The sequence below is a fragment of the Haliotis asinina genome, chromosome 4 (assembly GCF_037392515.1).
Source record: "Haliotis asinina isolate JCU_RB_2024 chromosome 4, JCU_Hal_asi_v2, whole genome shotgun sequence".
Lineage (NCBI taxonomy): Eukaryota > Metazoa > Mollusca > Gastropoda > Lepetellida > Haliotidae > Haliotis > Haliotis asinina.
Window position 1 is genome coordinate 16,988,489 of NC_090283.1, and position 72,089 is coordinate 17,060,577.

The 72,089-nt window shown below is 39.9% G+C and overlaps 1 long non-coding RNA gene across 1 annotated transcript; it reads right to left on the reverse strand.

Annotated features, from left to right (window-relative positions):
• Positions 1-6,614: 6,614 nt before the first annotated feature.
• LOC137282770 (uncharacterized) lies at positions 6,615-37,808 on the reverse strand. The gene is made up of 4 exons (XR_010956844.1): positions 37,712-37,808; positions 36,480-36,539; positions 7,053-7,167; positions 6,615-6,696 (listed from the first exon to the last, which is right to left on the reverse strand). It is a non-coding gene; the product is annotated as an uncharacterized lncRNA (long non-coding RNA).
• Between the last annotated feature and the right edge of the window lie 34,281 nt (positions 37,809-72,089).

A 72,089-nucleotide genomic window follows, 5' to 3' on the forward strand; every position in this document is an offset into this window, starting at 1 on the left:
ATTCTGATAAAGATGCATCTAGTCTCTCTGACCATTTGACTGTTTCCAGAAAAAAGCTTTTAACTACCAGATCTACCCTGAAGACACCCTGTAATCCAAATCATACTAGCATGTATCTGGCCTCTAGTTCATCTGACCACTTGACCAAAGCCAAGGAATATCATTAACCCAAAGCTACCAGATCTACCCCGATGACATCCTGTAATGACAGCAGGGATTGTACCAGGAAAGTGATTTCAGATGAAAATAGGCTGGAGGTCTGGGCATGCTGGCAAGCTGGCATGTATCTGGACTCTATACACAGTTTGTCTGACCATTTGACTTTTTCCATGAAATACCTTAAAACTCATAGCTACCAGATCTACCCTGAAGACACCTTGTAACCTATATCAACCAAGCGATCATTTATCTGTCCTCTATACACAGTTTGTCTGACCATCTGATCATTTTCATGGAATATCTGTAACAAAAAGCTCCCAGATCTATCCTGAAGACAGGATTTTCGTGTTGAGTTTCAGATTCCTACAAAGATTGGTGGATTATTGCCTCTTTCTTGATAAAGAAGTTGTCACCACTCATAATTATAGGGCAAACCCTCTGCTACAAGAGGAATACAGTATCGCTGACATAAACTACTGCTTTTGACCGCTGAAATGCATTTCCCAGAGCCAGTCAATGCTTTTAGTGTACAGAGTCCTATTTCACAACTTTTCTCATAGCATTCCCACTTCCTGTGTTACAGTACAGCAGGTACGAATGCTACAAGAAAAGTTACGAGATCTGAGGCTTATGAGAGTTTTGTGAAACTGGGCCCAGGTTGGTTTGGCATACACTGCAGTGTTGGTCACTTTTTCTAAACTGTTGGCATATAGGTTGGCCATAATATTTTTTTAAGGACATTTGCCCTTTTTCACTGTGAAATATGAATTCAAAGACATTTGTGATACTGCATAAACCAAACGTTATCTCAGTCACTTCAAGGACACTTTCCACAACTTTTCGCACCCTCAGTGAGTGAGTGAGTGAGTGAGTGAGTGAGTGAGTGAGTGAGTGAGTGAGTGAGAGAGTTTAATTTTATTCTGCACTTGGGAATATTCCAGCTACATGACAGTGGTCTGTAAATAATCCAGTTTGGACCAGACAATCCAGGGATCAACAGCATGAGCATCAGCATTAGTCATCTCTTACAACAAGCTGAGACACCAGACACCTCTTTAGGCAAGCATGGGTTGCTCACGTCCTATTCTACCACGCATCTTCATGGGTCTCTCACATGCTCAGAGGCACATATATCTGTTTGCAGCCTTATCCATACCTAAAGTTTACAGCCTAACTGACCAAGAGTGTGAAATGTTGACATCGAAAATACTTTTGCATATGTTATAGGCATAATATCTTGACACACCATTGGAAACTAACTGTAAAAGCATGTCGCATAACTCCTTCATGATATCTAGAGAAAGATACCTACACTCATTTGGCATAACGCACTGACAGAAATTACTCAATTCAAACTTTATTCTCTGGAACTGCCCGATATTATTTTCAGTTTGGTTTAAACGGGGACAATGCGCGATGCCTGAGTGCCTGTGTGCCTGATCATCACAAGTAAGTTTATCATTAATTGCATGTACTACAAAGCTTGGACATATTTTGTTTCCCAAGCTCATGGAAAGATTCACCCAAGGTCTCCACAACCGTTGCACTGCCAAAACAGAAAAAAGGGGACACTCACCATTGTTAGAACAATTTTCAATGATCTATCGTTTATACTTTCTCAAGATATTTTAAATGTGACAAGACTAGATTCATGGTCATAATTCAACAGAAACAACTCTTCAAATGACTTTAAAAAAATTAAAAAGTCCTCAAGAATAACATCTATGTCTTTATTTCAATTCCATTTCTCAATCTAAAGAAGTTTTTGAGATAAATACTTGTACAGTGCATCAACAAATCTATATTTACATCAATTATTCTTCCTACTAAATTTCAAAACCGGTTCTAATGCTCAGTCCCACTTTTGGGGATTTGGACTTTTGGAAATTTTAATCTACTTTTATTGAATAACACATTTTAAGTGCTACGACCAAACTACATACTGTCAAATAACCAACCCATGCACTACTAAAAAATGAGACAAACACACAACGGCAAGGAGTGCCTCAAAAGACAGACAATTTCAACAATTTAGACCAAATCTGGTAACTCTGAATATGGCCCTATGTTTGTTAAGATATCAAAGACTATTTCTCAAACTATAATAAACATTCCAAATAACAATATTCTTATTTTTTCAGATGAAATTTGTGAGAATCTTAGCGTGCCTTGATGACTCTCTGAAAACCATGTGAACTTTGGGAATCTGCGGACTTACAAGAGCAATAAGACAGAAACTAATCCAACATTGTATCTCTGAATTTAATCTTCACCTTACATCACGTGATACACAAACATGGGAACTATAAGCTGTAATGAAATAATGACTATTTAAATTAATTTTAGTTTGTTGTTTATCAGCCTGGAAATAATCACGAAGGACCAGACAGTCCAGTGATTGATATCATGAGTGATGCAGAGAGCAGCAGATGACATGTCCTACCACAACACTTACAAATGAGCAGCCGATACCTGACAACAGCAGGCAACCAATAACAAATTCTGAAGAGATTCCAAAGCAGAATAAATTATTCCCCAAGCAACCGATTATTGTCATACAAGGCATGACATCATGCTTGGTTTTCATAATGCTGTTCACTGAATCACCTGGTTGGGAGGTGCTCCTTCAAGTCAACTGCTGCCACCAGGCTGTAGAAAGTTAATCTAGAATCGCCTTTGGAACACATTACAATACAGACAACAGTGATGCGGATCTGTGCCATGGCCGGAATTAAAGGAAAGAAAACCAAGCATTTCTTCAAGTCAACTTCTGCGACCTGATTTAAAGAAGGTGTATGGCTGTAGGAAGTTAAAATCTGTTAGCAGCAGACATGTGAGCAAACTGGTATGTACCGCATGTCAGGTGAAACCATTATCCACAGCTTCTGCTGTATAAAGTAAGCTGCAATCCATGTTTCGTGTCTGATAGTAAGGAAGCAATGTGGACTCTGGAGCGGAATTTAGATTCTGTAAAGTATGATATATTCAGATTACAGACTTTGTTTTTATGGCTCAGATACTGAATATAATAATATACAAAAAGCATATGACAAACCAAAATGCTTTAAATTTATCTCTCTCCCTCTCTCATCGTCAGTCTTTCACCACACCCACCACAGGCCCACTAACAAGTCCTTATTTCCTACACTATCTCCATGAAATGTTCCATGCATCTCGGCATATGGTCTGTTATCAGGAGGAGGGTGTGTCACCCAGGTAACTTTCCATGAAGACAAATGGGGGAGGGTGTGGCACCTAGTTCACTCTCCAAGTAGACAACTGTGAATGAGGCATGTGTTTCATCTGGAGGAGAGATCTGGTTCACCCTGGGGTAGGATGCATTACCTGGGTAAATCTACATGTTACTCTGAAAGGGCATTGAATATCTGGGGGTGAGGGTGTCATTCATCTGGGTGAGGGTGTGTCCCTTGAGTCTCTCTCTATATAGACAAATGGGGGTACGGGGTGTCAGTCATCTGGGGTATGGTGTGTCACCTGAGTCACTCTTGACATAGACAGCCCCGAGGGGAAGAGGAGGAGAAAAGGAAGGGTGTGTCAGATGGGTCACTCTTGATATAGATAGCCAGGGCTCAGGGGTGTCAGTCATCTGGGGGAGGGTGTGTCACCTGAGTCAAAATACACAACTGGATGTGATAGGTATCAGTCATAAAGAGGTGTCTCACCTGCATAACTTTCCATATAGACAACAGTGGGTGAGGGGTGTCAGTCATTTGGGAAAGGTTGTCTCACCAGTGTCATTTGCCATATATACAAGTAGGGGGGAGGGGTATCAGAAGCACTTTGGGGAGAGGGATGTCAGTAATCATTGGAAGGGTGTGCCACCAGGGTCACTCTCCACAAACGACAGCTGGGGGCGAGGGGTGTCAGTCATCTGGGATAGGGTGTGTCACCTGGGTCTCTCTCCATAGACTACTTGGCTGTCAGTCATCTGGGGGCGAGTGTTTCACCTGGGTCATTTTCCATATATATAACTGGGGTGTCACCTGGGTCACTTTCCATTTAGACAACTGGGGGGTGGGGGTGGGGGGAGGATTGGTGGGTGTCAGGAGCACTTTGGGGTTAGGGGTGTCAGTAATCATTGGAAGGGTGTCCCACCAGGGTCACTCTCCACAAACGACAGCTGGGGGCGAGGGGTGTCGGTCATCTGGGATAGGGTGTGTCACCTGGGTCTCTCTCCATAAACAACTTGACTGTCAGTCATCTGGGGGCGAGTGTTTCACCTGGGTCATTTTCCATATATACAGCTGGGGAGTCAGTCATCTGGGGGAGGGTGTGTCACACGGGTCACTTTCCATATAGACAACTGGGGTGGTGTCAGCCACCTGGGGGAGGGTGTGCCACCTGGGTCACTCTCCATATTGACAACTAGGGGTGAGGAGTTTTAGTCATCTGGGGGAGGGTGTGTCACTTGGGTCTCTTTTTAATAGACAACAGGGGATGTCAGTAATCTGGTGATGGGTGCGTCACCTAGATCACTTTCGAAATAGATACCTGTGGATGAGGGGTGTCACTTATATGATGGAGACTATGTCTCCTGGGTCACTCACTACAAAGCCAGCTGGGTGTCAGTCATCTGGGAAAAGGTATCTCATCTGGGTCATGTTCCACTTAGATAACTGGGGGTGAGGGATATCAGTCATATAGAGGATGGTGTTTCACCTGAGTAACTTTCCACATAGACAACAGGGGTTAAGGGAAACAGTCATCTGGGAAAGGGGGTGTCACCTGGGTCACTCTCCATATTGACAACTAGGGGTGAGGAGTTTTAGTCGTCTGGGAAAGGGTGTGTCACCTGGGTCTCTATCCAAACAGACAACAGGTGAGGGGTGTCCATCATCTGGGGGAGGGTGTGCCACCCAGGTCACCTTCCATATAGACATCTGGGGTTGAGGGGTGTCTGTTATCTAGGGGAGGCTGTGGCACCTGGATCACTTTTCATATATACAAATGGGGGTGAGGGAGTCAGTTATGTGAGTCAAACTTTTGATTTGTGCCACCCCAGATGCCCAGGACTGACTAGTATGAGTGTTGAAGATCTCTCCATTGTGCCACCCAAGATGCGCCCTGACACCAAGGACTAGGACAAGTACTGAAGACTACTCACTTGTTGGTCAAGGTTGGAGGACATGGGGCTGTCAACTCCTGGCTGTGATAGCATCTCTACCTCAACAAGCAAGACCTGAAACAAGAGAATGAATGAGTTGTAGGGTATACAACATGGTCACCAGAAAGGGCAGTGGGAGGGATTGGGGGGATTGCCAAGATCTATCTGTCCTGTGTACAGTCAACCCACCCTCATAACACCAGATTATTTTAACCTGAAGCTGTTCAACCCATCCCCGTAAATCTTGATTATCAAAATCAACACAAGCTTCTATCTATCTGGCCTGTATACAGTCTGTTTGACAAATACTTGAAGAAAACATCCTTTAACATGAAGCTGTGCTACCTACCTTCACAAAACTGGGGAGTCAAACCCTAGCTATGTTTGAATGGCAAAAGCTTTAACCACTGGGTTACCTCGCCATCCCATTTAACCTGAAGCTAAACAAACCACCCTGAAGACACCCTGTAATCTAAATCTACCCATGCTAGCATAACCTAACCATCCTGAAGACACCCTCTAATCTAAATCTACACATGCCAGCGTGTATCTAGTTTCCTCGACCAACATTGACATTTTCCACAATAAACTTTATGCTGAAGCTACACAAATTACCTTTTACTGGCTACCTTTTTTAAGTTGAAGTCCTACACACCAGCAATATCACGGCAAGAAACACAAGAAATGGGCTTCACACTTTGTACCCATGTGGGGAATCGAACCCTTGCATTTGGTGTAACAAGCCAGCACTATAACCACTAGGCTACTCCATCGCCCCTCCACCATTTTGAAGTGAGTGTTATCAACCAGAACCTAAACCATTCGCCTTTCAGACACCATGCAACCTACCCATACACAACACATCCTGTAACAACTGATCACTTTAGGTGAACTTTCATTCTCTTACCACTGAGGTTACTTGTCATATCTTCCTGCCCTTGTATCAAAAGTAAACTTCCCAATTTTAATGGGCCAATTTTTATTCCAGTGTGCAAAATGGCCTATGGCCCCTGCCTTTCCAAATCCCTGGGTTACCTGTCACTTCTTCCAGCGAACCTCTGTTCTAACACAGCCATATTTCCAAGCTTTCATAAAACCCCTCTAGCTCCCTTCTTTTTATCCACCCAGAACATATGTTATATTGACTTAAATCCATCTTGACCAATACAAGCCCTAAATATCCCTCATGCAATCCTCATGGCTGCATGGCTCAGAAGAAACAACATTCCAGTCAGGAAAAAAGGCTCAGTCTCCTATATCACAATAAGCAGTCAAAAACATCCACACACTGAAAGGTTTTGTTCCTTAATACAAACCATTGCTCATTCAAATCAGGACTTGTACCCTGGAACCATCTTGATCTTGCTGTATGGAGTTGGAATGTATCTTGAATGGCTGGTGTAATCATGGACCTGTCAAACATAATACAGAAAATATGTAATCACTCATATGAAATGAACAGTTTGTCAAGTTACAAATTCCACAATCACATCTCTTATAATTACACAGAAACTAACTCGACATTGCATCTCTAAATTTAACCTTGACCTTGCATCACAGGACACCCAAAGTTGGTGTCTGTAAACTCTAATGCAATAATGACATCTTAAATTCATATTTCAGTTTATTCATTAGCAGTCTGACTGATATCAAGAGCACTGATCTTGGCCTTCATTTAGTCAGAAAGCTGAAGCATCTCGTATAACTAGTACAGCTACCCAGAGACAATTCTTACTCAGAATCAATCATAGAGATTAGTCTAACTTACAGGACATTGTGACGATGAGGGTGGATCTGGTCGAAAGAATGGATCTGGTCACTCAAGTGGATCTGGTCATCCGGGTGGTTCTGGTAATGTGGTGAATCTGGTCAGGTGGGTGTATCTGGTAATACAGGTGGATCAGGTCAGGTTGATGGATCAGGTCAGGTGGATGGATTGGGTCAGGTGGATGGATCAGGTCAGGTGGATGGATCTGACCATGTGGGTGTATCTGGTAATACGGGTGGATCAGGTCCGGTGGATGGATCAGGTCAGGTGGATGGATCTGGTCAGGTGGATGGATCAGGTCAGGTGGATGGATCTGGTCAGGTGGGTGTATCTGGTAATATGGATGGATCAGGCCAGGTGGATGGATCTGGCCATGTGGGTGTATCTGGTAATACGGGTGGATCAGGTCAGGTGGATGGATCAGGTCAGGTGGATGGATCTGGTCAGGTGGATGGATCTGGCCATGTGGGTGGATCTGGTCATCTGGGTGGTGGGGGATACCCTCAATCAAAATGAAAACAAGCCAAAGTCTTTATGCAATCTACCCATGTAATACGTATCTGATCACCTTCAGTTAATTTGGTCAATTGACTGACCCTACGCTACACAAAGAAGTGACACCATGCTAACTACCTGAGCAATTAGAACTATTCAGGAGAAATACCTTCAACCAGAATCTAATCAAACTGCCCTCACAGCATACTATATTCCACACCTACTCAAACTTTACAATCAACTTTGTTTATGATCAAAATCTACCCAACCTAGCATGTATCTTGCCTATGAAAACAGTCGATGATGACTTCCAGGTAATACCTTTAACCTAAAACTAAACAAACCACCCTGAACCACCCTGAAGACACTATATCATCAAAATCTACCCAACCTAGCATGTATCTTGCCTATGAACACAGTCGATGATGACTTCCAGGTAATACCTTTAACCTAAAACTAAACAAACCACCCTTAACACAACCTATCATCAAAATCTACCCAACCTAGCATGTATCTTGCCTATGAACACAGTCGATGATGACTTCCAGGTAATACCTTTAACCTAAAACTAAACAAACCACCCTTAACACAACCTATCATCAAAATCTACCCAACCTAGCATGTATCTTGCCTATGAACACAGTCGATGATGACTTCCAGGTAATACCTTTAACCTAAAACTAAACAAACCACCCTTAACACAACCTATCATCAAAATCTACCCAACCTAGCATGTATTTTGCCCATGAACACAGTCGATGATGACTTCCAGGTAATACCTTTAACCTAAAACTAAACAAACCACCCTTAACACAACCTATCATCAAAATCTACCCAACCTAGCATGTATCTTGCCTATGAAAACAGTCGATGATGACTTCCAGGTAATACCTTTAACCTAAAACTAAACAAACCACCCTGAACCACCCTGAAGACACTATATCATCTAAATCTACCCAACCTAGCATGTATCTTGCCTATGAAAACAGTCGATGATGACTTCCAGGTAATACCTTTAACCTGAAACTAAACAAACCACCCTTAACACAACCTATTATCAAAATCTACCCAACCTAGCATGTATCTTGCCTATGAAAACAGTCGATGATGACTTCCAGGTAATACCTTTAACCTAAAACTAAACAAACCACCCTGAACCACCCTGAAGACACTATATCATCTAAATCTACCCAACCTAGCATGTATCTTGCCTATGAAAACAGTCGATGATGACTTCCAGGTAATACCTCTAACCTAAAACTAAACAAACCACCCTTAACACAACCTATCATCAAAATCTACCCAACCTAGCATGTATCTTGCCTATGAACACAGTCGATGATGACTTCCAGGTAATACCTTTAACCTAAAACTAAACAAACCACCCTTAACACAACCTATCATCAAAATCTACCCAACCTAGCATGTATCTTGCCTATGAACACAGTCGATGATGACTTCCAGGTAATACCTTTAACCTAAAACTAAACAAACCACCCTTAACACAACCTATCATCAAAATCTACCCAACCTAGCATGTATCTTGCCTATGAACACAGTCGATGATGACTTCCAGGTAATACCTTTAACCTAAAACTAAACAAACCACCCTTAACACAACCTATCATCAAAATCTACCCAACCTAGCATGTATTTTGCCCATGAACACAGTCGATGATGACTTCCAGGTAATACCTTTAACCTAAAACTAAACAAACCACCCTTAACACAACCTATCATCAAAATCTACCCAACCTAGCATGTATCTTGCCTATGAAAACAGTCGATGATGACTTCCAGGTAATACCTTTAACCTAAAACTAAACAAACCACCCTGAACCACCCTGAAGACACTATATCATCTAAATCTACCCAACCTAGCATGTATCTTGCCTATGAAAACAGTCGATGATGACTTCCAGGTAATACCTTTAACCTGAAACTAAACAAACCACCCTTAACACAACCTATTATCAAAATCTACCCAACCTAGCATGTATCTTGCCTATGAAAACAGTCGATGATGACTTCCAGGTAATACCTTTAACCTAAAACTAAACAAACCACCCTGAACCACCCTGAAGACACTATATCATCTAAATCTACCCAACCTAGCATGTATCTTGCCTATGAAAACAGTCGATGATGACTTCCAGGTAATACCTCTAACCTAAAACTAAACAAACCACCCTTAACACAACCTATCATCAAAATCTACCCAACCTAGCATGTATCTTACTTATGTACATAGTCTACTTGATGACTTCCAGGTAATACCTTTAACCTAAAACTAAACAAACCACCCTTAACACAACCTATCATCAAAATCTACCCAACCTAGCATGTATCTTGCCTATGAAAACAGTCGATGATGACTTCCAGGTAATACCTTTAACCTGAAACTAAACAAACCACCCTTAACACAACCTATCATCAAAATCTACCCAACCTAGCATGTATCTTGCCTATGAACACAGTCGATGATGACTTCCAGGTAATACCTTTAACCTAAAACTAAACAAACCACCCTGAACCACCCTGAAGACACTATATCATCAAAATCTACCCAACCTAGCATGTATCTTACTTATGTACATAGTCTACTTGATGACTTCCAGGTAATACCTTTAACCTAAAACTAAACAAACCACCCTGAACCACCCTGAAGACACTATATCATCAAAATCTACCCAACCTAGCATGTATCTTGCCTATGAAAACAGTCGATGATGACTTCCAGGTAATACCTCTAACCTAAAACTAAACAAACCACCCTGAACCACCCTGAAGACACTATATCATCTAAATCTACCCAACCTAGCATGTATCTTACTTATGTACATAGTCTACTTGATGACTTCCAGGTAATACCTTTAACCTAAAACTAAACAAACCACCCTTAACACAACCTATCATCAAAATCTACCCAACCTAGCATGTATCTTGCCTATGAAAACAGTTGATGATGACTTCCAGGTAATACCTCTAACCTAAAACTAAACAAACCACCCTGAACCACCCTGAAGACACTATATCATCTAAATCTACCCAACCTAGCATGTATCTTACTTATGTACATAGTCTACTTGATGACTTCCAGGTAATACCTTTAACCTAAAACTAAACAAACCACCCTTAACACAACCTATCATCAAAATCTACCCAACCTAGCATGTATCTTGCCTATGAAAACAGTCGATGATGACTTCCAGGTAATACCTTTAACCTAAAACTAAACAAACCACCCTTAACACAACCTATCATCAAAATCTACCCAACCTAGCATGTATCTTGCCTATGAACACAGTTGATGATGACTTCCAGGTAATACCTTTAACCTAAAACTAAACAAACCACCCTGAACCACCCTGAAGACACTATATCATCTAACTCTACCCAACCTAGCATGTATCTTACTTATGTACATAGTCTACTTGATGACTTCCAGGTAATACCTTTAACCTAAAACTAAACAAACCACCCTTAACACAACCTATCATCAAAATCTACCCAACCTAGCATGTATCTTGCCTATGAACACAGTCGATGATGACTTCCAGGTAATACCTTTAACCTAAAACTAAACAAACCACCCTGAACCACCCTGAAGACACTATATCATCAAAATCTACCCAACCTAGCATGTATCTTGCCTATGAAAACAGTCGATGATGACTTCCAGGTAATACCTTTAACCTAAAACTAAACAAACCACCCTTAACACAACCTATCATCAAAATCTACCCAACCTAGCATGTATCTTGCCTATGAAAACAGTCGATGATGACTTCCAGGTAATACCTTTAACCTGAAGCTAAACAAACCACCCTGGGGACACCCTGTCATGTAAATCTATGCATGCTAGCATGTATCCTGCCTCTCTACACAGTCTACTTGATGACTTCCACAGAATACCTTTAACCTGAAGCTAAACAAACCACCCTGGGGACACCCTGTCATGTAAATCTATGCATGCTAGCATGTATCCTGCCTCTCTACACAGTCTACTTGATGACTTCCACAGAACACCTTCAAACTAGACAAACCACCCTGAACACACCCTGTAATCTAATCTGCCAAGTTAGCATATATCTGGCCTACCTACCTCATGTACCTACCACAAGAATCCATCTGGTGATTGCAACACTCAGCAATATTCCAGCTATACAGCAGTGAATTGTAAATTATCGAGTCTGGACCACAGTTCATTTGACCACCCTCAAGACATTGAATCCAACACTACCAAATCTATGAGGTAGCTCATGGTTCACCACTTGACCATTTATAGGAACTCTACAAAGGTACCCTGAAGACAACCTGTTGACAACATCTACCCATGCTCAGAGGGTTCACCACATACAGGTGATATCTGACCTTATGTTTGACCACCACTGGCACAGTTTCATGTACCCTACATTCAAACTTGGCTGTGATGCTACTGGTCACTATACTCTGCTTAGTTTTACTCACTTGGCCATTTACAGATAGTAACCTGAACATGAGTGGGTGAGTGCCGTTTTATGCTTCCAATATTCCAGCAATATCACAATAGCGGACACCACAAAAGGCCTGAAAAACAAGGATGGAAATAGTATCTACATCTTCAGTCATGGATACATTGCCATACAGATAGCAGTGAAGCGAATCTGTGACATGTCCGGAACTACAAGAAAAAAAACTATCATCCCTTCTGGTCAACTGCTGCGACACGGCTGTGGGAAGTTAATATAGAACTACCCCTGGGACACACATTACCATACAGACAGCAGTGAAGTGCTGATGAGGGGTGTCAGTCACCTGGGGGAGGGTGTGTCACCTGGGTCACTCTCCATATAGACAACTGGGGGTGAGGAATATCAGACATCTGGGGCAAGGCGTGTCACCTAGGTCACATTCAAGATAGACAAGTGGGGATGAGGGGTGTCAGTCATCTGGGTGAGGGTGTGTCACCTGGGTCACTCTCTATATAGACAACTGGGGGTGAGGAATATCAGACATCTGGGGCAAGGCGTGTCACCTAGGTCACATTCAAGATAGACAAGTGGGGATGAGGGGTGTCAGTCACCTGGGTGAGGGTGTGTCACCTGGGTCACTCTCTATATAGACAACTGGGGGTGAGGAATATCAGACATCTGGGGCAAGGCGTGTCACCTAGGTCACATTCAAGATAGACAAATGGGGATGAGGGGTGTCAGTCACCTGGGTGAGGGTGTGTCACCTGGATCACTCTCTATATAGACAACTGGGGGTGAGGAATATCAGACATCTGGGGCAAGGCGTGTCAATTAGGTCACTTTCAAGATAGACAAATGGGGATGAGGGGTGTCAGTCACCTGGGTGAGGGTGTGTCACCTGGGTCACTCTCTATATAGACAACTGGGGGTGAGGAATATCAGACATCTGGGGCAAGGCGTGTCAATTAGGTCACTTTCAAGATAGACAAATGGGGATGAGGGGTGTCAGTCACCTGGGTGAGGGTGTGTCATCTGGGTCACTCAGGGGATGAAGGGTATTCAGGGTTTGAATTTAATTCTTTCAGGTAGAAAAATCTTATTTTGAGTCATCAGAACAAGAGTCATCAGAAGATGACAGATCCCCCCGGCCCTTACATATCTGAAAGGACAAATCATCTGACAATTATTCGATTTTTTCTTCGCTTAAGTTTGAATCGTTTCCATGGAAGTCATGAAAAATATAAATGCCATATATCTGTAAACAACAAAAGGCCACTTCAACATCCATCTCATATATCTGCCAAGATCTGTTGAAAGATAAGAAATGGTTTTTGAGTCGTGCTCCCGAAATGAAGCCCACCCCATCATAAGACTAACACCAAAATGTTCCATGGAAAAAACAAAAAAATATAAATGTCAAAAATCTGTAAGCAGCAAAAGGCACAACCATAGGCTGAGATTACTATATCTATCAAGTTTGGTCTAAAAATATTGAACAGTTTCTGGGTTATGATTACTGATGGACAGACGGACGGACAGATGAGGCGTCGACTATATCCATCTGCATTACGTGTGGGGAATAAAAAATCTCAATGTTTTGATCTGTTCTGGCACTTGATTACTTCAAGAGAAAACATTTACCCTGAAACGTTACATGATACACACTCTTAACCAACTCATGCTATGATTTATGACTACTTGACCTTTCCCAGACAAAGCCTTTAACCTGAAGCTATGCAACCAACCTTCACAACACCCAGTTATCTAAATCTACCCATGTTACAACCTGTCTGTGACCAACGCTTCCAGGGAATACATTTAACCTGTAGCTGTGCAACTCACCCTCACAACACCCTGTTATCCACATCTACCCATGCTATGACCTATCTGGCCTGTGTCTATCTGACCAATACATGCAGGGAATACTTTTGACATGAAGCTGGGCAAACCATTCTAATAAAATTTGGGAATCAAACCCTAGCTAACTGTAAATAGCAAATGCTTTAACCAGTGGGTTACCTCACAATCCCCTGAAACTATACAACGCACCCTGAAGACAGTCTATGTGACTACTTGATGACTACCAGAGAATCCCTTAAATCTGAAACTATACAAACCACCTTTAAGACACTGTCTATGCGACTACGTGATGAGCGAGTGAGTTTTAAGCCACACTCCGCAATATTACAGCCATGTGGTGGCGGTCTGTAAATAACTGAGTCTGGACGAGACAATCCAGTGACCAACAACATGAGCATCAATCTTTCCAATTTCTGAACCGATGACATGTGTCAATCAAGTCAGCGATCCTGATCAGCCGATCCCATTAGTCGCCTCTTATGACAAGCATAGTCGCCTTTTATGGCAAGCATGGGTTGCTGAAGGCCTATTCTACCCCGGAACCTTCATTGGTCGACTACTTGATGACTTTCAGTGAATACCTTTAACCTGAAGCTACACAAACCACCCTGAATACACCCTGTATTCTAAATCTACCCAAGCATACATGAATCTGGCCTCTATACTCAGTCTACTTAATGACTTCCAGAGAATACCTTTAACCTGAAGCTAAACAAACCACCCTGGGGACACCCTGTCATGTAAATCTATGCATGCTAGCATGTATCCTGCCTCTCTACACAGTCTACTTGATGACTTCCACAGAACACCTTCAAACTAGACAAACCACCCTGAACACACCCTGTAATCTAATCTGCCAAGTTAGCATATATCTGGCCTACCTACCTCATGTACCTACCACAAGAATCCATCTGGTGATTGCAACACTCAGCAATATTCCAGCTATACAGCAGTGAATTGTAAATTATCGAGTCTGGACCACAGTTCATTTGACCACCCTCAAGACATTGAATCCAACACTACCAAATCTATGAGGTAGCTCATGGTTCACCACTTGACCATTTATAGGAACTCTACAAAGGTACCCTGAAGACAACCTGTTGACAACATCTACCCATGCTCAGAGGGTTCACCACATACAGGTGATATCTGACCTTATGTTTGACCACCACTGGCACAGTTTCATGTACCCTACATTCAAACTTGGCTGTGATGCTACTGGTCACTATACTCTGCTTAGTTTTACTCACTTGGCCATTTACAGATAGTAACCTGAACATGAGTGGGTGAGTGCCGTTTTATGCTTCCAATATTCCAGCAATATCACAATAGCGGACACCACAAAAGGCCTGAAAAACAAGGATGGAAATAGTATCTACATCTTCAGTCATGGATACATTGCCATACAGATAGCAGTGAAGCGAATCTGTGACATGTCCGGAACTACAAGAAAAAAAACTATCATCCCTTCTGGTCAACTGCTGCGACACGGCTGTGGGAAGTTAATATAGAACTACCCCTGGGACACACATTACCATACAGACAGCAGTGAAGTGCTGATGAGGGGTGTCAGTCACCTGGGGGAGGGTGTGTCACCTGGGTCACTCTCCATATAGACAACTGGGGGTGAGGAATATCAGACATCTGGGGCAAGGCGTGTCACCTAGGTCACATTCAAGATAGACAAGTGGGGATGAGGGGTGTCAGTCATCTGGGTGAGGGTGTGTCACCTGGGTCACTCTCTATATAGACAACTGGGGGTGAGGAATATCAGACATCTGGGGCAAGGCGTGTCACCTAGGTCACATTCAAGATAGACAAGTGGGGATGAGGGGTGTCAGTCACCTGGGTGAGGGTGTGTCACCTGGGTCACTCTCTATATAGACAACTGGGGGTGAGGAATATCAGACATCTGGGGCAAGGCGTGTCACCTAGGTCACATTCAAGATAGACAAATGGGGATGAGGGGTGTCAGTCACCTGGGTGAGGGTGTGTCACCTGGATCACTCTCTATATAGACAACTGGGGGTGAGGAATATCAGACATCTGGGGCAAGGCGTGTCAATTAGGTCACTTTCAAGATAGACAAATGGGGATGAGGGGTGTCAGTCACCTGGGTGAGGGTGTGTCACCTGGGTCACTCTCTATATAGACAACTGGGGGTGAGGAATATCAGACATCTGGGGCAAGGCGTGTCAATTAGGTCACTTTCAAGATAGACAAATGGGGATGAGGGGTGTCAGTCACCTGGGTGAGGGTGTGTCATCTGGGTCACTCAGGGGATGAAGGGTATTCAGGGTTTGAATTTAATTCTTTCAGGTAGAAAAATCTTATTTTGAGTCATCAGAACAAGAGTCATCAGAAGATGACAGATCCCCCCGGCCCTTACATATCTGAAAGGACAAATCATCTGACAATTATTCGATTTTTTCTTCGCTTAAGTTTGAATCGTTTCCATGGAAGTCATGAAAAATATAAATGCCATATATCTGTAAACAACAAAAGGCCACTTCAACATCCATCTCATATATCTGCCAAGATCTGTTGAAAGATAAGAAATGGTTTTTGAGTCGTGCTCCCGAAATGAAGCCCACCCCATCATAAGACTAACACCAAAATGTTCCATGGAAAAAACAAAAAAATATAAATGTCAAAAATCTGTAAGCAGCAAAAGGCACAACCATAGGCTGAGATTACTATATCTATCAAGTTTGGTCTAAAAATATTGAACAGTTTCTGGGTTATGATTACTGATGGACAGACGGACGGACAGATGAGGCGTCGACTATATCCATCTGCATTACGTGTGGGGAATAAAAAATCTCAATGTTTTGATCTGTTCTGGCACTTGATTACTTCAAGAGAAAACATTTACCCTGAAACGTTACATGATACACACTCTTAACCAACTCATGCTATGATTTATGACTACTTGACCTTTCCCAGACAAAGCCTTTAACCTGAAGCTATGCAACCAACCTTCACAACACCCAGTTATCTAAATCTACCCATGTTACAACCTGTCTGTGACCAACGCTTCCAGGGAATACATTTAACCTGTAGCTGTGCAACTCACCCTCACAACACCCTGTTATCCACATCTACCCATGTTACAACCTGTCTGTGACCAACGCTTCCAGGGAATACATTTAACCTGTAGCTGTGCAACTCACCCTCACAACACCCTGTTATCCACATCTACCCATGCTATGACCTATCTGGCCTGTGTCTATCTGACCAATACATGCAGGGAATACTTTTGACATGAAGCTGGGCAAACCATTCTAATAAAATTTGGGAATCAAACCCTAGCTAACTGTAAATAGCAAATGCTTTAACCAGTGGGTTACCTCACAATCCCCTGAAACTATACAACGCACCCTGAAGACAGTCTATGTGACTACTTGATGACTACCAGAGAATCCCTTAAATCTGAAACTATACAAACCACCTTTAAGACACTGTCTATGCGACTACGTGATGAGCGAGTGAGTTTTAAGCCACACTCCGCAATATTACAGCCATGTGGTGGCGGTCTGTAAATAACTGAGTCTGGACGAGACAATCCAGTGACCAACAACATGAGCATCAATCTTTCCAATTTCTGAACCGATGACATGTGTCAATCAAGTCAGCGATCCTGATCAGCCGATCCCATTAGTCGCCTCTTATGACAAGCATAGTCGCCTTTTATGGCAAGCATGGGTTGCTGAAGGCCTATTCTACCCCGGAACCTTCATTGGTCGACTACTTGATGACTTTCAGTGAATACCTTTAACCTGAAGCTACACAAACCACCCTGAATACACCCTGTATTCTAAATCTACCCAAGCATACATGAATCTGGCCTCTATACTCAGTCTACTTAATGACTTCCAGAGAATACCTTTAACCTGAAGCTACTCAAACCACCCTTAATACACTCTGTAATTTAAATCTACCCAAGCGTGCACATATCTGGCCTCTACACTCAGCCTACTTGATGACTTCCAGAAACAACCCTACAGAACCCAGCAATAACACTCTACCCAAGCTAGCATCTACCTTGCCTCTGCTATCCAAAACTACCCAAACTACAATCAATCTTGGCTAGAACAGCCTCTATACTGAATATACACTAACTACCCTGAAGACAACCGGTAATCTACCCATGTTAGTATCCATCTGGTGTCTGTACTCGGTCGATTTAACCACCACTTGACCATTTCTAGGAGACCCTTTATACTGAATGGGGGGTCTGTCATCTGGGTGAGGGTGTTTCACAGGTCACCTTATGCAGATCTGTCATCTGGGGGACGGTGTGTCACATGAGAGGTCTGCAGTCTGGGGGAGGGTGTGTCACCTGGGAGGTCTGCTGTCTGGGGGACGGTGTGTCACATGGGAGGTTTGGTGTATGGGGGAGGTTGGGTCACCTGGGAGGTCTGCCATCTGGGGGAGGGTGTGTCACCTGGGATGTCTGCCTTTTGGGGAAGGGTGGGTCACCTGGGAGGTCTGTCGTCTGGGGGACGGTGTGTCACCTGGGAGATCTGTTGTCTGGGGGAATGGTGTGTCGCATGGGAGGTTTGGTGTATGGGGGAGGGTGAGTCACCTGGGAGGTCTGCCATCTGGGGGAGGGTGTGTCACATGGGAGGTCTGCCTTTTGGGGGAGGGTGGGTCACCTGGGACGTCTGTCGTCTGGGGGACGGTGTGTCATCTGGCTATATCTGCCTGGGTTACCTTATGGGGGTCTGTCGTCTGGGTGAGGGTGTGTCACCTGGGATGTCTGGGGAAGGGTGTGTCATCGGGGGGTGGGGTGGGGGATGGTGTCATCTGGGAGAGGGTGTGTCACCTGGGTATGTACATGGGTCACTTTATGGTCTGTGATCTGTGGGAGGGTATGTCACCTAGGGGTATCTACATGGGTCATCTTATGGGGTTTGTCATCTGGGGGACCTGCCATCTGGGGGAGGGTGTGTCACCTAGGTATATACATAGGTCACCTTATGCTGGTCTGTCATCTGTGGGAGGGTATGTTACCTAGGTATATCTAATGAGTTACCTAGTTAATGGTCTGAATAATTCATGATAACTTTCAGGAAATAAAACGGAGCATATGAGAATAGAGTATTCATTTCACAAATTAGTCGTTTCAGACTATTAATTCTATGCCTCTGCCATTGGTGGGACATACTCATGAATATCCATACATTTTCAAAGAAGAGGATAAAGTGAGTGAGTTTAGTTTAATTTTACGCCGCACTCAGCAATATTCCTGCTATAAGGCGGCGGTCTGTAAATAATCGAGTCTGGACCAGACAATCCAGTGATCAGCAACATGAGCATCGATCTGTGCAATTGGGAACCGATGACATGTGCCAACCAAGTCAGCGAGTCTGACCACCCAGTCCCGTTAGTCGCCTCTTACGACAAGCTGAGTCGCCTTTTATGGCAAGCATGGGTTGCTGAAGGCCTATTCTACCCCGGGACCTTCACGGGGAGAGGATAGAGTCATCAATATCCCAACTCAATGGCAAAATACTCTTCATGACTATGTCTACAAGCTATGACTAAGTCAACTGTTTTGGCATGAATATAGGAAAGTGGACGGAGAGCAGTGACGGTTTTTTAGTTCTGCTCCATAAAGAAGCAATACCACCAACTTCAGTTGAAGCCAAAATTGTTGCCGTAGAAACACAAACTTTATTTTAATCAGAATTCCAAAAGTACCAAAAGGTAACAGTTCACCATTAGATATATGTATGTATGAAATTCGGTGAAGAAACAGTGAATGGTTTACAGGTTATGCTCCAGAAAATAGTAATTCCACCAATTTGAATCAAAGGCAAATTTGTTGACATGGAAATGCCCAAAATATTCAATTCAGAATGCCCAAACAACCGTAATGCACCAGTACACCGCCTGACCTATCTATTTGCCAAGTTTGGTAAGGAAATATTGAACGGTTCTAAAGATCAGGTTAGCTATTCTCAAAACATTCATAGCCCAACAAACTTCTCATGCCCACCCATATTACACTGGCTACGATCAAAGTTAAGAATTCTTGAGGCTATGAACATTTCAAGAATAAGGGCCCTGCTCCACAAAAAGACAAACGTGCATGGACCAAGTGCATTTAAATGTCGCAAAACACAATGCTGTGAATAAATAATTAATTATTTTAAAGGTCACATGCAACCAAAAAATCAAACATAATTAAAACACAGTTATCATATGTTCATGAGATATAAAATGCATTGGTGATTGTAAAAAAAGTCAAATAAACAAAATTGTAAGCGTATAACTGCAAATCAAACGTGCAATATTTTGTACTTGGGTTTACCTCCTCGAAACGAAGCAGTTGCGATACCAAACCCAGTCAGAGCTGGTGGATGTGCACTCATGTGGAACGAGGCCTTGTCATTGGCCATTGGTTCATTTGCCGATACGCTTAGCCAGCTCTTTGTTTATAGCTCATAAGCCTGACAGGTGCTAATTTCAGTAATTGAAGTTGTGTAGAGCATATTGTAATTGGCAGACAGGTAGACATGTAGTTGTCAATAAACCAGACACTGAGTTTTCTCTTGGACAGAGTCTGCTTATCACATTCAAAATGTTTTTTTTTTTCATGTAACGAGTAGATTATTTACTTGTTTATGTACACAACCAAGATTAGACTACTGCTAACAACCTGATACTCTGGGCAGGCATACTGTTTTAAGCCATGAACCTATTTAGTCATGAGCGCAGCGCAGCATAGCTGTTGAAACCACTTCTTCCCCCAGAGTGAATTGTTTCAACTCTGACTTTGTAGGGTTTTTTTCATTGCATTTTTTTCAACTTTAAAGGTAGAATTGGCATGTTTGAGTTGTTTCAGTTAGTGCAAACCGAAAGGTATCAGAATCAAAGAAGTGTAACACAAATCACATCTTAGCAGATTCTGACACCTTTTGGTTTGGACTTACAGTGACAAATTATCAAAAATTAAAATTCAGCTTAAAATTTGGGAGATGGTTTTGAAGTTTCAGAACACGTCTTTAGGTTTCGGCATAACCGAGGATATGATTTTCTAGAAACCAAAAGCAGTCTAGCATAATTGATTGTCCCCAAATTTCACCGCAGCGCTGGCCTGAATAGTGGTTTGGGTGCACACATAGTGCATGTGCAGGGTTTAGGTTCACACAGCTGGAACTGGAAAGGTGACTCGTAAAACGACAGCAAGTGAGGCGTGCAGGGATATTTCTTGTGATTACAAGCATCTTGGTTCTGCAGTAATAAAAATACACTGGTCCCATACTTAGCTGCAAACATAGTTTTCAAGAAAGGAATGTTCATAATTTATGGCTAAGGGGGTGGTGGTAAGGGGGTCACACCTATATCATTCTAGGAAGGTGTGTGTGTGTGTGTGTGGTGGGGGGGGGGTCATCAATTTTGTACACATGTTCTGGAGGGAGTTCATTGAACATGACAAGCAGGGAGATCACTTACATTGCACATTATTTTTTGGGTGGGGGGTTTGGGGGCTAGTCATTCACGTAGTGTGTTTGTACATGAAACTCCATAATCACCGTCATCATGGCTAGACATAAATTATGAACGGTCCCTAAAGATTGCTCAGCTTGAAAAATGAAATGTTTTAATACATGTCTATGGAAGCACAGAAAATATGTTAAGTGTAACAAGCAGTCTCTGTCACAGACAACACCTATGAGGGTATACACCATAAACAAATACACTGATTTATGGCTTGTGCACCTGAGTTCTGTCTCTGTCACATTATGTAATTACAGAGACAGGCAGGTGTAATACTTGTACACATGACATGTTATAACGTCTATGGGTTGTACATCCATTTTTCTCAGATGACTTGATCCGACGGAGCAAACCCATATTGTCAGTTTCAAGAGTTTCAAGTTCTGCTTTGTACTTTGATCGACGACAATCTCTTGCATGACAACGGTATATGAATCCATACCAAAACATGTATTGTATACAATAAAAAAACTTGTTATCCATGAAGAATGTTACCTTCTTAGTACTCAACATATTTCTAAAATGCCAATCAAAGAGATCATCTCTATATACACACAATCAAATCTCAGTGTATCTGCAAATGAACCAGCCACTGCAAAGTATTCATTATACCCTTGAGTGCACACCCAACTCGGGTTCAGTCTTCTGGGTGCTTGGTTTCGAGGGAAGTACATCCAAGTACAAAATATTGCCCATTTGATTCACAATTGTACGCTTATAACGTTATTTGTTTTTTTTTCACTACCAGCAATGTATATTATATATCATAAAAACATGATAACTGTGTTCTAATTATTTAAGTTTTGGGGGGATTGCATGTGACCTTTAAGGACTTCATTCATCATCACTGGCGGAACAATCCCCCACATCGAAATTGTCTGCATCTGAGATGCTGCCATCACTATCATGGCAGCTGTCACAGTCAGAATCTTGAGCTGTTTGGGCTTCACTATTCTCTGCTCACATGCATGTAAATTTCTGACTTCCTCAGATTCCTGGGTTGGAGAATCCTCTTTAGCTGTCTGGGTTTTGCTTTCAACCAATGATGAATCACAGGCGTCATGCTCTGGCTCTTCAGAACTGACCAATGACGTTCTTCTTCACAATTTAGATAGTATTTTGTAACAATACGCATGCTGTCAGGATTCAGGAAACATGATCTGGGGGAAGGTGTGTTGCCTGGCGGTATATACATGGGTCTCCTTTTCGGGGTCTGCTGTCTGGGGGAGGGTGTGTCACCTGGGGGTATATACATGGGTCTCCTTTTCGGGGTCTGCTGTCTGGGGGAGGGTGTGTCATCTGGGGGTATGTATATGGGTCTCCTTTTTTGGGGTCTGCTGTCTGGGGGAAGGGTGTGTCATCTGGGTTACCTACATGGATCACTTTATGGGGTCTGTCACCAGACTGAGGGTGTGTCATCAGGGGTTATCTACATGGGTCACCTTATGGGGGGCTGTCACCTGGGGGTATCTACATGAATCACCTTATGGGGGGCTGTCGTGTGGGGGAGGGTGTATCATCTGGGATTATCTACATGGGTCTGTTCCCTCGTTGAAGGGATGTCACCTGGGAGTACCTACATGGGTCATGCAATCGACCCAAGCTAGAATGTATCTGGTGGCTATACACAGTTTCCTTCATGACTTCCAAAGAACAAGTTTAAACTGAGCTACCCAAATTGTCCTGAACATACCCTGTAATCTGAATCTACCCAAGCTAGTATGTATCTGGATTCTATACATAGTCTACTCATGACTTCCACAGAATACCTTAACCCGAGTTACACAACTCACCTTGCACACACAATGAACACACAATGCACACACCCTGGAATGTGAATCTACCCCAACAAATCAAAACTGAGTTTCAGAAACCACTCTGAAGACACCCTGTTATCTGAATCTACTCGAGCTGGCATGTGTCTGGCCTCCATACATAGTTTACTTTATGACTTCCACAGAATACCTTTACCCTGAGCTTCACAAACCAAACTAAATACAGCCAGCAATCCAAAACTAAACACCCTAACATATCTCCTGCCTCTATACATAGTCTACGTTATGATCTCCAGCGAACACTTTCAACCTCAACTTACACAAACCACCCTGAACACCAGAGAGTACCTTTAACCTGAGCTAGACAAGCCACCCTGAAGACACACTCTAATCTCAATCTACCCCAGCTATCCTATATCTGGTCTCCATTCACACTCTATGCCCATGAATTCCAGAGAATAACTTTAAGCTGAGCTAGTAAACAGTCTACATCATGACTTCCAGAGAGTACCTTTAACCTGAAGCTACACAAACCACCCTGAAGACACCCTGTAATTTCAATCTACCCCAGCCAGCATGGATCTGGCCTCTATACATACTTTACTTCATGACTTCCAAAAAATAAGTTTCAACTGCGCCACAAAGACCACCCTGAACAAACACTGTAATCTACTTTCAACCCAGCTACACAAAACACCTTGAACACGCCCAATAATGCAAAACTAAAAACCCTAGCACATCTCTTGACTACATACCTGGTCTACTTGGTGACTTCCAAAGAATACCTTTTGAATCTGAACTACACACGCCATCCTGAAGACACCCTCTAATCTGAATCTACCCCACCTAGCATGTATCTGGACCCTATACACACTCTACTTGATGATACACAGAGAATGCCATTCACCTGGAGGTGCACAAACCAACCTGAAGACAGCCTACCCAGCTAGCATGTATCTGCCCACTGTACACAGTCTACCTCATGAGAATAAAATTAACCTGGAGCTACACCTACCACCCTGAACAGAAGATGTCATCTCAATTTAAACACGCTAACCTGTATCTGGAATCTATACATGGTCTACTTGATGACTTCCAGAGAATACCTTTAACCTTAAGCTACACAAACCACCCTGAAGACATGGTGACACCTGAATCTACCCCTGTTAACATGTATCTGGCCTCTATACATCGTTTACTTCATGACGTTCAGAGAATATGTTTTACTTGAGCTACACAAACCACCCTGGAGACAAGGTGTCATCTGAATCTACCCCTTCTAGGATGTATCTACCTTCCATACAGTCTACGTGATGACTTCCAACCAATAAAATTAGCCTGAAGCTATACTGTTTACCTTGAAGATACCTTTTAATCTAAATCTATCACAGCCAGCATGCATCTGGTCTGACCCCACCCTGATGACACCCTGAAAATCTGAATCTACCCCAGTTAGCATGTATCTGGCTTCTATACATACTTTCGTTCATGACTTCCAGATAACAAGTTTAAACTGAGCTACACAAACAACTCTGAAGACACACACTACTGTTTTCTGAATCTACTCTAGCTGGCTGTATCTCGCCTCTATACATAGTTTTCTTCATGACATCCAGCAAATACCTCTAACCTGAGGTACACAAACCAACCTATACACACCCAGCTATCTAAAATTAACACCCTAACCTTTCTCCTGCCTCTATAGTCTACATAATGATCTCCACGGAACACCTTTGACCTTAAGCTACACAAACCACATTGAAGCCACCCTGTAATCTAAATCTACCAAACATAGCCTGTATCTGGTGGTATCCCTCCACATTCTACTTCGTGACTTCCAAAGAATGTCTTTACCGTGGAGCTACAAACACCACTTTGAACACATGGTGCCACCTGAATCTACTCAAGGTAGCATGTATCTGGCTTCTATGCACAGTCTACTTCAGGACTTCCAAAAATTAAAATTAACCTGGAGCTACACAAACCAGCCTGAACAGAAGATGTAATAAAAATTTAAACACACTAGCCTGTATCTGGCCTCAACACGCACTCTACTTCATGACCTCCAGAGAATACCTTTAACCTGAGCTAGACAAACCACCCTGACGACACCCTGTAATCTGAATCTATCCCAGCTAGCATGCATCTGGCCTCTATACACAGTCACCTTAACGATTTCCAGACAATACCTTTAAACTGAGCTAGACAAACCTTCCTGAAGACATCCTGTAATCTGAATCTACCCAAGCTAGCATGTATGTGGCCTCTGTACACAGTCCACTTTGTAACTTCCAGATGATACACAAACCACCCTGAAAACACCCTCTGATCATGATCTACCCAAGCTAGCATGTATCTTGCCTTTACACACAGTCTGTCATCACTTCCAGAGAGTACCTTCTAAAGGCACCACTCTGGGATCTACCTCACATATCTGCCACGCTTTTCTGAAAGTTTTCAAGTTGTGCTCGAGAAACGAAGCCCATCCCTCCATTTTGAGACGAAGTCAGAATCGTTTCTGTGGACTCGGGGAAAATCATAATCACAAAAACCTGTAAATAACAAAAGTCACCACTTTGGGGTCTTCCACACATATCTACCAAGTTTTACATACAGATCTTAGGAAGTTTCTGAGTCTGGAAACAAAACACACCTCTCACTTTTGAGACTTAGGTCAAAAATCTTTTCATGGAAACATGAAAACAATAAATCACAAAAAACATGCACATAGCAAAAGGCACCACTTTGTGGTCTGCCTCAAATGTCTGCCAAGTTTTGTTGTAAAATATTAAATAGTTTTCTAGCTGTGCTCCGGACACAAAGACAATCCCTCCATTTTGAGACTAAGTTAGAATCGTTTCCATGGAAACTCGGAAAATGATAGATCACAAAAATCTGTAAATAGCAAAAGGCACCACAATAGGGTCTCCCCTACGTATCTGCCAAGTTTTGCTCACAGATATTAGTAACTTTTGGAGATGTGCTCCAGAAACGAAACACACCTCTCACGTTTGCGAAAAAGTCTGAATCTGAATATGCTTGTCATAAGAGGTGATTAACAGGATCACACAGTCAGACTTGCTGACTTGGCTGACACCTCATCGGTTCCCAAATGCGCAGATCGATGCTCATGATGTTGATCACTGTATTCTCTAGTCCACACTTGATTATTTACGGACTGCCACCAGCTGGAATATTCCTGAGTGAGGCTTAAAGCTAGACACATTTGCTCTTTCTACAGCATTAAATGGAAGCTATACAAAATCTAACCTTAACAGCATCTATCTGGACAGTGTTGTCTATTTGACCACTTGACCATTTCTACAGCATTAACAGGAAGCTACACAAAATCTACTTCAGCTCTCACATATCTGGACAATGTACAGTCTATTTGACCACTTGAACATTTCTACAGCATTAACTGGAAGCTACACTGAATCTCCGCCTGCCAGCATGTATCTGGACACTGTACAGTCTATTTGACCACTTGATTATTTCTACAGCATTAACTTGAACCTTTACAAAACATGTCCCTGCTAGCGTGTGTTTGGACACACAGTACAGTCTATTTGAAAACTGGAGCGTTTCTACAGCATTAACTAGATTCTACAAAAAAATCTCCCCTTGCTAGCATGTATCTGGACAGTGTACAGTCTGTCCACTTGACCATATCTACAGCATTAACTGGAACCTGTATAAAATCCATCCCTTGCTAGCATGTATCTGGAGAGTGTACATGCAGTCTGTCCACTTGACCATATCTACAGCATTAACTGGAACCTGTATAAAATCCATCCCTTGCTAGCATGTATCTGGACAGTGTACAGTCTGTCCACTTGACCATTAACCTGTATAAAATCCATCCCTTGCTAGACATGGTTGGACATTGTTGACTACTTGATCACTTGACCATTTCTACAGCACTGACGGGATGCTACACAAAATTTACCCCTTTTAAGCATGTATCTGGACACTATACAGTCTATTTGACCACTTGACCATTTCTAAAACCTGGAACGTATGCCAAATCTACCCATGCTAGCCTGTATCTGGACGCTGTACAGTCTGTTTGACCACTTGACCATTTCTGAAACCTGGAACGTATGCCAAATCTACCCATGCTAGCATGTATCTGGACACAGTACAGTCTCCTTGACCACTTGACCATTCCTACAGCATTAACTTTACACAATGTAAAATCTACCCATGCTAGCCTGTATCTGGACGCTGTACAGTCTGTTTGACCACTTGACCATTTTCACAGCATTAACTGGACGTTATGTGAAATCTATCCATACCAGTATGGCTCCCAACACTGTGCACTCTATCTTACCACTTGACCATTTGTACCACAGCAACTGGAAACTGTACAAAACACAACATGTATCTAAGCATTGTAGAGTCTGTTGACCACTAGACATTCCTACAGCATTAACTGGACACAATGTAAAATCTACCCATGCCTGCCTGTATCTGGACGCTGTACAGTCTGTTTGACCACTTGACCATTTCTACAGCATTAACTTGACACAATGTAAAAACTACCCATGCTAGCAGGTAACTGGAAACTTCACAGTCTCTTTGACCACTTAACTGTTCCAATAGCATTAACTGGACGCTATGCAAAATCTACCCATGCTAGCATGCATCAGGACACTGTACAGTCTCTTTGACCACTTGACCATTCTACAGCATTTACAAAATATAACCATTCCAGTAATGTACAGTCTGTTTGACCACTTGACAATTTGTACTGCATTAACTGGAAACTATAAACAAGAGCCATCAGAAGATGACAGATACAACCAGCCACCACACATCTGAAAGGACAAATCATCTAACAGTTCCTTGATTTTTTTTCAGGCTAATTTTGAGTGAGTTTAGAAATAAACTAAGAAATATTCCAGCTATATGGCCGCAGTCTGTAAATAATCGAGTCTGGACCAGACAATCCAGTGATCAACAACATGAGCATCGATCTGCAGAATTGGGAACCAATGACTTGTGTCAACCAAGTCAGCAAGCCTGACCACCCGATCCCATTAGTCACCTCTTACAACAAGTACAGTTTCCTTTTATAGCAAGCATGGGTTGCTGAAGGCCTATTCTACCCCGGGACCTTCACAGGTTGCTAATTTTGAAATTTGAAATTTTGGAAATCATGAAAAATATAAATGCCATACATCTGTAAACACAAAAAGACACCACTTCAAGATCTTCTCATTTATCTGGCAAGATCTGTTGAAAGATATCAAATGGTTTTGAGTTGTGCTAAGGAAACGAAGCCTATCCCTAAATTTTGAGAATGAGACCGAACTGTTTCCATGGAAACCAGGGGAAAAAAAGCCAAAACTTTGTAAATTGGCATCACTTTGTAGTCTGCCTCAAGTATCTCCCATGTTTTCCTGAATGATATTAAATAGTTTTTTTATTTGTGCTCTTGAATACAAAGCCCATCCCTCCATCTTAAGACAAATGAAACCTCTCATTTTTAGACTAAGTTCAGTGTGTTTCCATGGAAACCAAGAAGATCATAAATCACAAAAACAGGTAAATAGAAAAAGACACCACTTTGGTGTCTGCCACAAATGTCTGCCAAGTTTTACTGAAAGATGTTGAAAAGACACTGAACAGTCTATCTGACCACTTCACAATTTCTACAGCATTAACTAGACACCATGTAAAATCTAACCACGCTAGTCATTTGGGGGAGGGTGTGTCACCTCGGTCAATCTCCATATAGACAACTAGGGATGAGGGGTGTCAGTCATCTGGGGGAGGGTGTGTCACCTCGGTCAATCTCCATATAGACAACTGGGGGTGAGGGGTGTCAGTCATCTGGGGATGAGGGTGTGTCACCTCGGTCAATCTCCATATAGACAACTATGGATGAGGGGCGTCAGTCATCTGGGGGAGGGTGTGTCACCTGGGTCAATCTCCATATAGACAACTGGGGGTCAGGGGTTTCATTCATCTGGAGCAGGTTGTGTCACCTCGGTCACTCTCCATATAGGCAACTGGGGATGAGGGGCGTCAGTCATCTGGGGATGAGGGTGTGTCACCTGGGTCACTCTCCATATAGACAACTGGGGGTGAGGGGTTTCATTCATCTGGAGCAGGATGTGTCACCTGGGTCACCCTCTATATAGGCAACTGGGGATGAGGGGCGTCAGTCATCTGGGGATGAGGGTGTGTCACCTGGGTCACTCTCCATATAGACAGTTGGGGGTCAGGGGTTTCATTCATCTGGAGCAGGGTGTGTCACCTGGGTCACTCTCCATATAGACAGTTGGGGGTGAGGAGTTTCATTCATCTGGAGCAGGGTGTGTCACCTGGGTTCCTCTAGATATAGACAACTGGGGGTGAGGGGTGTCAGTCATCTGGAGCAGGATGTGTCACCTGGGTCACTCTCCATAGACAACTAGGGGTGAGGGGTGTCAGTCATCTTGGTGGTGGTGTGTCACCCCTGGGTCAATCGCTATATAGACAGTTGGGGGTGAGAGGTGTCTGTCATATGAGGGAGGGTGTGCCACCTGAGTCACTTTCCATATAAAGAACTAGGGGTGAGGGGTGTCAGTCAAATGAGTCACTTTCCATATGAACAGTTGTGGATGAGGGGTGTCAGTTATCTGGGGGAGAATGTGGCACCTGCATCACTTTCCATATAGACATCTGGGAGTGAGGGGTGTCAGTCATTTTGGGGAGTGTGTCACCTGGGTCACTCTCCATAGACACAACTAAGGTGAGAGGTGACAGTAATCGTGGATATGGTGTGTCACTTTGGTCACTCTCCATAAAAACAAGTGGTGGCAAGGGGTGTCAGTCATCTGGGGGAGGGTGTGCCACCTGGATCACGCTCCATATAGACAACATCCAGAAAATACTTTCAACCTGAAGATGTGCAAACCATTCCCACAAAATCAAAACATACACAAGCTACGCTCTATCTGGCCTGTATAGAGTCTGTTTGACCAACACTTACAGAAAACACATTTAACATGAAGCTGTGCTGTCCACCTTCACAAAATTGGGGAGTCAAACCCTAACTATGTGTGAATAGCAAACGCTTTAACCACTGGGTTACCTCACCATCCCCTTTAACCTGAAGCTAAAGAAACCACCCTGAAGACACTCTGTAATCTAAATCTACCCATGCTAGCATGTATCTGGCCTCTTTGTATAGTTTCCTCAACCAACACTGACATTTTCCACAGTTAACTTCAACCTGAAGCTACTCAAACCAACCTGAACACACCCTATGATTTAAATCTACCCAAGTGAGTACATATCTGACCTCTATAAACCATGTAACTGCTTCATAACTTCCAGAGAAACTTTTAACCTGAGGCTACACAAACAACCCTCTGAAAGACACCCTGTAATCTATAGTTACTGACGCTAACGTATATCTCACCTCCATACACTGTCTTCTTGATGACTGCCAGAGAATACCTTTCATATGAAGCTACGCAAAAACCACCCTGAATACACCCTGTAATCTAAATCTACCCAGGTTTATATGTATCTCACCTCTATACGGTCTACTTGATGACTTTCAGAGAATACCTTTAACCTGGTGCTACACAAACCACACAGAAGACACCCTTTAATCTAAATCTACCCAAGCCAACGTGTATCTGACTTCTGGTCACATCTATACACTCTCAGTATCATTATGTCATTACTTCTAAAGAATATCTTTAACCTTAAAATACACAAACCACCCAAAAGATACCATGTAATTGTAATCCACCCAAGCATGCACCTGAAGATACGAAAACCGACCTGACCACATCCTGTAATCTAAATCTGGCCTCTATACACTCTCTGTGTCATTACTTCATAACTTCTAAAGAACATCTTTAACCTTAAACTTCACAAACCACCCTGAAGATACCCTGTAACAGTAATCTACCCAAGCATGCATGTATCAGGCCTCTATAAACTGATCACTTCGACCCATGTACACTGTCTGTGTCACCACTTAATGACTTCAAAAGAATGCCTTTATACTGAAAGTACACAAACCACCTTGAAGACATCCTGTAATCTAAAACTACCCAAGCCAGCATGTATCTGGCCTCTATACACTCTCTGTGTCATTACTTCATAACTTCTAAAGAATACCTTTAACCTGAATCTACATAAACCACCCTGAAGATACTAGTACCCTGTAAATGTAATCTAACCATGAGGGTAAAAGGGTAGAGGAGGCCATCAGCAACCAATGCTTGCTATAAACAGCTAATTTGCTTGTCATAAGAGGCAACTAACAGGATCGGCTGGTCAGGTTCACTGACTTGGTTGACATGTCATCCATTCCAAACTGCGCAGATCGATGCTCTTGTCATTGATCACTGGATTGTCTGGTCCAGACTCGATTATTTACAGACTGCCGCAATATAGCTGAATTATTGTTGAAAGTGGAGTAAAACTTAACACACTCACTCACTTGGTGACTTCCCGGGAATACCTTTAACCTGAAGATACGAAAACCGACCTGACCACACCCTGTAATCTAAATCCACCCAAGTGAGTACATATCTGGCCTCCATACAGTATCTATACAGTGGCTTAAAGCTATACTCATTCACTCATCCTACAGCAACTGGAAGTAAGGCAAATCTACCAATCCTAGCATGCATGTGGACACCATTTGACCACTTGACCATTTCTACAGCATTAACTGGAAACTGTACAAAACCTACACAGGTTAGCATGCATATGGACATTGTACAGTTCCCTTTACCACTTGACCATTTCTACAGCATTAACTGGAACTTATGCAAATTTACCCATGCCAGTATGTATTTGGACACTGTACAGTCTGACCACTTGACCACTTGCAGAATCTTCACATGCCAGAAGAATGCACATGGATCCTGTACTGTCTATTTGACCACTTGACCATTTTTACAGCATGGACAGGAAACTATACACAATATACCCATGCCAGTATGTATGGACACTGTACAGTATATATCACCACTTGACAAGTTGTACCTCATTAACTGGAAGCTGAACAAAAGCGACCCATCCTAGCCCTGTATCTGGACACCATACAGTCAATTTGACCACTTGACCATTTCTACAGCATTAACTGCAAGTTCTGCAAAATTTGCCCATACCCGCATGTATCTGGACATTACAGTCTGATTTACCACTTGACCATTTTTACAGCATTAACTGGTAGTTATGCAAAAATCTACACATGCTAGCATCTATCTCGACACTGTACAGTCTGTTTTACCACTTGGCAATTTCTACAGCATTACTTTGGCACTATGTAAAATCTAACCTTTCTAGTCTCCATCTGCACACTGTACAGTCTGTTTTACCACTTGACCATTTCTACAGCTTTAACAAGAAACAATACAAAATGTACCTATGCTAGCATGTATTTGGACACTGTTGTCTATATGGCCATTTTTGACACATTAATTGGAAACTATACAAAATCTGCCTATTCTATCATGTCTACAAAATTCTGCCGCGAGATCGATTATACGTAAACGACACACTGACCACATCACTCCAGTTCTGGAATGCCTCCATTGGCTGCCTGTCCAACAGTGTATCTCCTATAAAATCCTGTTACTGACTTACCAAGCCTTCTACAGGGATAAACAGCCCTAAATACCTCAAAGAGCTCATCAATATTTACAACTAATTATGGAACACTTTACCATCAGAACTCAAAGCCATCAACTTACAATATTTAATCATTTTCTCAATCACTCCATTACTCACTTTACGGGGGTCTACTACCTGGAGGAGGGTTTGTCACATGGGGGGATACATAGGTCACCTTATGGGGGTCTAGTACCTGGAGGAGGGTTTGTCAGGTGGGGGTATACATAGGTCACCTTATGGGGGTCTACTACCTGGAGGAAGGTTTGTCAGGTGGGGGTATACATAGGTCACCTTATGGGGGTCTACTACCTGGAGGAGGGTTTGTCACATGGAGGTATACATAGGTCACCTTATGGGGGTCTACTACCTGGAGTCGGGTTTGTCACGTGGAGGTATACATAGGTCACCTTATGGGGGTCCACTATCTGGAGGACCTGGTGTCACCTGGTTTATCTACATGGATCACCTCATGGGGGTCTGTCATCTGGGGAAGTGTGTGTCACCTGGTTTATCTACATGGATCACCTCATGGGGGTCTGTCATCTGGGGGAGTGTGTGTCACCTGGTTTATCTACATGGATCACCTCATGGGGGTCTGTCATCTGGGGGAGGGTGTGTCACCTGGTTTATCTACATGGATCACCTCATGGGGGTCTGTCATCTGGGGGAGGGTGTGTCATCTGGGTATATACATGGGCCATCTCATGGAGGTCTGTCATCTGGGGGAGGGTGTGTCATCTGGGTATATACATGGTCAGTGTTAGAAATAGATTCAAACTGCCAGTCAGGCTAGTGACCCAAGAATGTCACTGTCCCATCAGACATGTTACTGGCCCAAATAATTCATGATAATTTTTAGACAATACAGAGCATACAAGAATAGTTAGAGTATTGATTCACAAATTAATCGTTTCAGACTATTAACTCTGTGCCTCTGTCATTGGTGGGATATACTCTATGAATATCCATACATTTTCAAAGGAGAGGACAAAGTCATCAATTTCCCCTCGATGGCAAAATACTCTTCATGAATATGTCTACATAGCTATAATTAAGTCAACTATTTTGGCATGTATATAGGAAAGTGGACGGAGAGTAGTGAAGGTTTTTAAGTTCTGCTCCATAAAAGAGCAATACCACCAACTTCAGTTGATGTTTGCCATAGAAACATAAACATTATTTTAATCAGAATTCTGCAACTACCAAAAGGCACTAGTTCACCATTAGATATATGTAAATTTGAAAATTGGTAAAGAAACAATGAAAGGTCTACAGGTTCTGCTCCAGAAAAGAGGAATACCACCAATTTGAGTCAAAGGCAAATTTGTTGCCATGGAAACAGCCAAAATATTCAATTCAGAATGCCCAATCTACCAAAATGCACCAGTACACCACCTGACCTATCCATTTACCAAGTTTGGTTAGGAAATATTGGAACATTTCTAGAGATCAGGCTAGCTATTCTCCAAATGTTCATAGCCCAACAAACTTCTTATGCCCATTTATAACACACTGGCTATGATCAAAGTTAACAATTCTTGGGGTTACGAACGCTTCAAAAATAAGAGCCTTGCTCCGCAAAAGGCAATACTCATGGACTGAGTCCATTTTTATACCGCAAAACACAATACGGAGAATAAATATCTTCATAATAAATTATCTTAAAGATCACATGTAACTCAAAACACAACTTAGCTGATTCTGACACCTTTCGGTTTGGATTTACAGTAACAAATTCTCAAAAATTTAAATTCAGCTTAAAACGAAATATCCCCTGACTTCACCACAGCCCTGGCGTGAAAAGTGGTTTCAATAGCTGTGCTGTGGTGCACACGTAGTGCATGTGCAGGGATTAGGTTCACGCGGCTTGAACTAGAAAGGTAACTCATAAAAACACAGCAAGTGATGCTTGCAGGGATATTTCTTGTGATTACAAGCATCTTGGGTCTACAGTAATGAAAATACACTGGTCCAATACTTAGTTGCAAACCAAGTTTTTAAGAAACGTAGCATTGGAAATACTATTTTCATTGCAAAAGGACTTTAAAATTTATGGCTATGGAGGGTGGTGGGGGTGGGGTCACTTATATTATTCTAGGGAGGCACGGGGGTGCTGGGGGTAGTCATTCACATTGAACATGTAACTCCATAATAATCATCATCAACCTCCCCCATAAACCCCCCCTACCCCCCAACATAAATTACCAACAGTCATTAAAGATTGCTCTGCTTGAAAACTGAAATGTTTCTCCGTCACAGACAATACTCAATGTGTCTGCCTGTCTGCTAATGACAAAATGCAAATACACAACTTCCACTCTTGCAACTTCAACTTAACACCTGTGAGGTTATACACCATAAACAAATACATCGATTTATGACTTATGTACCTATTCTCTGTCTCATTATGTAATTACAGAGACAGGCAGGTGCGATACTTGAACACATGACATGTTGTTACGTCTGTGGGTTGTGAACAAACTGCATCCATTTTTCTCAGATGACTTAATGAGACGGAAACCGGTGCAAACTAAGATTCCCAGTTTCTCTATTTATACATCGTTAATGGATGACACTTTCTTCTACTGTATATGATGCGACGTTTTAATATGGATTCTTATACCGTTATCACTCTTGCTTGACAACGGTATATGAATCCATATCAAAATGTAGCATCATACACAATAAAAATAAGAATCTTTCTTTCTTATTATTCAACATATTTCTAAAATGCCAATCAAACAGATCGTCTCCATATACGCACAATGAACCCTCATGGGTCACCTTCTCAGGGTCTGCTGTCTGGGGGAGGGTGTGTCACCTGGGGGTATCTACATGGGTCACCTCAGGGTCTGCTGTCTGGGGGAGGGTGTGTCACCTGGGAGTATCTAAATGGGTCACCTTCTCAGGGTCTGCTGTCTGGGGGAGGGTGTGTCGCCTTGGGTTATCTACATGGGTCACCTTATTGGGGTCTGCTGTCTGTGAGAGGCTGTACTATTTGGGAGGGTCTATAATCAGGGGACCCATGAAAGTCCCGGGGTGGAATAGGCCTTCAGCAACCCATGCTTGCCCTAAAAGGCGACTGTGCTTGTCGTAAGAGACGACTAACGGGATCAGGTGGTGAGGCTCGCTGACTTTGTTGACACATGTCATCGGTTCCCAATTGCGCTGATTGATGCTCATGTTGTTAGTCACTGGATTGTTAGGTCCAGACTTGATTATTTACAGACTGCCGTCACATAGCTGGAATATTAATATTGCTGAGTGCGACGTAAAACTAAACTCACTCACTCACTCTGTCACCTGGGGAAGGGTGTTTTACCTGGAGGATCTACATGGGTCACCTCCTGATGGTCTGTCACCTAGGGGAAGGTGTGTCCCCTGGGGGTGTCTGTCATCAGGGGGAGGGTTAGTCACCTGGGTTATTTACATGGATCACCTTATGGGGTCTGTCACCTGGGGGTATCTACATGGGTCACCTTATGGGGGTCTGTCACTTGGAGCAGAGTGTATCACCTTATGGGGGTCAGTCACCTCGGGAAGAGTATGTCACCTGGGGGAGGGGGTGTCACCTGGAGCAGAGTGTATTACCTAATGCGGGTCTGTCTCCTGGAGAAGAATATGTCACCTGGGGACAAAATGTTTACCTGAGGGGACAATGGTTACCTGTGGGGTCTGTCATCTGAGGGAACTGTGTTTACCTGGAGCGTCTGTCATCTGGGTGAATGGTGGATGGTGAATGGGGGTCTGTCCTCTCTTGTCTGTTAGTTTTAGAAAAATAATCAACATGTAAAAATATCTGTACTCAACAATACAAAATAAACATTTAACTAAAACTTTTACCAACAGCGTATTTACAATATATTGCATTGTATGTAGGAAACAGTTATTCTTTATTATTGCATGTTTAATAAATACAGAACCATTCAGCTTTTTTTTTTTTAAAAAAATTAGTACATCTGCACATTGTCCTTAATAATGATGACTGTCAATTAACACAGGTATTTTTGTTTTGACCCAGTGGTATATGCAAAATAATCACCTAAGCTTGTGACTTGCTGCAGGTGGTTATCACAGCAAACCACTTGCTTGGTAGTCATCATTTCACCCACAACCTGAGGACTCCAGTGTCCCCTTATTTTCAAACACAGCTTAACATTTTTACAGTGTCACCAAACATAACAATACTGAATGCTGATGTTCAGACCTGTTCTGAACCCCAAGTCTGCAACAAATTGCAGATGAAATTCCCAATTTTCACTGCATTTACCAAAGCAAATTAAAAATAATAAAATGTTGGACAATTAGAAATATGAGGTTCCTTAGAAGACATAAAACAAGGTTAACTATCAGGCCTGGAAAGTTTAATATTTAATCATTTCAACCCAAATGATCATTTAATCAAAACATGTAATTTTTTGGACAATTTTACTGCGACAATGATAGCTGTCAAAATATGATACCTACCAACTAAGTCAAATTATCTTAAACGGCAGGGGGTGCATCGCTTTTGCATGCTCGCCATGTTAAACGAAAGATACCCCGGAAACAGACCTTTTGAAAAAACGCACACATTCTGGTCTGCGAGACCATCTGAGTTTCAGCTTTTTGGAATTTCTTCCTGTTCTTCTTCTTATTGTTCAAGTTCAAATGTATAAACAAATAACAAAATTCACATCGGATACACTTACGATGTGTGGATGGATGAAAGACTTTTGATAATTCAGATTTTGCTGTCATAATGATTAACAAACACTGCCTTTTTCGCGAGAGGAGTTGGGATCAATCGCCTCTTGACGCTTGTCCCTGCTGCGCTCAACACTGGCAACAGTGGATGATGGCGCAGTCGCATGCCTGTTGTGCTATATCTCTCTACAACGTAATCAAAACATAAATAAATATATCTGTAAGGTACAAACAGTTAAAGCACTACCTTATGTATCCACAGGTTGCTAGGATATCTCATGACATATCGCATTTTGTTCATAAACTGCAAAAATCGACGCGATCATTTCCAGTGCTCTCTTCCTTGCCGCCATTTTCTATTTCAAGAAAGTTCAAGGTCGTGATAGACATGCAGCAAGAGTACCACGGATAAAAAAATGTTTCTGTCTCTGTGTTTCCATTAAAATTCTAACTGGGCGAATCGAGGTAAGGGTCACTTATCGTTTATTTTAGTTAGAATATATATGGGGTTTTTTGGGTTTTTTTGTTTGTTTTTTTTGGTGGGGTTATTTTTTAAAAATGTTTATCAGCGTGACAAGATGCATTAATTAATTAATTCCAAGCTTAGATCTATTTACTTTCAGTGCCTGTCAGGGTTACACAGCACAATTAACATGATTTTGTGAAACATATAAGGTGTTCATCATTTAAAAATATAATTTATGGAATGAGATTCATGAAGTAGATTCAATACTATGCTATTTTTCGGCAATGTTTATGAAAATCGCTTCCCCGGTATAGTCTGGCATGCGTTCGGACCCCGAACCAATGCAGTCCATGCAGGGTTGGAATACGTGCTGTAGCAAGTCTAGATAAGGAATGTCATTGGGCTCTTGTTATACTGAATGAATGAAATGTTTGAACACTTTATACACATATGAAGGTTCGGTGTTGAATATCCCACGTACGTACCCACAGGAAAAACAAAACACTCACACAGATGACAGACCCTCAGGTGACACACCCTCCCCTAGACGACATACCTCCATAAGGTGACTCATGTAGATATACTCAGGTGACATACCCTCCCCCAGATGACACAACCTCCCCCAGACGTCAGATCCCCATAAGGTGACCCATCCTCCCCGACCTGTCAAGGTCCAGGTTAGAATGGGCCTTTAGCAACCCATGCTTGCCATAAAAAGAAACTCTACTCTAAAAGGACCGGGTGGCCAGGCCCGCTAACTTGGTTGACGCGTGTCATCGGTTGCCATTTGCGCAGATCGATGCTCATTATGTTGATCACTGGATTGTTTGGTGCAGACTCGATTATTTCCAGACCACCGACATATTTACAGCTGGAATATTGCTGAGTGCACTCATTTTAGAGACTTGATGTTAGTCTAACCATGGCGTAATATCAGACCTTTGCACAGGTCGTTAGTAGTAAGAGCCATCATTTGGTCAGTCGGACAACACATAAAAAGCTGTCTCTGGCATGTCTTACCTTCTACAGGCGGCCCGAAGCCGGTGACGTCAAATATGTAAACATGACGTCATTACCGTTGTCCTCACATCTTGGCAGTGACTCAGCTGTCTGTGGCAGACGTCAAATCTCAGTGTGGCCTGGAAATCGGGGCATTATTGAAATCTTGTTTTCTGAAGGGTGACTGTTTCAGTGACGGGTTTTGGATCTAGATTCCGTAGATTCCTTTCAGTGAAACCTACGAAATTTTAAATTAGCGATTTTGACCTTTAACACTCCAACTGGATTCTCCACAATGTAGAAAAAGAAATACATGCGATGTCACGAAACTTTATAATGGCGGCAGACGAAGAGCAGGATGAACAGGCATCAGAAAGTCAACTGAAAATTTATTGACCCAAAACGTTAAATGAAACTTTATGTTTGCGACAATTAAGCGATTAAAAATTGATGTATATGTAGAGGCGCTAACACATTTAAACATATCGTGTACACGAAATCATACAGCTTTTGTTAAGTGTATCGCAACTTTATAAATTTAACGTTCATGGGTAGATATTTGTAGAAACATACATAGAGCCAGCTGTTAATGACATTGTCACTGGATTGTCTGGTTCGTAGTAAACATTCCTCAGATATATACATACACATACACCAATATTGTTTGACATGTTAAAAATAGAGTTAGGATATTGAATATTAAAAATGAATGAACAATCAAATGAAAAACAGAATTAAAATATAATTCCCGATATATATATTGATGATCCCTGATCTGAATTTTTGAGTATATTTGTAAATTTGTTGGCGTCTCTGCAGTATGGTGTTTTATCAATGAAGATAAAATATCTCATGGGGCCTGATACGATATGGGTCAAGTGACCTGATGAAAACAATCTTAGCCTGAGGATCTACGTAGTTGCAGAACACAGTAATCAATGTATTGGACTGGAGGTCTTTCCTTTGATTGGACAGGGTGTTAGAGGAGGGGGTGGTGGTGGGGTGGCAATGTTTCAGTCAGATGTCAGGAGATTTTATTTTTCTCTTACAATGTCTAAATTTTGAGAACGTTCGTCATGTCAAGTGTATAAACATAACTTATAAGATTGAGCAGAAACTTACAAATTGTGCAAGTTCTAAAATTTATTCTATAGTCCTCATTCGTCATCATCAATTTGAGTTTACACAGTTCAAAGACACTCACTAAGGGGTTCGGGTGGTCAGGCTCGCTGACTTGGTTGACAGGTGTTACTGTATCCCAGTTGCGAAGATCGATGCTTAGGCTGTTGATCACTGGGTTGTCTGGTCCAGACTCGATACTTTTCAGGCAGCCCCCATGTAGCTGGAATATTGATGAGTGCGGCGTAATACTAAACTCACTCACTCACTCACTCACTCACTCACCCTGAAACTCTGGTGTTCAGCTTGCACAAGAACATTCGTAATAACAGTAATACTTGAATGACCAGGCATCATTACCTCATCCTGGGGAAGTGGCTTACCAACCTTATCAATTACAGCCATCTGTGCTGTGACCACCAGTGTTAGCGGCTAAGTGTCTGACTTTCAAACATGTACAATCTGCAGTGCCACATCTTAAACACAAATCTCGCATGGCTCTACTGCAGTACCACAAAAAGTGGGGCCACACAGAAGCAGCTTAGGGCGGTAGCAGTTAAAAAAGTCCGGCCGTCTAATAATTTTGGAAGTAACCCTCGGAGGCCACAAGCAACAGCTAAAAAAATAAAAGAAGAGTGATTGTTTGCTGCTTGCTGTCCCATCGCATTGGGAAATCCCCTCTATGTAACATCTCCTCTATGCCATTAAAGTTTGTTGTTTGCGCGGCACTCAGCAATTATCCAGCTTTATGGTGGTGCTCTATAATCGAGTCTGGACCAGACAATCCAATGACCAAAGCTATGAGCATCGACCTAGACTGCTTCTATGTGATTTGAAAACTGTGTGTTTGCTGCAGTGTGATGCAGCCTTAAGCTCGTTGTTCAGTGCCGTACCCAAGTCAGCGACCGAGAACACACGACCTGTTTGTCGCCTCATTGGCTGCTGAAGATCAATTCTTTCCGTTGTCTTCACGGACCGATAGTGATACTACTAAAATTATTATTGCTTGGATTAAATGTGCAGTTTTAGCAAGTCTGTGAATTTATCGTAAATTAAACTAACTAAATAATACAGAATAAAAACTAGTTAATAAAGAGATTTAGTTCATTTTCAGAATCTGTAGCTATCTCGAATTGTCATATATTAGAGATTTGCATGGGCTTTCGTGGATGTATTTGTTTGAGGACGTGTCACTTGCATTCACCAGTTGCTACGAACTGCCCAAGTCCTATAACCTGGCTGACGTCGCCTCAACATACGTATCGGAACCAAACAGCTCTAGGCGCTTGTCTACAGTCTGTCCAAGTTCTATAACCTGGCTAAGGCCGCCTCAACATAGGAGTTCTCGTCCACCCTGAGTAGGTGCGACTGTGTTGCACGAAATTCACGTGACTGAAATTGACACGACACACCGGGACAGACAGCATTGGAGAGATAAAGCCTTAAATTGTATGTTAGTGTGGTCCGAGTACAATGCATCCAGCCGCAGAAACGAAAGGGGTGCAGTTGCACACATTGTTCTCTCCCCCATTGTATACTCAGACAATCACTTGAAAGATTTTCAAACTTTCGAATCCTCGCTGTTTTATAGCCATGCAAAGCGCCCATATATATTGTTGTTGAGCTTTACATAAGTAAGGCAGAATGAAAATTTTATATTTAACCATGGCCTCAACAAAATCTGATCAAATCCTGCCAAGCTTTGGTGCTAAGTGATCTAATAAAACTATACAAGCCGCGGTAAGTTATAGTCTAATTGTCTGTAAATAATCGACCAGACAATCCAGTGCTAAACAGCATAAGAATCAATCTGGATACGATAACGTGTCAATCAAGAATGCGAGCCTGACCACCCGACGATTGTCTATAAAATCTAAACACATTATTGTCTTTGGCATCTGTATATTCAGAAACTATGTTTTGAACAAGTGATTGAACATTTAAAATCACATAGGCCATATTTCAGAATATGAAACCTATGGACTACTAAGAAACTCGATAAAGATATGAAAATCTGTCAGTTAAAGGCAGTGAAATAACTAGAATATCACAACTTCAGACACATTAAGACTTGCATGCAACCAATGGTACTGAAATAATTACGTCATATTCTACATACAGGTTCACTGGGTTTGGCTAATGTATGTTCAACATTTACCATCCCGCACTTTATCCACTTTGACCCAAAGATGGAATAAGCAAGACATGACCATGACCCACTGTGTGAGCAAGCTGTTTCTGTTTGGAAACAATGTGACGGGAGCAACAGAACAAAACTTTAACTCACTCACTCACTCACTCACTCTCTAACTCAGCACTACAAAGTTTCACCGCGTCCTTTATTGATCTTTCGTTATTTGTATAGCGCAGCTCTCGGCAATAATCTAGTGTATTGGCACTGGTATGTGTAAATTACCGAGTCTGGACCAGACAAGCCAGTGATTGACATTTGAACATGGGTTAGGGTTACTGCAAGTATGAGGTGTTCAACATCAATTCTAATCAAAGTCTCGACGGGTCAGTAAATCTGTACATGGCAATATATGTCTCCAGTGAAAGGAAACTGGTTGTCTCAACACAACATGAAGCTGTGACCTTCTAATTTGCTACCAGGTTATTGGCTAAGGCCGCACCCAGCTGTCATTATAATAAATAATCGACTCTAGACCAGACACACCACTGATTATTAGCATAGGACCTGACCACACCATCCCTTAATCTAATCACCTTTCATCTCAACACAGATCTCCAGGGGTGAGGCCCTGGAGGTTACAGACACATGCGGTCTTAAAATAGAGTTTAGGAGTCCATTTGACTTGGCTATACTATAGCGCTACTCATCTGTACCTATAGATCGAAAACATGCCCAGCTAAACAAAATTCAACGTCCACTTAATTATATAGTTTTAACTTTCAAATCAAACTAATATGCTGAATGTTTTAGACCCCATCCTGCGGCCTTGAGTATGAACCAGACATTCCAGTGATCGACACCACGATCAAGTCATTCAGCCTCTCGATTCATTTAGCGACCTCTCATGTCGAGCTTCCAGCCCCAAAGAAGAAAACAACTTGAGACGCCGGAGTCCCAGGGCCACCCTCCCCGATCGAGTCTTGAAGCCCCCTGAAAGCAATGCATGTCTTCAAATTCACGTCTCAGAATAGTCACCAAATTGTGTGATTTTAACGGAGATCGCGAGAGTGTGACATTAGTAACAAAAGCCAGAGTCTCAAAGTTAATGCGTGAGAGAAGGCAAGTATGTGTCTGACAAGCCCTTGTGGGTACGGATCTTTACTTCTGCCAAGACCCCTACAGATCATGGGTGCATGGCCCAGTCACACCCACTCAGCCAACATCTCATGGTGATTTCACAACTTATCTATGCAACATTCTTGTCGTCCTCAAGTGTTCTAGAACGTATCAGGCAATCAGGTGATGGGCATCTTGACCATCGATTTAACCAGGTATTCATCAAGGATACAATGATCTACATCCATCGCCCCACCCAACCTACCGCCACATAAAACAGCCATATATCCCCAGGCACCTAAATTCGAAACTGGAACCCTTACAGAGTACCCATTGTAAAAACACTTTGGTGAAATATTTTCACTGTTTTCCACCATTTAGCCAAATATTTAGTCTGTCTTGCAGACCCTATAGTATATATATCCAAGAAAGCCCATGCAAGTCTAGAAAATGTGGCAAGTCTAGGTTTCCTTAGCTTAAAAAAATACAGGAAGAAAATCTTAGGGCACCATTTCATGTTATTATTTTTTTTTCACTATGGACGTATTTTCAATAAAATATGTTCATTTCAGAGACTAGCTGTTAGTCTTCCAAAGATTCATTCATGTCATATACAATGATTATCATATCCAGTCATTTGAATAAACCTTAGTCAAACAGCCTTTGATTACAATCGCTTCCAAATGTGCCCATTTACACTGTTTACACACTCGCTCTCCGGACATCTGCACACTCTCTCCCTCCCTGAAAAAAATAGGAGCATGGCGTTCCCTTTGGCACAGACAAACATGCAGTATCTAAAATTTCAATAATGCACTTAATAAAATAAGAGCCAAGAGACTCTCTCTGTTTTCAGAAAAGGCAGTAATCTAGAATTGCCAGAATTGCCACATATGATATAATTGGATGGGATTTCTTGGCTATGTTTGATCCCAGGCCTGACGAGTAAATTTACGCATTACTTCTCAAAGTTCAGATGCCATATTGGGATCTGAACCAAAAACCTTGAGGCGTGTATCTACAGTCTGTCCAAGTTTTATGACCTGGCTAAGGCAGCTTCATCATAGGCTTCTCGTCCCCTGTAAGTGGGAGGGACTGTGCTGCACGAAGTTCCCGTGGTTGAATCTGACACAACACGCTGGGGATCTGCAGCAGAGGAGAGCCGGTGTTCATGTCATCTATCTCGAGCCAGCCGCAGAAATGGAAAGGGTGCTTTTGAATATTTTGTACTCTCTCCATAGCATACTCTGACAACCGTATTTTGAAGTCTTTTCAAACTTCCGAATCCCCATTCTCCCATACCACGGCAACGCCACTGTGTTCCCAGCTTGGCAAATATTAGAAAATATTCAGCTTTGATAAAATATTTTGAGTAGGCTTAAGTCAAATTGAAATTATTAAACTATGATCAAACAGTTGATAAACCCACTCCAGCTACATATGACGGTAGTTAGTAAATAATCAAGCCTGGACCAGATAATCCAATGACTGCCATTATGACAATCAATCAAATTACAGATGATCAGTGGTTGTACATAATTATGTAACACCACCACACCAGAATATAAAATAAAATAAAAAATCATACCTTGTGGCCTCAACCTGTTGGTAGGCTGTCCATTTCCGAGATCCCGGTTGGTTTGTGTAGCTTTTCTGTCAATCGAAGGGCTCTTTCTAGGTCATCTCCATGGAGACGATGGCTCAAAAGACTCCTGGCCTTGTGCTATGGTGGGATGTATTGCGTCTTGTTATAGTGAGTGAGCTTAGTTTTAGGCCGCACTCAGCAATATTCCAGCCAGATCTCCTTATGGCGTTCTGTGGATGATCGAGTCTGGACCAGACAATTCAGTCATCAACAGTATGACCATCGATCTGCGCAACTGGGAACCGATGACAAGTCAGCGAGCCTGGCCACCCGATCCCGTTACTCACCTCTTACGACAAGCCTAGTCGCCTATTATAAGCTGTTGAAGGCCTGTTCTACCCCGGACATTCACGGGTCGCGTCTTGTGTGTGTCCCCTACGGAATGCATTTACTAATTTACACAGACAGCATATAAAGTAAACCTACATCAAGAATTGTGTAAACTTTGCAATAGTGGATACAAGAAAATGTTGCAAGGATTCAGATACTATGAGAGTATACATACAAGTGCGAGTACATAATACTGTATACTTCAGAATCAAGTGAAGCTAAATACGTCCGTGTAATGTTTTTTTTTTCATACTAACTGGCCTGCCTTTAGAATCCCTAACCAAATATGCGCATACGAAACAAAACCTATTTGCATCTTTTTGTTTCGGAAAATTGTGACCCGTGACTGTCCGGGGTAGTATAGGCCTTCAGCAACCCATGCTTGCCATAAAAGGCGAATACGCCTGTCATAACGGGATCGGGTGGCCAGGCTCGCTGACTTGGTGGACACATGTCATCGGTTCCCAGTTGCGCAGATCGATGCTCATGTTGTTGATCACTGGATTGTCTGGTGCAGACTCGATTATTTACAGACCACCGCCATATAGCTGGAATATTGCTGAGTGCGGAGTAAACCTAAACTGACTCACTCACTCACTCACTCACTCACTCACTCGGGAAATTGTCAAAGTTTCCTGACTTGACGTCCCGACCCTATGCATGACCATAATGCTGCAATATTGTTGTACAAATCATGGAACTGGAGGACGAAAGCATGCTCAACTGATTAGGGAACTCTTGAAATTCTTTCGGACCCTGTGGATAAGTGAGATACATAAACTGTGAGAAACTCTTACCAAATGTGGGGCGGTGGGGTAGCCTAGTGGTTAAAGCGTTCGCTCGTCGAAGACCCGGGTTCGATTCCCCACATGGGTACAACGTGTGAGGCCCATTTTCTGGTGTCCCCCGCCGTGATATCGCTGGAATATTGCTAAAAGCGGCGTATAACCAAACTCACTCACTCACTCACTAACCAAATGCCACTTTGTAATAGTTTGTCATTGTCCTTTCTCTGTTAACGCCACTGATTTTTTAATCCCGGGAGAGGCACTTTTCAGAATCATTCAGCAATAGTCTGCTGACTTTGGATACTGAAAATTATGATTTTAAGTAATGAAGTTTAATTTCAGTGGATTTAACAATACAGATGATGTAATGAAACATGAGATTGTTAGTGACTGACAGTTATTTTTCTCACGCGTTTGACTCATAGTTTAACTGGTACTTGCAGACACTGGAACTTTTTATTGTAATATTTTCTTTGACAAGTAATAAATATATTTTTACCATTCCCAGTGCTGTTTTCTAATGCCTTTGTTGCTTTGTAGAAGGAAAATGCTGAGGTTACATTCTTTAGTTCTGACTGTAAGCACTCCTTCACAGTTGATACCTAGAAATAGTTTATCAGTACATATTTTACTTCTGAATCTTTTAATTAATGGTACATAATGAACAAATTATTGTTGTTCTGCAGCACTAAACACCGTGAAATATTAAAGAAAATAATGGCCTGAAAAATTCTGAGTATATACGTACGTTCTTTTCTGTGTCATTTTTTAAGGAACTGACATTTCTGTTTTATCAAATATTTATTTCACGCAGTTTCGTTACTCAGAAGCCTCACCTGAATCGATGTATCAGCTTCTATATCTACATTCTCCTCAAATTCATCCATTTCTGGCTGTACATTTGAAATGAACAAACAACTGGATATGTGCTGTAATAATCATATCATGTTAGAAAGTAGTAAGTGAAAATGTGCAGCAATCTTTTGTAGATCAGTGAGTCTCCATTATCATTGTCTCTTACATGATATTTATTAATTCTTTTCACCGAGTTATCACATATTAGTGACCCTGTGAAGTAAACAACTGAAAAGAAACTTACGTTTAATGCTGGCCAAGGCACAATAATTACTGATCAGATTCAGAGCGACATAAAATAGGCCGTATATTTTAAAGATTGCCAACTTAACAACCATCAAAGTTAGATATACAGATTTTAGTAATTGGACATGAGTATTCGTCACTTTGCGTAATTTCCATAGATTTGCATATATACATGATTATTTAACGTACCATAAATACGTCTGAATTATCACGTGATTTGGGAATTAACTACGCTACAACCTCAAAATTTCGGGTTATTTGAGGGGTTGCTTGAAAATACAGATAGCAGACAGCCGCGATGCGGTCCTCTAAGGCTATACACGCATCGCGGCTCTCGGCTACGCCTCACCCTTCAGATTGGTAGACGGAAGATATGGACTAACTGACAGAAAATTTTAATTGAAATCATGTAGTTCATGCCGAAATGATTTCAAATGAATCTGCATAGCTGAAGGACGATCAAACCAAACCTCAATTCATAAAATTATTTATGCAATTTGTAAGGCTTCAGTGCAGTGTTATATACATTACGGAATTAAAGAGATTCTTTTCATACGTTCAATTTTAATTTTGAGGAAGAATATAGTCATGTTTAATTTTAAGTGGTGAGTATATTATATTGATTTATAAGTGATCAATCAGAATTTTGTGAACAAACAAATTTAACAAAATTTTATTATTAGTAACAAATTTGTCTCCACAGAAGTAGTTGTTCTCGTCCTCGTTCAAAACACCAACTTCTTAATATCACTCAAAGAATTTACAGACCTCTGTATTCAATATTCAACAACTAACAAATAACTGATGCGAGAGTACAATGAACAATAACCAATACTGCCTTTAGAATGCACAATGTTGTCCTTCCTTGAGCGAAAACAAAACAAACAAAAACAAACTATAAAAACACGCGCATCCTGTACCTTTCCAAGATCACCTGGCCCGTGGGTCAGTGACAGGGGGAATTGAGCGCTGGGGTAAACTGACAAGCCTGCTGTAGGTGTCCCAGCGCCAGCTACCTTCAACTGAACAGTTTGTATAGCACCAATCTGGTCACTTTCCTCCCAAAAGTAATTTATATTTCATACATCTGATGTAAGATCAAGCTGCCCTGTAGGTTTTTTTGTCAGTAACAGAATTAATCTCAACAGGGCGTCAGATGTAAAAACCTTTCTAATAACATGTCACCATGCAGCGCGGACAGGAGATAGGAAACAAAGAATATGGGCGGTCTTCTTCAGTTTAAAATGATTGCTTGTTTGTTATGTTGGTTGTTTCAAGCAGCACTCAGCATTAATTCAGCTATAGACATGTGAAGGACGCAGATCGATGCTCATGCTACTGATCACTGGAATGTCTGGTCCGTACTTGATTATTTACTGACAGCCGCCATGGAGGTGGGTGAGTGCGACTGAGTGCGGTGTAAACTCAGTTCACTCTAACTAGTTCACCTATAATGGTTCACCTGTACCAGACAATCCACACGAACATAATAAGGATCGATCTCTGCAGTATTGGGACACGATACCATGCATCAGTCGACTCAGCCGGCCGTTAGTTAGTCAGTGAAATATATCCATGTGCTACAAGAGAGCGGTATACCATGTTCTGTGAATAGTGGCATTAGAATGAAAGTGTAAAGAGATGAATGAACGGGATTATTAAATATTTCTTCTCCTCCAGCAATATATGAGGGTCTGGACAACAATTCTGGCTTCGCACGGTGCTGTGATAATCGGTGTAGGCGTTCGACTGTCTGATGCAGTCAAGTCTAACAAAATCTACTACGACTGTCTGCTTGTGATGCATTGTCTTATGTGCAGCAACGTTTCGTGATTTATAGATATATGCAAGAAACGTTAGCTTTAACAACGGAATAGATTCCGTTTAATTAAGACTCTTAAAGAGGTACACTATTCGTAATCAGCAGAACTTCTGCTGGAAAACAGGTATCATCGGCATGTGTGATCGAAATGTGTGATCGGCATGACAGATTGGAAATTCAACATCTTACCTAAAGAAAAAAAGCAACAAACAAACAAACAAGTTACTAACAGAGCACAAAGAATTTGCATATTATAGCTATACTGGGTGGTATATTCATTGGTGCAGTATGGTACATATCAGTGTGAGTGAGTGAGTGAGTGAGTGAGTGAGTGAGTGATTGACTGTTATTTCTGCTGACATACATGTAGATGGTGCTCTGCAACAGAAAACTGTACGGATGAGTTAGTGAGTGGTATTTCTGCAGACATACATGTAGATGCTGCTCTGCAACAAAGAAATGTACGGATTAGTGAGTGAGTGAGTGAGTGAGTGAGTGAGTGTTATTTCTGCAGACATACATGTAGATGCTGCTCTGCAACAAAAACATTGTACGGATTAGTGAGTGAGTGAGTGTTATTTCTGCCGACATACATGTAGATGCCGCTCTGCAACAAAGAAATGTACAGATTAGTGAGTATTTTTATTTCTGCAGACATACATGTAGATGGTGCTCTGCAACAAAGAAATGTACGGATTAGTGAGTGTGTGAGTGAGTGTTATTTCTGCAGACATACATGTAGATGGTGCTCTGCAACAGAAAGTTGTATGGGTGAGTGAGTGAGTGAGTGTTATTTCTGCAGACATACATGTAGATGGTGCTCTGCAACAGAAAGTTGTATGGGTGAGTGAGTGAGTGAGTGTTATTTCTGCAGATATACATGTACATGGTGCTCTACAACAGAAAACTGTACGGATGAGTTAGTGAGTGGTATTTCTGCCGACATACACGTAGATGCTGCTCTGCAACAAAGAAATGTACGGATTAGTGAGTGAGTGAGTGAGTGAGTGTTATTTCTGCAGACATACATGTAGATGGTGCTCTGCAACAAAAAAATTTTTACGGATGAGTGAGTGAGTGAGTGTTATTTCTGCAGACATACATGTAGATGCCGCTCTGCAACAAAGAAATGTACAGATTAGTGAGTGAGTGTTATTTCTGCAGACATACATGTAGATGGTGCTCTGCAACAAAGAAATGTACGGATTAGTGAGTGAGTGAGTGTTATTTCTGCAGACATACATGTAGATGGTGCTCTGCAACAGAAAGTTGTATGGGTGAGTGAGTGAGTGAGTGTTATTTCTGCAGATATACATGTACATGGTGGTCTACAACAGAAAACTGTACGGATGAGTTAGTGAGTGGTATTTCTGCCGACATACACGTAGATGCTGCTCTGCAACAAAGAAATGTACGGATTAGTGAGTGAGTGAGTGAGTGAGTGTTATTTCTGCAGACATGCTTGTAGATGGTGCTCTGCAACAGAAAATTGTACGGATGAGTGAGTGAGTGAGTGAGTGTTATTTCTGCAGACATACATGTAGATGCTGCTCTGCAACAGAAAGTTGTATGGGGGAGTGAGTGAGTGAGTGAGAGTTGCTTCTGCCAAAGCCAGCAGTGATATACACGGTGTTATGCTACAGAACCTTGTACAAACAAACCAGTGGTCGAGTGAGTGAGTATCATTTCGTCTGGAGGAAGGATACTACAGGAAGGATTCTACAGTCTATATTGTTGGATGCCCTACAGCTATCGGGGTCGTTGTGAAAAATGAAAGTTGAAAGTCAGAATATTGTCCATATAACTCATTATTAACGCCAATCTTACAGAACATATATCCTTCAAATTTGAATTGCAATTTGAAAAAGCCAGTTGGGATACTGATTTCAAGAGTGAAATGTCAAAACGAACGATATAACTATATACATGACTTCCTGAAATGTTACATCTCACTTCTTCCTTCTATATATTTCCGTTATTTAGTAAAACTGTAAATGTGAAAGATTTTAATATTATTTAATTAGATGTTTAATGAGAGCCTACAGCTTCTGAAGTCTTCATGGTTTCCTCTGCTGCTTGTTTCCTTATATGAAATCTAAATACTGCTGCCTGGGTCAGTCTACAGGGCTCTCGCAGCCATGTGGTATACACATTACGGAAATAATATCATACTTGGGATCAGTAACAACATTTGAAATTGATGTTTTTCATAATTATTTTAATTAACCATTTAAAGAAATAGGCAAAGAAATTTTCAGCCACACTGAAAGTGGTGTTTTAAATGCAGTACCAAGCAGTGATACTATGAAACATTAGATGCCATTTAGTGTTCTGATAGTGGTTGGTACCCACACCTATAGAACTGCATAGAGAAAGAACTATTTGCGAGAAATTACCCTGAGGTATTAAAGAGTACAGACAGCGCCCACCTCCAGTGCTTTTACAATGAGTGTGTGTGTGTGTGAGTAAGTGAGTGAGTGGGCTTTTTGACTTGGAGTACAAAGTCAATACAACACCAGTCTTCACATGGACGTCATGTTTGAATTTAGCAAGAGCAGCTTCGTATTTGACAGTAACCGGGAAAATGGGGCATTAATTAATGTTTTGAAATTGGTTTGGATATATGGAAAGGTCCCAGGATAATACTGGATGTTTTGAAATGATTTTTGCTTACATACTAGTATGTAAAAGTGACATTTTTCAAAATATTTGTTTGGAAAATTAAAGTCCTACCTTTCTAAGAATACGAGATAAGGGCATGAACGAGGTAGCAGAATGGGTACTCTCACATGCAAACACTATCGTGGTACCGGCATTAACACCCCTAATGTACTAATGTAAAGGCTTCAGTTGCTTGTGGATTATACCCATTGTTCATACATGTTGGTGAAATACAATAAAATGACTTAATCTGCTTCTCATGCCATCTAATAGACCTCAATATAAGGCCGACGAAATGTTGACTAGTCTTTCAGTAGGTAGGCAGAACTGGAATACCTAATTTTAGAAATATTCTTTTTAGTTCAGGTCTTGGCTGTGCTTGGGTTTACTGGAGGTTTCACGCAGGGGTATTTTTCTTACCACTTTTCAGACAAGAGTGAAGTAAAATTAATAACGCACAACTGTATTAACATCTAGCACTAGATACGATTGTTATTAAGAACCACATTAATAGAAACGACCACGTGTACACTTGCTTCTGACTTTCCTCGTACTCCAGTCATTCAAAGCTAAATTTTCATACCGGAGAGATATGAAAAAGTGTTTGTTTTGTGTAAAAATATTGAACATCCGGACTATTTCACCTTTTAATACATTCGTAACGCATAACAAATATATGTCTGATTGGTCCCTCAATGCAGCAGTTATTTGGCTTTCTAGCCTCAACAATTATCAAGGTTCACAGTATTTTTATATTTCGATCCGCTTTCAGGAGCAAAAGTTACTGAAATTAAATATGTTTATATACTTCAACGATTTTGTGGTGTGTTGTATGGGCCTATGACCTTATGTGCAATGAACATTTTATTTGCATTGAGCCAGCGTTGCAAACACCCGCCTACCCGACCGGCCGGAACGGTATTTTTGGAGATCGCACGGTCATTTATAAAACGTTGCACGCCCTATGGTCTTGAACGAATCTGACTTTAAGTATCATGACTAAAACCTTGATTGAAACAGAATTGAGAACATTAAGCAGTTTCCCTCTTCTTATTTACCTTCTTATCATTTCTTTTCCTATTCCAGAAATTTCTGGACTAGCAACAACTTTTCAACCGGTCTGGTAACTCTCAAAAGTTGTTTGGCTATATTTGGGGGCGTTTTCAACACATATTTATTGTTTGTCGCTAGCATTGCTCCAAGACTGTGTAGTATGTGTAATACTGTCCGTATAATAGGTAAGTCTACATAAACGGACAGTACATCCGGGAATGCCACTCACGTATAGTGGCCAGCTGATCATTTACGTAATGTAAAACGTTAACACTAGAATATCTTTTATTGTGCAAGACCAGTCCACCATAAAAGGGAAATACCAACAATTCCCGTGGAAGCCTTTACAATGAATTGTGTACAGATTCATAGCTTAGGCATTTCTCATTTTCTTTTGCTAATGGTAAAGTTCCAATGTCTTGGTAAGATGTAACTGCCCTCATACCAAAGCCCAAGAGTAGATAACTTACCTACCTCATTTAAACCATGTTACCCTACAGAGGATAGGTACCGGGTGAGATAGAGTAGTGTCATTAGAACTCTCTAACATAAGAGGCAACTTGGGTTATGAGGGCAACAATAATCAGATCGTTTGTTGGTTGAGCATGCATTCTGTTTGGAGCAATGCGCATGATACATGAGCATTATATTATAATATATTTTTCACTTGGACGTACAAACACATAATAGGCATTCCTAATTCACATTCTTGTATCATTGTTAAGCATGTACTTTATATTTTCTGTCGGTGTTTTTAATATTACATGATATGTTTTATTAGTATTATAATTTTTGTGTTTTACAACTTTAAGTCAGTACACTCTCAGGTATTTTCACCTTTTCAAATTCTTACTTGGACTAAACGTTTTGGACAAGTTGGCTTCAGTCTTCAAATACCTTGATTCGTAACGCAAGCCAATATTATTTATAGCCCATGCAATATCTGTTGTTAAATCTTTGTGCTTTGAGTGGACAGATGTGACTGAAATTAAAGTATCTTCAACTTTTCATAATTTGATCTACCATTCATGAAGCGTGTCTGAGCAACATGCAGGTATTGTGCAGTACACAGTACAGACCGAAAGCACAGTGGTTTTATTGTAATTGAGACACCCGTATTTATTGAAGCTTTACTTTTAAGATTTAAAACTATTTCCCAGTGATGCGCTCAGTCGATTTCTCCGTGTCTTCATTTGTGCCAGTCAGTTGAGGATTACTTTCATCAGCTTCAAAGTTTCAGACGAATTTTCATGCAAACTCAGATCCTTGTACCACTGTAAGGAGCTTTTACATGTTCATTCAAACAGACGAAACAATGCGGTTAAATGAGTTACAATACAAGTGTTCTCTGGCGATTCAGGAGGACCGTGTGTCGTACAACTGCAAATATTGTGAATGCCACATTAAATCATAATTGAGAAAATATCTAGTACAATCGGCTTTTAATATTAAAAAGAATGAGTTGTATTGTAATGATTTTTAAACTCCTGCATTCATTTTTTAAACAAAAGAACAATACCGTATGCTTGTACTTTGTCAGTAGACTTACAGTCGGAGTACCCGTGCAGCGCTGGTAACGATGTGTGGGAGAAGAAAGAGGGGTACCACATAAAATTATTTCCTCTTTCCTCTTAGTACGAGGTGTGTGCTACGTATCACTCACGACACACCATTTCTAAGGGCCGTGGACTGTGCATGGGGTCCTGCAAGTTGACAACAAAAGGCTTCTGCTAGGCGTACTCTGAATTTTTACACATACTTACTGAAATTAGCATCTGCTCAAGAATGAAACATCATATACAAAGGAATGTTTGCTTGTTAACTTCATTAATATCTTGTTGATAACTAAAGGGCCTGGTCAGTTACATTCAGCACATCAATTTTTAATTTTACAGTCTAAGCTGGAACGGCACGTGGAGTTACAGGGAACTTGAGCTGTGAAACACTTATACATGCTTGTTTAACACCTGTTACTATCAGCACAGCAACATCACGCCAAACCATGGCCACCAGAATCTGGCTCACTTTGAACTACAGCTCTGCGAGAAACGTCACTGTCAATACACGTCAGATGTCCCATGTAATAGTAATGGGGAATAGGACTAGGACTAGGAACAGGAGTAGTCAGCTTATATAGCACTCATATCCACGCACAATGCCTGCTCACAGCACAACGTACATTTGTATAGTCGGTCATCGAAGACCATTCTACTATCTGAAAGTCTTCAGGTCCCTGGGGAGTATACAGCCATGGTGCCTGCTGGGTGCAATCAGCTAAACATTGCCATTGCCATCAGATCATCACGGGTATCATTACAAAATTTCAATAAATATGCATTAATGACAAATTTACATATTTACTGATTATACGCATTAACTGTAATACATTGGAATGGAAAATTCTAACAAATTTAGAATTCATTTGCATAGTGTAGTAATATAAACAGTAAAGTAGCTAAACTGAATGAATTCTGGTATGAAAATCTATGACAAGCACAGTGCCCAGCCTCGCTAGTTGACCTATTCTGTCTTGAAATGCTACGATTTTGGTCTTCGACTGTTGAAGAATCACTCTCAGTATTTTTGCTTCCTTTTATTCAAAATCGAATAAATTTATAATTTAGTTGGATAGTGTAACAATATAGACATAAACACATCTAATGTAGATCAAATCTAGTATGAAAATCTATGACAAGCACAGTGCCCAGCCTCGCTAGTTGACCTATTCTGTCTTGAAATGCTACGATTTTGGTCTCCGACGGTTGAAAAGTCACTGTCAGTATATTTGCTTCCTTTCATTCAAATTCGAATAAATTCATACTGTTTTTGCATAGTGTAGCAATATAGACAGTAAACTATCTAAATGCAATGAAATCTGTTATGAATATCTATGACAAGCACAGTGCCCAGCCTCGCTAGTTGACCTATTCTGTCTTGAAATGCTACGATTTTGGTCTTCGACTGTTGAAAAGTCACTCTCAGTATTTTTGCTTCCTTTCATTCAAATTCCAATAAATTTATAATTTAGTTGGATAGTGTAAGAATATAGACATAAACACATCTAATATAGATAAAATATGGTATGAAAATCTATGACAAGCACAGTGCCCAGCCTCGCTAGTTGACCTATTCTGTCTTGAAATGCTACGATTTTGGTCTTCGACGGTTGAAAAGTCACTCTCAGGATATTTGCTTCCTTTCATTCAAATTCGAATAAATTCATAATTCTTTTTGCATAGTGTAACAATAAAAACAGTAAACTATCTAAATTCAATGATTTCTGTTATGAATATCTATGACAAGCACAGTGCCCAGCCTCTCAAGTTGACCCATTCTGTCTTGAAATGCGACGATTTTGGTCTTCTATGGCCGAAAAGTCTCTGGTAGTGTATTTGCTTCCTTTCTTTCAAATTCCAATACATTCATAATTTACTTGCATGGTGAAGCAATATAGACAGTAATCCATCTAAATTCAATGAATTCTGCTATGAATATCTATGACAAGCACAGTGCCCAGCCTTGCTAGTTGACCCATTCTGTCTTGAAATGCTACGATTTTGGTCTTCGATGGTCGAAAATTCTCTGTTGGTTTATTTGCTTCCTTTCATTCAAATTCTAATCAAATTAGAGTTTATGTGCATAGTGTAGTAACGTAAACAGTAAAGTATCTAAACTGAAGGAATTCTGGTATGAAAATCTATGACAAGAACAGTGCCCATTCTCTCAAGTTGACCCATTCCTGTGTAAAAATGCTACGATTTTGGTCTTCGACGGTTGAAAAGTCGCTCTCAGTATGTTTACTTCCTTTCATTCAAATTCGAATAAATTCATAATTTTTTTGCATAGTGTAGCAATATAGACAGTAAACTATCTAAATTCGATGAATTCTGTTATGAATATCTATGACAAGCACAGTGCCCAGCCTCTCAAGTTGACCCATTCTGTCTTGAAATGCGACGAATTTGGTCTTCGATGGCCGAAAAGTCTCTGGTAGTTTATTTGCTTCCTTTCTTTCAAATTCCAATACAATCATAATTTACTTGCATGGTGAAGCAATATAGACAGTAATCCATCTAAATTCAATCAATTCTGTTATGAATATCTATAACAAGCACAGTGCCCAGCCTCGCTAGTTGACCTATTCTGTCTTGAAATGCTACGATTTTGGTCTTCGACTGTTGAAAAGTCACTCTCAGTATATTTGCTTCCTTTCATTCAAATTCGAATAAATTCATAATTGTTTTGCATAGTGTAATAATATAGAGAGTAAACTATCTAAATTCAATGAATTCTATTATGAATGTCTATGACAAGCACAGTGCCCAGCCTCGCTAGTTGAGCTATTCTGTCTTGAAATGCTACGATTTTGGTTTTCGACTGTTGAAAAGTCACTCTCAGTATTTTTGCTTCCTTTTATTCAAATTCGAATAAATTTATAATTTAGTTGGATAGTGTAAGAATATAGACATAAACACATCTAATATAGATAAAACATGGTGTGAAAATCTATGACAAGCACAGTGCCCAGCCTCGCTAGTTGACCTATTCTGTCTTGAAATGCTACGATTTTGGTCTTCGACTGTTGAAAAGTCACTCTCAGTATATTTGCTTCCTTTCATTCAAATTAGAATAAATTCATAATTTTTTTCCATAGTGTAATAATATAGAGAGTATACTATCTAAATTCAATGAATTCTATTATGAATATCTATGACAAGCACAGTGCCCAGCCTCGCTAGTTGACCTATTCTGTCTTGAAATGCTACGATTTTGGTCTTCGACGGTTGAAAAGTCACTCTCAGTATATTTGCTTCCTTTCATTCAAATTCGAATAAATTCATAATTTTTTTGCATAGTGTAATAATATAGAGAGTAAACTATCTAAATTCAATGAATTCTATTATGAATATCTATGACAAGCACAGTGCCCAGCCTCTCAAGTTGACCTATTCTGTCTTGAAATGCTACGATTTTGGTCTTCGACGGTTGAAAAGTCACTCTCAGGATATTTGCTTCCTTTCATTCAAATTCGAATAAATTCATAATTGTTTTGCATAGTGTAATAATATAGACAGTAAACTATCTAAATTCAATGAATTCTATTATGAATATCTATGACAAGCACAGTGCCCAGCCTTGCTAGTTGACCCATTCTGTCTTGAAATGCTACGATTTTGGTCTTCGATGGTCGAAAATTCTCTGTTGGTTTATTTGCTTCCTTTCATTCAAATTCTAATCAAATTAGAGTTTATGTGCATAGTGTAGTAACGTAAACAGTAAAGTATCTAAACTGAAGGAATTCTGGCATGAAAATGTATGACAAGAACAGTGCCCATTCTCTCAAGTTGACCCATTCCTGTGTAAAAATGCTACGATTTTGGTCTTCGACGGTTGAAAAGTCACTCTCAGTATGTTTACTTCCTTTCATTCAAATTCGAATAAATTCATAATTTTTTTGCATAGTGTAATAATATAGAGAGTAAACTATCTAAATTCAATGAATTCTATTATGAATATCTATGACAAGCACAGTGCCCAGCCTCTCAAGTTGACCTATTCTGTCTTGAAATGCTACGATTTTGGTCTTCGACGGTTGAAAAGTCACTCTCAGTATATTTGCTTCCTTTCATTCAAATTCGAATAAATTCATAATTTTTTTGCATAGTGTAATAATATAGAGAGTAAACTATCTAAATTCAATGAATGCTGCTATGAATATCTATGAAAAGCACAGTGCCCAGCCTTGCTAGTTGACCCATTCTGTCTTGAAATGCTACGATTTTGGTCTTCGATGGTCGAAAATTCTCTGTTGGTTTATTTGCTTCCTTTCATTCAAATTCTAATCAAATTAGAGTTTATGTGCATAGTGTAGTAACGTAAACAGTAAAGTATCTAAACTGAAGGAATTCTGATATGAAAATCTTTGACAAGCACAGTGCCCATTCTCTCAAGTTGACCCATTCCTGTGTAAAAATGCTACGATTTTGGTCTTCGACGGTTGAAAAGTCGCTCTCAGTATGTTTACTTCCTTTCATTCAAATTCGAATAAATTCATAATGTTTTTGCATAGTGTAGCAATATAGACAGTAAACTATCTAAATTCAATGAATTCTGTTATGAATATCTATGATAAGCACAGTGCCCAGCCTCGCTAGTTGACCTATTCTGTCTTGAAATGCTACGATTTTGGTCTTCGACTTTTGAAAAGTCACTCTCAGTATATTTGCTTCCTTTCATTCAAATTCGAATAAATTCATAATTTTTTTGCATAGTGTAGCAATATAGACAGTAAACTATCTAAATTCGATGAATTCTGTTATGAATATCTATGACAAGCACAGTGCCCAGCCTCTCAAGTTGACCCATTCTGTCTTGAAATGCGACGATTTTGGTCTTCGATGGCCGAAAAGTCTCTGGTAGTTTATTTGCTTCCTTTCTTTCAAATTCCAATACAATCATAATTTACTTGCATGGTGAAGCAATATAGACAGTAATCCATCTAAATTCAATGAATTCTGTTATGAATATCTATAACAAGCACAGTGCCCAGCCTCGCTAGTTGACCTATTCTGTCTTGAAATGCTACGATTTTGGTCTTCGACTGTTGAAAAGTCACTCTCAGTATATTTGCTTCCTTTCATTCAAATTCGAATAAATTCATAATTTTTTTGCATAGTGTAATAATATAGACAGTAAACTATCTAAATTCAATGAATTCTGTTATGAATATCTATGACAAGCACAGTGCCCAGCCTCGCTAGTTGACCTATTCTGTCTTGAAATGCTACGATTTTGGTCTTCGACTATTGAAGAATCACTCTCAGTATATTTGCTTCCTTTTATTCAAATTCGAATAAATTTATAATTTAGTTGGATAGTGTAAGAATATAGACATAAACACATCTAATATAGATCAAATCTGGTATGAAAATCTATGACAAGCACAGTGCCCAGCCTCGCTAGTTGACCTATTCTGTCTTGAAATGCTACGATTTTGGTCTCCGACGGTTGAAAAGTCACTGTCAGTATATTTGCTTCCTTTCATTCAAATTCCAATAAATTTATAATTTAGTTGGATAGTGTAAGAATATAGACATAAACACATCTAATATAGATAAAATATGGTATGAAAATCTATGACAAGCACAGTGCCCAGCCTCGCTAGTTGACCTATTCTGTCTTGAAATGCTACGATTTTGGTCTTCGACGGTTGAAAAGTCACTCTCAGGATATTTGCTTCCTTTCATTCAAATTCGAATAAATTCATAATTCTTTTTGCATAGTGTAACAATAAAAACAGTAAACTATCTAAATTCAATGATTTCTGTTATGAATATCTATGACAAGCACAGTGCCCAGCCTCTCAAGTTGACCCATTCTGTCTTGAAATGCGACGATTTTGGTCTTCTATGGCCGAAAAGTCTCTGGTAGTGTATTTGCTTCCTTTCTTTCAAATTCCAATACATTCATAATTTACTTGCATGGTGAAGCAATATAGACAGTAATCCATCTAAATTCAATGAATTCTGCTATGAATATCTATGACAAGCACAGTGCCCAGCCTTGCTAGTTGACCCATTCTGTCTTGAAATGCTACGATTTTGGTCTTCGATGGTCGAAAATTCTCTGTTGGTTTATTTGCTTCCTTTCATTCAAATTCTAATCAAATTAGAGTTTATGTGCATAGTGTAGTAACGTAAACAGTAAAGTATCTAAACTGAAGGAATTCTGGTATGAAAATCTATGACAAGAACAGTGCCCATTCTCTCAAGTTGACCCATTCCTGTGTAAAAATGCTACGATTTTGGTCTTCGACGGTTGAAAAGTCGCTCTCAGTATGTTTACTTCCTTTCATTCAAATTCGAATAAATTCATAATTTTTTTGCATAGTGTAGCAATATAGACAGTAAACTATCTAAATTCGATGAATTCTGTTATGAATATCTATGACAAGCACAGTGCCCAGCCTCTCAAGTTGACCCATTCTGTCTTGAAATGCGACGAATTTGGTCTTCGATGGCCGAAAAGTCTCTGGTAGTTTATTTGCTTCCTTTCTTTCAAATTCCAATACAATCATAATTTACTTGCATGGTGAAGCAATATAGACAGTAATCCATCTAAATTCAATGAATTCTGTTATGAATATCTATAACAAGCACAGTGCCCAGCCTCGCTAGTTGACCTATTCTGTCTTGAAATGCTACGATTTTGGTCTTCGACTGTTGAAAAGTCACTCTCAGTATATTTGCTTCCTTTCATTCAAATTCGAATAAATTCATAATTGTTTTGCATAGTGTAATAATATAGAGAGTAAACTATCTAAATTCAATGAATTCTATTATGAATGTCTATGACAAGCACAGTGCCCAGCCTCGCTAGTTGAGCTATTCTGTCTTGAAATGCTACGATTTTGGTTTTCGACTGTTGAAAAGTCACTCTCAGTATTTTTGCTTCCTTTTATTCAAATTCGAATAAATTTATAATTTAGTTGGATAGTGTAAGAATATAGACATAAACACATCTAATATAGATAAAACATGGTGTGAAAATCTATGACAAGCACAGTGCCCAGCCTCGCTAGTTGACCTATTCTGTCTTGAAATGCTACGATTTTGGTCTTCGACTGTTGAAAAGTCACTCTCAGTATATTTGCTTCCTTTCATTCAAATTAGAATAAATTCATAATTTTTTTCCATAGTGTAATAATATAGGGAGTATACTATCTAAATTCAATGAATTCTATTATGAATATCTATGACAAGCACAGTGCCCAGCCTCGCTAGTTGACCTATTCTGTCTTGAAATGCTACGATTTTGGTTTTCGACTGTTGAAAAGTCACTCTCAGTATTTTTGCTTCCTTTCATTCAAATTCGAATAAATTTATAATTTAGTTGGATAGTGTAAGAATATAGACATAAACACATCTAATATAGATAAAACATGGTGTGAAAATCTATGACAAGCACAGTGCCCAGCCTCGCTAGTTGTCCTATTCTGTCTTGAAATGCTACGATTTTGGTCTTCGACTGTTGAAAAGTCACTCTCAGTATATTTGCTTCCTTTCATTCAAATTAGAATAAATTCATAATTTTTTTCCATAGTGTAATAATATAGAGAGTATACTATCTAAATTCAATGAATTCTATTATGAATATCTATGACAAGCACAGTGCCCAGCCTCGCTAGTTGACCTATTCTGTCTTGAAATGCTACGATTTTGGTCTTCGACGGTTGAAAAGTCTCTCTCAGTATATTTGCTTCCTTTCATTCAAATTCGAGTAAATACATAATTCTTTTTGCATAGTGTAGCAATATAAACAGCAAACTATCTAAATTCAATGAATTCTGTTATGAATATCTATGACAAGCACAGTGCCTAGCCTCTCAAGTTGAGCCATTCTGTCTTGAAATGCGACGATTTTGGTCTTTGATGGCCGAAAAGTCTCTGGTAGTTTACTTGCTTGCTTTCATTCAAATTCCAATACATTCATAATGTATTTGCATAGTGTAGCAAAATAGACAGTAAACTATCTAAATTCAATGAATTCTATTATGAATATCTATGACAAGCACAGTGCCCAGCCTCGCTAGCTGACCTATTCTGTCTTGAAATGCTACGATTTTGGTCTTCGACTGTTGAAAAGTCACTCTCAGTATTTTTGCTTCCTTTCATTCAAATTCCAATAAATTTATAATTTAGTTGGATAGTGTAACAATATAGACATAAACACATCTAAAATAGATCAAATCTGGTATGAAAATCTATGACAAGCACAGTGCCCAGCCTCGCTAGTTGACCTTTTCTGTCTTGAAATGCTACGATTTTGGTCTTCGACTGTTGAAAAGTCACTCTCAGTATTTTTGCTTCCTTTCATTCAAATTCCAATAAATTTATAGTTTAGTTGGATAGTGTAACAATATAGACATAAACACATCTAAAATAGATCAAATCTGGTATGAAAATCTATGACAAGCACAGTGCCCAGCCTCGCTGGTTGACCTATTCTGTCTTGAAATGCTACGATTTTGGTCTTCGACGGTTGAAAAGTCACTCTCAGTATATTTGCTTCCTTTCATTCAAATTCGAATAAATTCATAATGTTTTTGCATAGTGTAATAATATAGAGAGTATACTATCTAAATTCAATGAATTCCATTATGAATATCTATGACAAGCACAGTGCCCAGCCTCGCTAGCTGACCTATTCTGTCTTGAAATGCTACGATTTTGGTCTTCGACTGTTGAAAAGTCACTCTCAGTATATTTGCTTCCTTTCATTCAAATTCCAATAAATTCATAATTCTTTTTGCATAGTGTAATAATATAGAGAATATACTATCTAAATTCAATGAATTCTATTATGAATATCTATGACAAGCACAGTGCCCAGCCTCGCTAGTTGACCTATTCTGTCATGAAATGCTACGATTTTGGTCTTCGACGGTTGAAAAGTCACTCTCAGGATATTTGCTTCCTTTCATTCAAATTCGAATAAATTCATAATTCTTTTTGCATAGTGTAGCAATATAAACAGTAAACTATCTAAATTCAATGATTTCTGTTATGAATATCTATGACAAGCACAGTGCCCAGCCTCTCAAGTTGACCCATTCTGTCTTGAAATGCGACGATTTTGGTCTTCGATGGCCGAAAAGTCTCTGGTAGTGTATTTGCTTCCTTTCTTTCAAATTCCAATACATTCATAATTTACTTGCATGGTGAAGCAATATAGACAGTAATCCATCTAAATTCAATGAATGCTGCTATGAATATCTATGAAAAGCACAGTGCCCAGCCTTGCTAGTTGACCCATTCTGTCTTGAAATGCTACGATTTTGGTCTTCGATGGTCGAAAATTCTCTGTTGGTTTATTTGCTTCCTTTCATTCAAATTCTAATCAAATTAGAGTTTATGTGCATAGTGTAGTAACGTAAACAGTAAAGTATCTAAACTGAAGAAATTCTGGTATGAAAATCTTTGACAAGAACAGTGCCCATTCTCTCAAGTTGACCCATTCCTGTGTAAAAATGCTACGATTTTGGTCTTCGACGGTTGAAAAGTCACTCTCAGTATGTTTACTTCCTTTCATTCAAATTCCAATAAATTCATAATGTTTTTGCATAGTGTAGCAATATAGACAGTAAACTATCTAAATTCAATGAATTCTGTTATGAATATCTATGACAAGCACAGTGCCTAGCCTCTCAAGTTGAGCCATTCTGTCTTGAAATGCTACGACTTTGGTCTTCGACTGTTGGAAAGTCACTCTCAGTATTTTTGCTTCCTTTCATTCAAATTCCAATAAATTTATAATTTAGTTGGATAGTGTAACAATATAGACATAAACACATCTAAAATAGATCAAATCTGGTATGAAAATCTATGACAAGCACAGTGTCCATTCTCTCAAGTTGACCCATTGCTTTGTAAAAATGCTACGATTTTGGTCTTCGACGGTTGAAAAGTCACTCTCAGTATATTTGCTTCCTTTCATTCAAATTCCAATAAATTTATAATTTAGTTGGATAGTGTAACAATATAGACATAAACACATCTAAAATAGATCAAATCTGGCATGAAAATCTATGACAAGCACAGTGCCCAGCCTCGCTAGTTGACCTATTCTGTCTTGAAATGCTACGCTTTGGTCTTCGACGGTTGAAAAGTCACTCTCAGTATATTTGCTTGCTTTCATTCAAATTCGAATAAATTCATAATTTTTTTGCATAGTGTAATAATATTGAGAGTATACTATCTAAATTCAATGAATTCTATTATGAATATCTATGACAAGCACAGTGCCCAGCCTCGCTAGTTGACCTATTCTGTCTTGAAATGCTACGATTTTGGTCTTCGACTGTTGAAAAGTCACTCTCAGTATTTTTGCTTCCTTTCATTCAAATTCCAATAAATTTATAATTTAGTTGGATAGTGTAACAATATAGACATAAACACATCTAAAATAGATCAAATCTGGCATGAAAATCTATGACAAGCACAGTGCCCAGCCTCGCTAGTTGACCTATTCTGTCTTGAAATGCTACGCTTTGGTCTTCGACGGTTGAAAAGTCACTCTCAGTATATTTGCTTGCTTTCATTCAAATTCGAATAAATTCATAATTTTTTTGCATAGTGTAATAATATTGAGAGTATACTATCTAAATTCAATGAATTCTATTATGAATATCTATGACAAGCACAGTGCCCAGCCTCGCTAGTTGACCTATTCTGTCTTGAAATGCTACGATTTTGGTCTTCGACTGTTGAAAAGTCACTCTCAGTATTTTTGCTTCCTTTCATTCAAATTCCAATAAATTTATAATTTAGTTGGATAGTGTAAGAATATAGACATAAACACATCTAAAATAGATCAAATCTGGTATGAATATCTATGACAAGCACAGTGCCCATTCTCTCAAGTTGACCCATTCCTGTGTAAAAATGCTACGATTTTGGTCTTCGACGGTTGAAAAGTCACTCTCAGTATATTTGCTTCCTTTCATTCAAATTCGAATATATTCATAATGTATTTGCATAGTGTAGCAAAATTGACAGTAAGCTATCTAAATTCAATGAATTCTATTATGAATATCTATGACAAGCACAGTGCCCAGCCTCGCTAGCTGACCTATTCTGTCTTGAAATGCTACGATTTTGGTCTTCGACGGTTGAAAAGTCACTCTCAGTATATTTGCTTGATTTCATTCAAATTCCAATAAATTCATAATTCTTTTTGCATAGTGTAATAATATAGAGAGTAAACTATCTAAATTCAATGAATTCTATTATGAATATCTATGACAAGCACAGTGCCCAGCCTCGCTAGCTGACCTATTCTGTCTTGAAATGCTACGATTTTGGTCTTCGACGGTTGAAAAGTCACTCTCAGTATATTTGCTTCATTTCATTCAAATTCCAATAAATTCATAATTCTTTTTGCATAGTGTAATAATATAGAGAGTAAACTATCTAAATTCAATGAATTCTATTATGAATATCTATGACAAGCACAGTGCCCAGCCTCGCTAGCTGACCTATTCTGTCTTGAAATGCTACGATTTTGGTCTTCGACGGTTGAAAAGTCACTCTCAGTATATTTGCTTCCTTTCATTCAAATTCCAATAAATTCATAATTCTTTTTGCATAGTGTAATAATATAGAGAACATACTATCTAAATTCAATGAATTCTATTATGAATATCTATGACAAGCACAGTGCCCAGCCTCGCTAGTTGACCTATTCTGTCTTGAAATGCTACGATTTTGGTCTTCGACGGTTGAAAAGTCACTCTCAGTATATTTGCTTCCTTTCATTCAAATTCGAATAAATTCATAATTTTTTTCCATAGTGTAATAATATAGAGAGTATACTATCTAAATTCAATGAATTCCATTATGAATATCTATGACAAGCACAGTGCCCAGCCTCGCTAGTTGACCTATTCTGTCTTGAAATGCTACGATTTTGGTCTTCGACTGTTGAAAAGTCACTCTCAGTATTTTTGCTTCCTTTCATTCAAATTCCAATAAATTTATAATTTAGTTGGATAGTGTAAGAATATAGACATAAACACATCTAAAATAGATCAAATCTGGTATGAATATCTATGACAAGCACAGTGCCCATTCTCTCAAGTTGACCCATTCCTGTGTAAAAATGCTACGATTTTGGTCTTCGACGGTTGAAAAGTCACTCTCAGTATATTTGCTTCCTTTCATTCAAATTCGAATATATTCATAATGTATTTGCATAGTGTAGCAAAATTGACAGTAAGCTATCTAAATTCAATGAATTCTATTATGAATATCTATGACAAGCACAGTGCCCAGCCTCGCTAGCTGACCTATTCTGTCTTGAAATGCTACGATTTTGGTCTTCGACGGTTGAAAAGTCACTCTCAGTATATTTGCTTGATTTCATTCAAATTCCAATAAATTCATAATTCTTTTTGCATAGTGTAATAATATAGAGAGTAAACTATCTAAATTCAATGAATTCTATTATGAATATCTATGACAAGCACAGTGCCCAGCCTCGCTAGCTGACCTATTCTGTCTTGAAATGCTACGATTTTGGTCTTCGACGGTTGAAAAGTCACTCTCAGTATATTTGCTTCATTTCATTCAAATTCCAATAAATTCATAATTCTTTTTGCATAGTGTAATAATATAGAGAGTAAACTATCTAAATTCAATGAATTCTATTATGAATATCTATGACAAGCACAGTGCCCAGCCTCGCTAGCTGACCTATTCTGTCTTGAAATGCTACGATTTTGGTCTTCGACGGTTGAAAAGTCACTCTCAGTATATTTGCTTCCTTTCATTCAAATTCCAATAAATTCATAATTCTTTTTGCATAGTGTAATAATATAGAGAACATACTATCTAAATTCAATGAATTCTATTATGAATATCTATGACAAGCACAGTGCCCAGCCTCGCTAGTTGACCTATTCTGTCTTGAAATGCTACGATTTTGGTCTTCGACGGTTGAAAAGTCACTCTCAGTATATTTGCTTCCTTTCATTCAAATTCGAATAAATTCATAATTTTTTTCCATAGTGTAATAATATAGAGAGTATACTATCTAAATTCAATGAATTCCATTATGAATATCTATGACAAGCACAGTGCCCAGCCTCGCTAGTTGACCTATTCTGTCTTGAAATGCTACGATTTTGGTCTTTGACTGTTGGAAAGTCACTCTCAGTATTTTTGCTTCCTTTCATTCAAATTCCAATAAATTTATAATTTGGTTGGATAGTGTAAGAATATAGACATAAACACATCTAATATAGATAAACTATGGTGTGAATATCTATGACAAGCACAGTGCCCAGCCTCGCTAGTTGACCTATTCTGTCTTGAAATGCTACGATTTTGGTCTTCGACGGTTGAAAAGTCACTCTCAGTATATTTGCTTCCTTTCATTCAAATTCGAATAAATTCATAATTTTTTTGCATAGTGTAATAATATAGAGAGTAATCTATCTAAATTCAATGAATTCTATTATGAATATCTATGACAAGCACAGTGCCCAGCCTCGCTAGTTGACCTATTCTGTCTTGAAATGCTACGATTTTGGTCTTCGACGGTTGAAAAGTCACTCTCGGGATATTTGCTTCCTTTCATTCAAATTCGAATAAATTCATAATTCTTTTTGCATAGTGTAGCAATATAAACAGTAAACTATCTAAATTCAATGATTTCTGTTATGAATATCTATGACAAGCACAGTGCCCAGCCTCTCAAGTTGACCCATTCTGTCTTGAAATGCGACGATTTTGGTCTTCGATGGCCGCAAAGTCTCTGGTAGTGTATTTGCTTCCTTTCTTTCAAATTCCAATACATTCATAATTTACTTGCATGGTGAAGCAATATAGACAGTAATCCATCTAAATTCAATGAATGCTGCTATGAATATCTATGAAAAGCACAGTGCCCAGCCTCGCTAGTTGACCTATTCTGTCTTGAAATGCTACGATTTTGGTCTTCGACTGTTGGAAAGTCACTCTCAGTATTTTTGCTTCCTTTCATTCAAATTCCAATAAATTTATAATTTAGTTGAATAGTGTAAGAATATAGACATAAACACATCTAATATAGATAAAATATGGTATAAAAATCTATGACAAGCACAGTGCCCAGCCTCGCTAGCTGACCTATTCTGTCTTGAAATGCTACGATTTTGGTCTTCGACTGTTGAAAAGTCACTCTCAGTATATTTGCTTCCTTTCATTCAAATTCGAATAAATTCATAATTTTTTTTGCATAGTGTAATAATATAGAGAGTAAACTATCTAAATTCAATGAATTCTATTATGAATGTCTATGACAAGCACAGTGCCCAGCCTCGCTAGTTGACCTATTCTGTCTTGAAATGCTACGATTTTGGTCTTCGACTGTTGAAAAGTCACTCTCAGTATTTTTGCTTCCTTTCATTCAAATTCCAATAAATTTATAATTTAGTTGGATAGTGTAACAATATAGACATAAACACATCTAATATAGATAAAATATGGTGTGAAAATCTATGACAAGCACAGTGCCCAGCCTCGCTAGTTGACCTATTCTGTCTTGAAATGCTACGATTTTGGTCTTCGACGGTTGAAAAGTCACTCTCAGTATGTTTACTTCCTTTCATTCAAATTCGAATAAATTCATAGTGTTTTTGCACAGTGTAGCAATATAGACAGTAAACTATCTAAATTCAATGAATTCTGCTATGAATATCTATAACAAGCACAGTGCCCAGCCTCGCTAGTTGACCCATTCTGTCTTGAAATGCTACGATTTTGGTCTTCGACGGTTGAAAAGTCACTCTCAGTATATTTGCTTCCTTTCATTCAAATTCGAATATATTCATAATGTTTTTGCATAGTGTAGCAAAACAGACAGTAAACTATCTAAATTCAATGAATTCTGTTATGAATATCTATGACAAGCACAGTGCCCAGCCTCGCTAGTTGACCCATTCTGTCTTGAAATGCTACGATTTTGGTCTTCGACTATTGAAGAATCACTCTCAGTATTTTTGCTTGCTTTTATTCAAATTCGAATAAATTTACAATTTAGTTGGATAGTGTAAGAATATAGACATAAACACATCTAATATAGATCAAATCTGGTATGAAAATCTATGACAAGCACAGTGCCCAGCCTCGCTAGTTGACCTATTCTGTCTTGAAATGCTACGATTTTGGTCTTCGACGGTTGAAAAGTCACTCTCAGGATATTTGCTTCCTTTCATTCAAATTCGAATAAATTCATAATTCTTTTTGCATAGTGTAGCAATATAAACAGTAAACTATCTAAATTCAATGATTTCTGTTATGAATATCTATGACAAGCACAGTGCCCAGCCTCTTAAGTTGACCCATTCTGTCTTGAAATGCGACGATTTTGGTCTTCGATGGCCGAAAAGTCTCTGGTAGTGTATTTGCTTCCTTTCTTTCAAATTCCAATACATTCATAATTTACTTGCATGGTGAAGCAATATAGACAGTAATCCATGTAAATTCAATGAATTCTGCTATGAATATCTATGACAAGCACAGTGCCCAGCCTTGCTAGTTGACCCATTCTGTCTTGAAATGCTACGATTTTGGTCTTCGATGGTCGAAAATTCTCTGTTGGTTTATTTGCTTCCTTTCATTCAAATTCTAATCAAATTAGAGTTTATGTGCATAGTGTAGTAACGTAAACAGTAAAGTATCTAAACTGAAGGAATTCTGGTATGAAAATCTATGACAAGAACAGTGCCCATTCTCTCAAGTTGACCCATTCCTGTGTAAAAATGCTACGATTTTGGTCTTCGACGGTTGAAAAGTCGCTCTCAGTATGTTTACTTCCTTTCATTCAAATTCGAATAAATTCATAATGTTTTTGCATAGTGTAGCAATATAGACAGTAAACTATCTAAATTCAATGAATTCTGTTATGAATATCTATGATAAGCACAGTGCCCAGCCTCGCTAGTTGACCTATTCTGTCTTGAAATGCTACGATTTTGGTCTTCGACTCTTGAAAAGTCACTCTCAGTATATTTGCTTCCTTTCATTCAAATTCGAATAAATTCATAATTTTTTTGCATAGTGTAGCAATATAGACAGTAAACTATTTAAATTCAATGAATTCTGTTATGAATATCTATGACAAGCACAGTGCCCAGCCTCTCAAGTTGACCCATTCTGTCTTGAAATGCGACGATTTTGGTCTTCGATGGCCGAAAAGTCTCTGGTAGTTTATTTGCTTCCTTTCATTCAAATTCGAATAAATTCATAATTTTTTTCCATAGTGTAATAATATAGAGAGTATACTATCTAAATTCAATGAATTCTATTATGAATATCTATGACAAGCACAGTGCCCAGCCTCGCTAGTTGACCTATTCTGTCTTGAAATGCTACGATTTTGGTCTTCGACTGTTGGAAAGTCACTCTCAGTATTTTTGCTTCCTTTCATTCAAATTCCAATAAATTTATAATTTGGTTGGATAGTGTAAGAATATAGACATAAACACATCTAATATAGATAAACTATGGTGTGAATATCTATGACAAGCACAGTGCCCAGCCTCGCTAGTTGACCTATTCTGTCTTCAAATGCTACGATTTTGGTCTTCGACGGTTGAAAAGTCACTCTCAGTATATTTGCTTCCTTTCATTCAAATTCGAATAAATTCATAATTTTTTTGCATAGTGTAATAATATAGAGAGTAATCTATCTAAATTCAATGAATTCTATTATGAATATCTATGACAAGCACAGTGCCCAGCCTCGCTAGTTGACCTATTCTGTCTTGAAATGCTACGATTTTGGTCTTCGACTCGTGAAAAGTCACTCTCGGGATATTTGCTTCCTTTCATTCAAATTCGAATAAATTCATAATTCTTTTTGCATAGTGTAGCAATATAAACAGTAAACTATCTAAATTCAATGATTTCTGTTATGAATATCTATGACAAGCACAGTGCCCAGCCTCTCAAGTTGACCCATTCTGTCTTGAAATGCGACGATTTTGGTCTTTGATGGCCGAAAAGTCTCTGGTAGTGTATTTGCTTCCTTTCTTTCAAATTCCAATACATTCATAATTTACTTGCATGGTGAAGCAATATAGACAGTAATCCATCTAAATTCAATGAATGCTGCTATGAATATCTATGAAAAGCACAGTGCCCAGCCTCGCTAGTTGACCTATTCTGTCTTGAAATGCTACGATTTTGGTCTTCGACTGTTGGAAAGTCACTCTCAGTATTTTTGCTTCCTTTCATTCAAATTCCAATAAATTTATAATTTAGTTGAATAGTGTAAGAATATAGACATAAACACATCTAATATAGATAAAATATGGTATAAAAATCTATGACAAGCACAGTGCCCAGCCTCGCTAGCTGACCTATTCTGTCTTGAAATGCTACGATTTTGGTCTTCGACTGTTGAAAAGTCACTCTCAGTATATTTGCCTCCTTTCATTCAAATTCGAATAAATTCATAATTTTTTTTGCATAGTGTAATAATATAGAGAGTAAACTATCTAAATTCAATGAATTCTATTATGAATGTCTATGACAAGCACAGTGCCCAGCCTCGCTAGTTGACCTATTCTGTCTTGAAATGCTACGATTTTGGTCTTCGACTGTTGAAAAGTCACTCTCAGTATTTTTGCTTCCTTTCATTCAAATTCCAATAAATTTATAATTTAGTTGGATAGTGTAAGAATATAGACATAAACACATCTAATATAGATAAAATATGGTGTGAAAATCTATGACAAGCACAGTGCCCAGCCTCGCTAGTTGACCTATTCTGTCTTGAAATGCTACGATTTTGGTCTTCGACGGTTGAAAACTCACTCTCAGTATATTTGCTTCCTTTCATTCAAA